This window comes from Quercus lobata, chromosome 3 (genome assembly GCF_001633185.2).
Source record: "Quercus lobata isolate SW786 chromosome 3, ValleyOak3.0 Primary Assembly, whole genome shotgun sequence".
Taxonomy (NCBI): domain Eukaryota; kingdom Viridiplantae; phylum Streptophyta; class Magnoliopsida; order Fagales; family Fagaceae; genus Quercus; species Quercus lobata.
This window is the reverse complement of record NC_044906.1, coordinates 18,894,136-18,952,305: the sequence shown is the minus strand read 5'-3', so window position 1 is coordinate 18,952,305 and position 58,170 is coordinate 18,894,136. Positions and strand designations below refer to the sequence as shown.

At 35.7% G+C, this 58,170-nt stretch overlaps 4 protein-coding genes across 6 annotated transcripts; 2 read left to right on the top strand and 2 right to left on the bottom strand.

Annotated features, from left to right (window-relative positions):
- Positions 1-5,778: 5,778 nt before the first annotated feature.
- LOC115979556 (sugar carrier protein C-like) lies at positions 5,779-15,165 on the bottom strand. Its single transcript, XM_031101611.1, has 4 exons — positions 15,027-15,165; positions 13,585-13,907; positions 6,510-7,145; positions 5,779-6,386 (listed from the first exon to the last, which is right to left on the bottom strand). The coding sequence occupies exons 1-4, from the start codon at positions 15,163-15,165 to the stop codon at positions 5,952-5,954; spliced, it is 1,533 nt and encodes a 510-aa protein (XP_030957471.1). The 3' UTR covers positions 5,779-5,951.
- Positions 15,166-16,616: 1,451 nt separating this feature from the next.
- LOC115978723 (uncharacterized protein At2g29880-like) lies at positions 16,617-20,837 on the top strand. Its single transcript, XM_031100568.1, has 4 exons — positions 16,617-16,688; positions 16,778-16,841; positions 19,797-20,148; positions 20,313-20,837. Exons 3-4 carry the CDS (start codon positions 19,804-19,806, stop codon positions 20,832-20,834), a joined length of 867 nt encoding a protein of 288 aa, XP_030956428.1. The 5' UTR covers positions 16,617-16,688; positions 16,778-16,841; positions 19,797-19,803; the 3' UTR covers positions 20,835-20,837.
- An 8,836-nt stretch (positions 20,838-29,673) lies between these two features.
- On the top strand, positions 29,674-45,700 carry LOC115981520 (pre-mRNA-splicing factor 38). Of its 3 annotated transcripts, XM_031103718.1 has the most exons (7): positions 29,681-30,040; positions 31,356-31,477; positions 31,623-31,713; positions 31,864-31,990; positions 32,519-32,592; positions 34,115-34,556; positions 45,336-45,700. In XM_031103718.1, the coding sequence occupies exons 1-7, from the start codon at positions 29,751-29,753 to the stop codon at positions 45,387-45,389; spliced, it is 1,200 nt and encodes a 399-aa protein (XP_030959578.1). In that variant the 5' UTR covers positions 29,681-29,750; the 3' UTR covers positions 45,390-45,700. The 3 variants fall into 3 exon arrangements, with proteins under 3 accessions (XP_030959579.1, XP_030959578.1, XP_030959577.1); XM_031103719.1 differs by lacking the exon at positions 45,336-45,700 and having other exon boundaries at positions 29,674-30,040; positions 32,522-32,592; positions 34,115-34,912; XM_031103717.1 differs by lacking the exon at positions 45,336-45,700 and having other exon boundaries at positions 29,684-30,040; positions 34,115-34,912.
- On the bottom strand, positions 35,426-36,504 carry LOC115981521. The gene has a single exon (XM_031103720.1). It carries the CDS (start codon positions 36,485-36,487, stop codon positions 35,579-35,581), a length of 909 nt encoding a protein of 302 aa, XP_030959580.1. The 5' UTR covers positions 36,488-36,504; the 3' UTR covers positions 35,426-35,578.
- Positions 45,701-58,170: the final 12,470 nt, after the last annotated feature.

The window sequence follows — 58,170 nt, the reverse complement described above, 5'->3', positions numbered from 1 at the left end:
TTGTGAAGGCCCTAAAATGTAAGGATAATGGTTTAGCTCCCTATGGCCATTTGATAAACGATGGGTCGTTATTTTCTGGTTCTTTTTTAGAATTGTCATACTCTCACATAAGGAGAGATGGTAACAGAGTTGCTCATAGTTTAGTTAGGCTAGCCTTAACAAGTAACAACACCAAGTTATACTGTGTAGATGGAGGATGTTCTATCTCACACTTTACCTTTTGTTCAGGCCGATTTGGCCGCTCTTTAGTTCCTTTCAATAAAAGTCTTCCTTGTCCACCAAAAAAAAAAAAATTTGCATTTAGTGGGTCTAGAATTCCCAATTTCACCCTCTAATAAATTAATATGGGAGAATTTTTTATTAGAAATGTGTTAAAAGTGATTACGCTTTGAGCCTCTATTTTTTCCTAAACCAAATGCCATTTTCTATGCCATCTAGAGAATATAAAGAAAATGACATGTCGTTGATTTCTTCTTCTAGACAACATGGACCAAAACAATGCCTATTCACACTGTTTTCAGATACTCAAGATGACCAGGACAAAACAAAATGCTTTGACTATTGACATCACATGCTCTTTTGAGTATACGGCTTGTCTAGATGACACGATCACAACGATATACCTATGTTGGATGTTAGATGACAATGCTACAAATGACCGTCCTCTTCATGCCACATCTTTGTTGCCTAAATAGTAAATGGCACTCAGGACCAAAAAAAAAAAAAAAAAAAAATTGGTCATCTATGATAAGGGGGGGGTAATGCTAATAGTTAAAAAAGGGGGAAAAAAATGGAACTAGTCTACATGAGAGAGAGAGAGGCATTTGTGGCAATCTAAAGAGATGAGCTTGCAAGATTAATACTTTACATAAGATGTCACCTTTAAGCAAAAAAAGGTTGCAAGATAATACTTGATGGAAAATGTCGCTATTGTGCTCCTTTAGGCTCAAAAGGTCAAGGCACAGTGAAATTATTCATTGTACTACAATTCTCTAAAATAAGATGAGTCACTTTGTAAGATTTTAAGAAAAATTTATGCGGCCCATATTTAATTGATAAATGAAAACTCATGTTTTAAGAATTTTATTTGTGAATAATGTTATGGCGAATAACAATTTATACGTAACTCTCAATCAGTATAACCCATTTGGTTAATAAACATCTTGAAGTTAAAAGTTTTAAATTTCTTGATAGAAATAGGGTTATGGAACAAATCTTCTATTTTTTTGGGCAAAAGTTAATAATTTGCATATATTATAATTTAGAAATTTTTTTTTTTCAAACAAATAAAAATGATAAACTTTAGAGAATAGCAGTAACTGTAAAATTTTTTTTTTTTTTTTTTTTTTGAGCTTGAAGGAAAAAAAAATCTTAAATTTTAAGAATTCTCTTTTTAAATTCAAAGTGAAATTTTTTATTTGACATTTATGATCCTATTTCTAAATGAAATTACCCTTCATTAATTAGGGTATTTTTGAATTAAGTAAAAATCCAGTTGAAAGAAGGAATCATCTTATGTATAGTATAGATATATAGTCTGTCTCCATCAAAAAGAATTATGTAAGGTAAAAGTCATAGACTAAAAGACACATTTTATAAATACACTATCATATAGTGAGTCTCCTTTTTTTCTAAACACTTAAATAATTATGGCTAAAGGTATTTTATGTTTGTTTTGTTTCCACTAAAAATTTTCTTACACACTTGTGAATTGTACATAAAATATACTCTTACTAGACTGTGTTTATATTCAATACCCAACAACAAAAGATTCTCACCCTTTTGTAATGCAATGGTTCTCTCAAATTAACATATAAAACCCTAACTAAAAGCACACAAAACCAACAAAATGGAAGAGACCCAGATAATCATTACCTCTAATCTTGCATTATCAAAGAAAAAATACCACAAAACAGAATATATATATATATATATAAAGATGTGGAAAGAAATAAAAGAGAGACTACAACATAATAAAAGTAGGCTAGGAAGACTAAAAAGACTCACTACTGAGCTCAAAGCCCAAACGCCTCCTCAGTTATGTCATCCTCTGGTGGTGGGAGTGGGTTGACGACTTGTCTAGCCCAATTGCTCTTCATTTTGTGTGTCACCCAACAGCAGAGAAAGCACACTACAGCAATGAAGACAAGGGCAAACCATATGATCAGGATTCAAGATTATGATCTCCTTCTTTTGGGAAAGATCAGAGGGCACAAATGGTCACTACAAGAAAAAAAACTCTATTGCAACAAATTGTTTTGTTGCAATAAAGTCAAAATTTTTGCAATAAAAACTTATTGTAACAAAAATATTTCGTTACACATTATTGCAATAAACTTTGTGGTAATAGGCTATCATGACAAAAGTTTCGTTGCAATAGCATTTTATTGTAATAAAATATTTTTATTATTATTAAAAATACTTTATTGCAACAAAAATATTGTTGTTATAATTTATTGCAATGTCATTAGGCTCCACACTCTCAAATTTTTTAATTTGTAAAATAAAACAATGGATTGAGAGAATAGGAAAGAGAGAGAGGCAAAGTGTGCGAGATAGAAGGGAAATGGTTATTTTTGTAATAATGGGTAATGAAAAATTGGTGAAAATAAAATGTGGGAGGGGATTAGTCTATTGCAAGTTATTGTAACAAATAAAATATTGATGCAATATATTAGTATTTTTAAGTCTCTATTGCAACAAAAAGTAATATTCACACATATTTATGTTTATTGCTATTATAATGTCTCTTTGTTGCAAAATAGTTTTTTTTTTTTTTTTTGTCATGTATTGGGTATTGACGGAGTTAGGGACGCGATAGGTCTAGGGTTAGCCAAAAAATACCCTTTCCTTTCTATCTCACACAAAAAAATAGCAATTTTTTTTACTTAATTTGTAACAATAATGAACCTGATTATTAATTTGTAACAATAATGAACCTGATTATTTTACTATATATTGATGTGTGTTTTTTCTTTTTGTTTTAATTTGACAGGTTGTATTTACACTGCGCTATATATTGCCTCATTCACTTTTATTATAATTTCTTATATTAGAAATAATATTATGATCCAATAAAAATATGAGATTGGTATCAAAAAATTTAAAAAAGGCCAGAGGGTAAAATAAAAGACTTAAAGATTGGCATCCAATCCCTGTGTTGCCAACATAGCGTGATTTATAATTAAATAGATTAAGTTGTTGTGGATATGAGATTGATTTGATGTTTATGGAATTAATATTTGTGCAAATTCCATCATTAGTTTTGAAATGTAATTTCTTCTTCCTCTTTTTTGTTGTAAAAATCAGGTAAATTTAAACTTTATAAAAGTACTTTGATAATAGACTAATAACACAGGCGGACGAAACTATACATGAAAGGGAGGGAAAACTATAGCCTCTAATAGTCCATTTGGATTGATAAAGAGTAGAGTAAAGTAAAACTAACTCAAAATTAGTCTATTTTCAGTCAACTCTACTTTATTCTCCTTCACTCTCCTCTCAATCCAAATAGGCCCTAAGTTGTGAAAAATCAATTAGACAGTTATATAAATATAAGAATTTGTGTGTGTGTGTGTTTTGGTTTTAAAAGATAAAGAGATTGGAACTTTCAAGTAGGGATGGTAATTTTTGCTTGACCCACGGATACTCGGTTTGGCCTGACCCTAATGGGCTGGGTTTTACCTGAACTAATTAAAAATATTATCCCTAAAACAAAGCTACGAGATATTTTAGAAATAATAAAAATGTCTAATTTACATTCACTTTTATTTTATATATATATGAGAAGATGATATTGGTTAGGGAGTACAAAAGAGAAATTGAATTAAGAATCTGAGTTATATTATTAATTTAGACCTTTATATCAATGAAATGTTTTGCTTACACTTTAATAATTAAGCAAAGATATATAGGGATGGCAATTTTTGCCCAAGCCACGGATACTCAGCCCGGCCTGACCTTAATGGACCGGGTAAAACCCGATCTGATTAAAAATAGGGTCAGGTTTGGGTTTTTAAAAAAAAAAAAAAAAAAAACCTGAAGGGGGTCCGGGTTTTTACAAAAACCTAACCCGGCCCGGTTAATATATATGTATAGTTACTAAAATACCCTCATATATATATATAGTTAACCCTACCTCACCTTACACTCACAATCTCTTCAGCAGTTCAATCGCCTCTCTTCTCTCTTTGTTCAGCTTACCACTCTTCACACTTACTCACAATCTCATCGATGCCGTAGCACTCAAGCAACTCAAGCTCAACTCCAGTTTCCACTCTCACTCTCAAGTCTCAACTCAAGCGATCATCGGAGATCATTGGCGATCATCTTAAGTCTCAACTCAAGCTCAACTCCAATTTCCACTCTCACTCTCACCACGAAAATCTCCACAACCCCCACAAAACCACAACCAATCATTGGATATCTTTGTGGTTTGGATAGAGAGAGGCCGAGTAGGAGTCCAAGATCGGAGATAGAGCCTTGGTGGACCGAGTTCTCCAATTTTTTTTTTTTTGGGTTTATGTCCTCTCTCAAATCTGAGTTTGTGTTTGTGATTCTATGAATCTATGTTTGTGAATCTGTGCTTGAAAGGAAAACTCTTTTTTTTTTTTTTTAGATTGTTTTGCAATGGATGCCCTGAAATGGTTGTTGAAGCTTGCGGGGCCCAACGAGACCCGACAGGCCGAGTTTGGGGGCTAAAAACAAAGACCTATTTATTAAACGGGCCAGGTCCAGGTAACATAGTAAGACCCGCGGGTCGGGTCCAGGTATCCAAAAACCCGCCCTAAACTCGGCCCGTTGTCATTCCTAAAGATATACAAATACAAGCATGTAGACTTGCTTAATTTTATAAATGCATATATATATTGATATTATATAGTTTGGTCCCAAACAAAAATGTCTGGATTCAGCCCTAGAAAATACCAAATCACTAAAACACTGAACAAATTAAGTTCATTTTCAATACGCACACTAGGAATTAACCAAAAGTCTTTTGAAAAATAAATTCGAAATTTATTGGCTCAAGTGGTATAGATCCACGTACATTATCAATTTGATTTGCCTATTTGCTCCTGAATATACCGTTATTTCAAGTTTATTCTTTTTTTCATGGCCACTAAATATATCCAAGTGTCCTATGTATTGGAGTAAAGGAAATAATTATAGAAAATTAATAACCAATATTATATTTTGTTAATTTATTTAGTCACACCATGTCATGAAGCAAAATATTTTTTGGAATAAAAATTCTCAATCACACTCTCAATATAGTTGGTAGAGAATAACATGAAGCTTTTTCTTTTGGTAATTCAATAATTGAGGTAGGGGGATTAGAATCTTAAACCTCCGTTTAAAATAATAATAAATAGTGTGGAACTATATAGTAAAATCAGCCTACTGGCCAGACCGAAAAGGCAGATTCAATGGGGAAGATTTTGGTCTTAATTAGGAGAAAAATTATGGTCTTCTAAAATTCATGAAAGGATGAAAATATTATGGAGAGAGGATGTGGATGTTTTACCATTATGAAAGATTTTGGTCTTTGGAGATCAAACTATGATCTTCTAAAATACATGACATAGAACTAAAATGTTATGGAGATCGAGTACGTGTATGTGTATGCTAGTTTGTAATGCAGTAGGAAACATAATTTTTCCTTCATGTCATATGGAAGAAGAATTATGGACCTCATATTGAAGACTAGAATAAGTCATTAACAAGACCACATGCACAATATCTAAGTCTAGAAAGTGAAAAGCAAAAATAAAGCCCAAGTAAAATTAAAACAAATATTTTTATAAATACCAAAAAGAAAGAAAAAGAGTATCAATAGTATGAACTTCCCCAGCAACTTACAAAATAGTGAAGGGGTTCCAGTATGATACTAAAGCGAAATTAAAAACCAAAGTAATTAATAGACCGATAAAAAATATATGCTAGCACAAGGTTTAAACTTGGGGTTGATCCTCAGGCATGAATCTCCTCCAAAACCAATGCTCCTTCCACACACTTGTCATTTCCTCAATGGGAATGTTCTTGGTCTCCGGCAAGAAGAAATAGACAAAGAGGGTCATGAGTACCACGAAAAAAGCAAAGAGGATGAACAAGCCAAATTTCAAGTGACAGAGCATGGTAAGGAATAGTTGGGCCACAATGAATGTGAAAAGCATGTTCACACAGACAGTGATACTCTGTGCAGCCGATCGAATCTCTAGTGGAAAAATCTCACTTGGCACTAACCATCCTAATGGCCCCCAAGACCACGCAAAAGCAGCTACATAGGCACAGATGAAGAACACAACAAGGCCAGCGTACCACTTCGGCAAGTCAATCACTTGACCTGATACTCCAAATTTCCATCCAATGAAGACTGTCACCAAAACCTACAACATATATGCAATGTAATTTACATTATATAAAAAATTTATGGATGCAACTTTTGATATAGGAATATAAATGAATACACATGAAAAGAAATGTAGTTAGACTTTGTATATGCGTGTTACCTGAAATATGAGCATTTGAATTCCACCCTCTAGGAAAAGAAATCTTCTACCCCATTTATCAGTACCATACATGGAGACCAATGTAGCAAAACAATTTATTCCACCAGTGATAAGTGCGGATAAGAGAGAAGCATTATCCCCAAACCCAATTGTTTTGAAAAGCTGAGGAGCATAGAACATGATAACATTGATGCCTGTAAATTGTTGGAAAAATGGAATAGCCATGGACATAATCAATTGAGGCCTATACTTTCTATTCCGGATGTTTCTCCAAGGGTGTTCAACAGCTTTGGAGGCTTCACTTGCTGCCACAAGATCCTCGAACTCGGCCTCAATTTCCTTATCAGAAACACCACGAATTCGCTTGAGTATTGCTCGGGCTTTTTCGGGTTCATTCTTCTCGAGCATTGAGTTTGGGGTGTTGGGGAGGAAAAATGATGAGACCACAATGAAGAGGGCAGGAATAGCTGCACCACCTAGACTAACACGCCATCCATAGCCACCTTTGATCTTGGGTGTGAGGTAGTTAACAACATTGGCCATCAAAATGCCTACTGTAATACATAGTTGGAAGATAACGTTGAGAGAACCTCGAAGTTTGTATGGAGCCATCTCTGAGAGGTAAAGTGGTACAGCCTGCATGCAATTGAATAAATCAAAGTTATTTAGTGACATATTTGTACAGCTTATATACTAGTTCAACTTTGAAAGAAATAAAATAAGCTTGTGAATAATTCTATCAATTAATATATAGAATTAGTAAATTTTCATTTAAACAGAATTTTTTTAGTCATAAATTGAGGATTTTAAGAATTATGTACTTCCCCTATAAATTTAGGATAAATGCATGATGTAACCCTAAGGCAACCCATGAATTAGGATTGTGATTATTTTTCGAAGCTTTTTTTTTTCTTTTTTGAGGAACAACCCAACACGGGCTGAAAATAAATAACTAAAACAAGTCTTTTACAACATAATTGAAAATGTTTGGAGGAACAACCTCCCCCCAAACTCTTAACGGAAAAGAGAACTTAGCATCCCTAGCTAAAGCATGGGTAATATAATTACCCTGCCACCTTACATGGATGATAAAGTAGGATTGAAAATAACCCCTTATAGACGTGAAGTCTTTTACTAAGAGCCTAGCCTACACATTGGAGTCCTTCCCTGTCTGCAGACTTTTCACCACGAGTTCTGCATCTCCTTCAAAGCACACCTTGCAAAAGCTGAGTTCCCAAGCAAAGATTGCAGCTCTTCGGGCCGCCAGCATTTCCAAAGTCTCCACTGATGTTGGCATGGGTACCTTCTCGAACAGAGCAGCTAACACCTGCCCCTCATTGCTGCGTATGACCACCCCAATGCCTCCCTCCTGCTCCTCCCCAAACACTGCCCCATCAAAGTTCACTTTCACAGAGCCCTCAAGTAGGGGCTGCCATCGCAATGGTCCGGCCCTTTTCTGTGGTTCATGCCACTGCTTCCCCTGCTGAAACTCATCTAACAGGGTCAAGGCAAATTGGGCAAGCTTCGAACTTGGCAAGGCCGATTCATTGATTTGTAGTTTGTTTCTTCGAATCTAGATTAACCACGCAATCATGATAAACTCCTCCACGCTTTTTCCTTCTGCCTTTATGATGCTAACTAGATCACCCATTGCTTCAATGCACGTGAATTTGCTCCTAACCTCTGCAAAAGAATGCACCCACCCCTCAAGGATATTGTCACAGTTCCAAATTGCGTGGAGCACGTCTTCACCTCTACACTTACATTGATCACACAAAGGGTTGTCCAGCACTTTCCGTTTCTGAAGGTTTACCTTAGTTGGGAGCACATTTGAGCAAGCTCGCCAAAGGAACACCTTAACCTTGTTTAGGACTTTCAGTTGCCAAATGCTCTTCCAAAACCATTTTACCTCGTCAACTTTGGAGCTAGATGGTAAGGCCTTCATTTCAGTCTCACTTAGCATTTAATAGCCTGTTTTTACTAAATAAGCTCTTGACTTGCACCTCGGCCATGTAACACTATCCTCCTGGTCCATAACAGCCACTGGAATGCTCTTGATTCTTTGTGCTTCAAATGGCAAGAAGAGGGCTTCCACAAGCTAATCATTCCAACCCTTACCCTGTGTTGCCAACAATTTTGTGACTTCCCAATTTGTGGCATCCTCATTCTTTGGAGAAACAACACAAGCCGAGTCTGCTCCAGGCAGCCACCTATCTCCGTAGATGTTAATCTTCCTTCTGTTCCCCACGCTCCAAAGCAAACCGGTTTGGAAAGTTTTCTAGCCTTAGCAATGCTTTGCCAAGCATATGATCCCAAAGCTACCTTTGCATCAAAAATTGACCCGCTTGGGAAGTATTTTGCACTAAAAACCCGATAAAAGAGAGAAGAACAATCCACTAGTAGTCTCCACACTTGCTTTGCAAGCATAGCCTCATTAAAATTTTCCAAACCTTTAAAGCCCATACCCCCCAAAGCCTTTGGTTTGCACAAAGTTTCCCGATTCTTCCGATGGATCTTTCGTTGATCTCCCCTTTGCCTCCACCAAAATTTCCTTATCATCATCTCAATATCATTTAATAATCCGGATGGGAGTTTGAAACAACTCATCGTAAAAGTGGGTATAGCTTGAACTACCACTTTTAAGAGCACCTCCCTACCCACTTACGAAATGAGCTTTTCCTTCCAACCTTGCAACTTACTCCACACTCTCTCCTTAACGAAATTGAGACTCGCCTTTTTCTTCCTCCCAACCATCTCCGGAAGCCCAAGGTACTACTCGTATTCTCGCACTTCACTTATTCCCAAGAGATCAAGAATTTCTACTTTCCTCCCCTCCGGGGTGGACTTGCTAAAGAACACGATGGTTTTTTATCTATTCAACTTTTGCCCCGAGGCTTGCTCGTACAAACTCAAAATGTGTTGAATGACATCCAAATTGCTCATTGTAGCATGGAAAAAAAGGAGAGTGTCGTCGGCAAAGAATAAGTGGGTGATTTTTGGGCCATTTTTGCAAAGAGAGAAGCTCCTAATAGCTTTGGACTTGGCTTCCTGTTGCAATTGACAATTTAAAGCTTCAAAGCAAATTAAGAATAGGTATGGGGAGAGGGGATCTCCTTGTCTAATACCCCTTGTTGGTTGAATATCTCCCTTTGGCACACCAATCACTAGAATTGAGTAGGAAGCTGAATTTATACAACTCATGACCAAAGCCACCCATTTCTCATTAAAACCCATCTTCACCATTGTTGCTTCCAAGAAACTCCACTCCACCCTATCATAAGCCTTGCTCATGTCAAGCTTCGATGCCATGAAACCCCCTTTTTTGACTTTTGGTTCTTCATGTGGTGCAAGGTTTCAAAAGCTACAAGTATATTATCGGAGATTGCCTTGTCCGATTGAAAGGCACTTTGTGATTCCGAAATAATTAGAGGTAACACCCCCTTGAGCTTGTTTGCAATCACCTTGGATACAAGCTTATAAATGATATTACATAGAGATATAGGGCGAAATTCAAAAACTTTTGAGGGGCTTTTTACCTTAGGGATAAGGGTGATGAAGGTCCGATTTATGGATGGAGGAATAACACCCGAGGTGAGGCAACTCAGCACTGCTTCAGTCACATCATCGCCCACTAATTGCCAATAATGTTGGAAAAAGAGAGATGGAAGTCCATCAGGACTCGGAGCCTTCAACGGTTCCATTCACTTTAGAGCCGTGAACACCTCTTCCCTAGTAAACTCAACATTTAGTAATTGGTTCATCTCATCCGAAATAGAACAAGGAATACCAGCTACTACTTCCCCTATCATGCTCGGGTTTAAGGAATTGAAGAGGCCTTGGTAATAACTAACCAAAATATTTGCAATCCCATCCTCATCCGAACATACCTCCCTACCTGGATCTTCAAGTGTATCAATTTGATTTCTTCTAAACCGATGAAGGGCCTTACTATGAAAATATCTAGTGTTATTATCACTCTCTTGCAGCCATAGAGCTTGGGATCACTGTTTCCACATTTGCTCTTCACTCACTAGGAGCTTTGAAATCTCTCTCTTCAACCTTTGGACCCGAGCCATGCTTCCACCCCTTATTGCAGCTTCCTCAACAACTCTTAGTTGATCTTTTTTCTCCCTAAGGCTTTGAATCACATTACCAAAAGCAACTTTGCTCCACCACTTCAAGTTTCTACAACATCTATCCATTTTTCCCTCCACTCTTTTCATTAGGCTGTCTTGGCAGTCATAGGACCATGCATCCTCAATCGCTTCCCTTCAACCCTCATCTCTCATCCACATTTGTTCAAACCTCCATGGCTTGTCCATTCTTTTTGGAATACCTGCTAAATAAATCATGATCGATTTATGATTTGATGTACCACTCTCCAAATGGACCACTTTTGTAGCCGGGAACATTGCTAGCCAATCCACCGTACTAATCACTCTATCAAGTCTCTCCCACACTGTATGCCCCTTTCCTTGCCCATTACACCAAGTGAACTTGTTACCACTAAAACCTAGGTCTTGAAACTCACACTCATCCAACACATCCCTAAAAACCTCCATTTGCCTACTTGGTCTAAGCCTTCCCCCCAATTTCTCATGAGCTCTAGTGATTTCGTTGAAGTCTCCCACACACAACCAAGGTAATGAATGTTTGGAATTTAATCTTCTCAAGGTAGCCCAAGAGATATGATGGTTATTTGTGTCAAACTCCCCATAAAACCCGGTAAACCGCCACTCTTCCTCCTTCCCTTTATTAACAACGGCGTCAATATGATTCGGGGAATATGTGTCCATCGAGAAATCCACTTTTTTCTTCCAAAAAACCACCACCCCCCTACCCCTCCCTTCTCTAGAAAATTCTATCATGCCATCAAACTTTAGGTTATCACGTAAATAAGTTAGCCTAGCTTTTTTCAGCCATGTTTCAGCTAGGAACATGACTAGGGGAGAATGAGTTCGAATTAAATCACCAAGCTCTTGCTCTGTCTGAGGGTTCCCAATCCCCTGACAGTTCCAGCATAAGAGATTCATTGTTGTTAGCGGGGCTACACCACAGCCTCCACCATTAAATCACTTAGTTCATGACCAGAATGGGAAACTAGCCTCTTCTTGCACGGTAACTCACTACAATCCACCTCTGAAGCTAACCTTTTTGTATTCTTCACCCCCCTAGGCACCACATTCTCTATGGGACGTGCATGACATTTTTTCCTTGTTCTTTTTACCTTTTCCACCCTAGCACTATTATTTATAATGCCCATAACATTTGAAATATCACACAGTGCAGAGTGGGTAATAGGAACACTTACGAAGTTTGCCTCATGTACCCGTGACTATGTAAAGCCCTTTACACCAGCCAAGTTTTCTGCATGCCTATCTGCTGACTTTGGGGTAGACCCATCAGCTTTCCTAGCTATCATTTGTTCCTTAATTCTCACATTTTCCCCTTCTAGGTTGTCCCCTAAAATCATGCCCCTCACCTTGTCAAATCTGCCCAGTTCCATGTCAATCTCCTTAAGTCGTTCCTCGAATTTCTCCCCTGAATCTTGGCCACCCGATTTCACCAACTCAGCAACCGTATCCTCTGTTTCAGACTCAGCTGATATCCCATTAAATGCCTCCTGGAATCTCGCTATTGCCTCGGTTTGTGCGTACGCCATCGTGGGAGGTTGGTCACCATTCAACTTTACCAGCGAGTTCACCCCACGCTACTCAGCACCTTGTTTTTGTTGGGCATTTTTTGCAGTGTAGAAACCCGGTACCTTAACCACAAAGTTTCTTCCTTTCACAAACGGAGCTGCACGTATCCACGCCCCATATGCTTGACTCTCCTTCATGAGATTTCCTTCACTCTCAATCCAGAGGTCATAGGCTCTATCCACATGGTTCAAGCAACCACACCAGTAGCAAATATTGGGCAGTCTTTCATACTTGAAAGACACCCAACTTTGCTCATCGTGAGACAGAGATATTAGCCTCCCCCTACACAGTGGTTTATTTATATCAATGGTGACCTTCATCCTCAAAAAGCTTCCCCCATCCATCTCTCCCTCATCGATCTCTTGACAAACCATTCCAACTACTGCACTGAGTTTTTCAGCTACTGTTTTATTCATAAACCTTAATGGGACATCGTGAATCTGAACCCATATTGAGATTTTATCAAACTCTAAATCCTTGAAAGGGACTTCCTTGTCATACCACTGCAATACAACGAGGTGTTTGTTGAAGCTCCAAGGGGCATTGCTCATTATCCTCTCCACCTCTTCCTTCTTTTCAAACGTAAATAGTAAAACATGGTCACTACTTCTCCTAACCTTAAACCCCTTCACAGACCTCCACAGAGGGCTGTTCTTGTCACTGCCTCAACATTTAGTGCCCTCCTTGTAAGAAACTTTGCTGCCATGGTAAAGTTTTTGGTTGATAACTTACCGTCCAAACCCACCTCTTCACCCTCCCTAGCATTCAAAGACATTCTTTGCCAATGTTTTGTAAGATTGTCCATTTTTTCTATTACTCTCACCTCTTGTGTTTCCCAAACCCTAGCAAAAGAAACCTAACGTCTAACCCTCTCCAAGCAATAAATTGCTTGAGTTGCACAGAATCCTCCTAACAGGAACGACAGCTTCTATAGCCCAAGGAAAGTCTACCGGTGCCCTAGAGACGCCTCCTTAGTGACAAAGAAAAAAAATTTGGTAGCCAGACTTACCTAGTTCAGGCTAATCTTGAGTATTATTTTTCAAAGCTAGTGGCTTCATTATATTACTTAAAAAAATTATTTATATTACTTTTTGATAATAAAAACCAAATAATTAAAAATATAAATATATTGAAAAAACTGATATTAGATACCAATAACAAGAAATAAATTGGTACAAACAAAAGCTTAATTATTTTATTATTATATCTAAAAAGATCATTACCCAATGCTAGTCCCAGTTACGTAATATGATTTAGGAAGGATAAAAATTAAAATTTGCATGTAAAAGACTAAAACTAAAAGCAGTAAAAGCAAAAGAGAGAAAGAAAAAAACAAACAAGAAAAGCAAATAATTAAGGGATTTTATATTTACCTGATTAGCAAAGCCAACACCAATACCCAATAAAATTCGACCAATGATAAGCATAGCAATATTTTGAGCAGCAGCATTGATGATAGCTCCGACCAAGAAAACCAAACCACCAGTGAGCATGGATATTTTCCTACCCAACTTCTTGGTCACCCATGATGCACCAAACGATGCCAAAAGTGCAGCCAAGTATAGAGAAGATGTAAACATGGTCAGTGTCACACTGTCAAATTTACAGTACTGATTGGTTGATTTATCTAAGGCCTCCTTATGATAAACCGAAGGGAAAAACTTTTGCAAGAAGGTATCCATGGATGTCACACCACCTGTATACAAAATTAGAATCAAATTAAACACATCAACATACTTGCGTGGAACGTACGTGAAAGAAGAATTAAGGGTAAAATGCAAAACTAAGGGCTTGTTTGGTTAGTTTTTTTCATCACTCAGTTTTCGTCACTCGTCACTCGTCACTCATCACTTATCACTCATCACTCATCACTCATCACTTAAAATACCCCAACTCCCACACCCCATCCATTTGGCATCATCACTCAACTTGTCATCACTCAATTTTTTCAACTGTTTGTGGGCCCCATACCTGTAACTTGGTGCAACTTTTACATTTTTTTTTCCTTTAACCCCCAATACCCAAACTCAAAGAAAAAAAAAAAAAAAAAAAAAAAAAAGAGATCAGAAACCCAAACCCAGTGAAAAAAGAAGAAGAAGAAGCCACCTAGTGTGAAAGGAAAAAGAAAAAAAAGAAGATGAAGAAACCAAACTCACCGAACCCAATGAAGAAAAAAAAAGGGTCAAAAGTTACGGCTGACTCTGATCATGGGACCCAAAAATCAGTTTCCATAACTCATCACTCAAAAATCAGAGAATTGAGTGATGGAAATCATCCAAAACCAAGTTAAACAATCATCTATCTGTGGGACCCACTTGTTTTGGATGATGGATCATGAAAATTGAGTGATATCACTCAGTTTTCATGCTATCCAAACAATCTCTAACCCTCTAAGTTTCTTCAAATTTCATTTAAGTCATCTAACTTTTTTTTTGTTCATTTCAGTCTTCTAACTTTCAAGTTTATTTAATTAAGGTTTTTCCATCAACTTTTGCTATATGTTGTGGTTAATTTTTCAATTTATAAATTTTTCTTCAAATTTTTTAAATTTAAAAAAATTCAATTAATGATTGAAAAATATTTTTCAAATTTTTTATCAATATATTTTAACAAAAGTTAACGGAAATACCTTAATTGAATAAATCTGAAACTTAGAGAACTGAAATGAACGAAAGTAAAGTTAAAGGACTAAAATGAAATCTGAAGAAAGTTAAAGAGTCAGTTTTGCATTTTAGCCAAGAATTAATTATGGAAAATTAAAGAAACATATAGTACGATTATATATATTGTGGTTCTTGAATGCATGCATGCTTACCTGAGATACCAATATCGTAACCAAAAATCAAACCCCCCATGGCAGCGACAATGCAAGTTACCAACACATAGAAAGTGATTTCTCCAGGGTAATTCTTTGTAGGATCACCATTGTTGGGACCAATCCCTCCAGTAACCATAGCGAACAGCAAGAAAAAGAGAATAACAAAGATCAAGAATAAGGACGAGAAAGAAAGAAGCAGAAAATATGAAGAAAGAGAGATATGGGTTAAATTAAAGAGTTTATGGTTTCTTATATATATATAGAAAGCATAAGGTGGTGTGTAAAATCTTTATCCTGCTAGCTACCCATATATAGAAAGCTTAAGGCAGTGTGTAAAATCTTTATCCTGCTAGTAATATAGTTACTATATTGTACAATCACTGCTAGCTTATCCTGCTAGTAATAAAGTTACCATATTGTAATTAATTACTGCTAGCTTTGGCTCAATCGTCATGCACCACGTAATTGGGTTCTAAATTTCTAATAGGATACCTTTTATTTTAAGGACAGTTTTTTTCATTTCTCATAAAAGTGATGTTAAAACTTTTCTAAAATGGATTGTTAACCAATGTCCTAAGGGCACTCGTTAGCATTTCTCTTATTTTAAAAGTTTTTTTTGTAGTCTAAATCTTCTTTTTTACTTTTTCTGCTCCACTTTATGCTCTACCAATAAAAACTTGCCACATATTCACCTAACTAATTAAATACTACCATTATTGACTTATTAATACTACCATTATTAATTAATGGTAGTAATTAATTAATTAATTAGGTGAACATGTGGCAAGTTTTTATTGATGGAGTATAGAGTGGAGCAGGAAAAGTAGAACAGAAGATTTGGACTCCTTTTTTTATCCTACAAACTAGTTACTAATCCGTATGATACGCGAGAAAACTATTAAATATAAGTTTTAAAATATTTTTGTTAATTTTTTTGCATTTGAAAATTTTTTGCCATTGTGGTGGTTTAAAAAATTATTTAAAATATCCATTTCTTTATAGTTAGCTTAAATGTTTATAAATAGGAGAAGACATTAATGATGAGTGAGTTCAAGTTATACCTGGTATAACTTTATAAGAGTTACACATTTTTAAAATCATAGATTCCCATTAGATCTTACTGTTATAAATTACTACTTGCTATCTCATTAATACAAAGTCATTGAATGCCAAGTCAACTACTTTTACCGAATTTTCTCACATTTATTGCCCAACATCCCTCAATCACCTTCCCACTACCACAGTACCACCCCACTGAAAAAAGTGCCAAACTTGGCAATTCCATGGAGATCATTGAAAAATAAAAATATTACAGAGTTTTCTTTTTAAGTCTCGTGAAAATATCTTTGAAACAAGTCTCTTTCCCATGAGAGTCTTACGCTCTGTTTGTTTCACCGGAAAACTATCTATATAGATAGTTTTCCACATTTTCCAGTGTTTGGTAGCATAAAAAAAAAGTAGTCAACGGAAAACTATCTTTAGTCAATGGAAAACCCTAATAAAAACAAGGCTTATTTTCTATGAGAGGTTTTCCAAATTTTTTTTTTGGAAAACAATCTCTCTCTCACGCATCACATCTCCTATAAATATTATTTTTTTCTTTACCCTCTGTAGCCGCGGGAAACAACTATTTTGGCGCCTCTGTCTCACAGTCTCACGGTAAGCTCTCAGTTTTCTCCCTTCTCTTTGCTTTTTCTCTCCTCTCATATTCTCACTGTCTCTCCCCCTCTGGTCTCTCCTCTTTTCAGTTTTCACAGATCTCTCTCTATCTGTCTCTCACGGTCAACAACTGTTCCTTGCAGTATTCCCACGGTAAGGTTCTTGATTTCAATTACGCTCACACGGTTTACTATCCAGATCTTCAATGGTAGCCATTATTCAATTATATGTCACTGTGATTATTGTCAAACGTTTTGTATACAAAAACATGAAAAATCACGTTAGAAATAAACCTGTGATTTAATGACTATTTGGCTCTTGGCACGTATCTTTTCTATATATTCAGGCCTATGTGTCCAGCCATGATAGAGATATAGAAGAGGAGGTTTTGTCCATATATATTTTCATGTTAACGTCATATTAGAATCCTCTCTCAATGTGTAGGGAATTAAAATTATTAAAGATTTTGTTGTTGTTGTTGTTGTTGTTTTCGTTAGGAGCAATGCTCTGTTTCTCGGTCCAGAAACAGAGTGTTTGTAAGCCAGTCAAAACGTGGTCCAGAAATAGATTGTTTTTAAGGGCAAACGTCCCTCCTTCACCATCTATTACCTTGTCAATTTTTAGTCTTTAATAACAAACTCAATAGTTATTGTTTCTCTTTACCGTAATTTTTGACACAATGTATAGACCAAATCAGTATCAGGTACCATTTGCTCCCTTTACCGTAATTTCGTAATTTTTGACACAATGTATAGACCAAATCGGTATCAGGTACCATTTGCTCCCTTTACCGTAATTTTTGACACAATGTATAGACCAACAATAGTTATTGTTTCTACTAGCAGGGGCGGCTGACCTGAAAAAAAAATGTATATATATATATATATAATATTGCTTTACTAAATTAATACTTTTAAAATTATTTTTGCACACTTTGTTTTAAATCTTACACATTCTGATCCCATATCAGTTTATCTCACAATCAAACAACAACTTATTGTATTATTTATGAAAGGATGAGTGTGGTTGTGTGAGTTAATAGTTATATAGTGTAAGTGGAATTGAGTTTTTTTTTTTTTTATTTAGTTTAAAATATTTTTATAAAAAAATGACAAATATATAACCACAATTGCATAAAAACAAAAATATTATACAAATTTAACAAAATAACATGGTCATACTTATATTGACAATAGATAATGAGAACTGATAATAGAACTATAATGAGATTATTTTAAAATATAAAAACTCATAGAAAAAAATTGTAAAATTTTATGTATTTGTGTGTTTTTGTTTTCAATAATTCAATATATTCAAATTTTTTTTTTTTCTAAATTAAACGATTGTTTAATTTAAGTTTCTCAATGACCTCCCTAGAAAAAATTCCTAGAGCCACCATTGGTTTCTAGTATTTATGGAGTGATGATGTTGTTACCTTATAGTTTTGTCTCATCAAACTTAAAGTGTTCATTTTTTTTATGAAGTGATTTCTCGATGTACCTATATATATGAATGCTTTCTTTAAGTACACATTTAATTCATACTCATCATTTTTTTTTTTTTGGGAAATATAGATGGATAACCCATCACTTCCTGCTGCCATAATGGGGGCAGCTACATCTGTTATTGCTTTGGGTGTTGTTCTTTTGAAAGGACTAAGATCTAGAAGAATTATGCCTAGAGAACCTCATGTTAATCGAGAGTATGAAAGAGAGACATATATGAATGATATTCTTTGTAGAGGTGATATACGTTGTCTCCATCATATAAGGATGAGACCTATTGCTTTTTATGCGCTATGCAAAATTTTGAGTGAGAATAATCTACTTCAAGAGACCATTCATATGTCCATTAAAGAACAAGTGTTAATTTTTTTACACACTATTGGACATGATGTGAGGTTTCAAGTTGTTGGTGGGAGGTTTTATAGATCAGTTGAGATAGTGCACCGATACTTTAGGCATGTCCTTAGAGCTATTTTGCAATTATACAAACACATGATTAGAGAGCCTGACAAAGATACACCCTTGGAGATAAGAAATAGCAGCAGGTTTAACTCCTATTTTAAGGTAAATTCCATAGGCTTTTATTTTCCTCTTTTTTATATATACATATAAAGATATAAGATAAATGTAACTTATATTGGTCGTAATTAGGATTGTGTGGGAGCTATTGATGGAACTCATGTTCGTTCATCTGTTCCAATTCAAATACAAGGAAGGTTTCGCGGCAGAAAGGATGGAACAACACAAAATGTCCTCGCTGCTGCTACCTTTGGCTTAAAATTCACTTATGTATTAGCTGGTTGGGAAGGAAGTGCCCATGATTCACGTGTCTTAAATGATGCACTCTCTAGGCCAAGAGGATTAAAAATTCCTGAAGGTATTATAGGAATAGAAAGTGATTTTATTATGGATAATAGCTTTTGGAGTGATTTTTTTTCCTTCTGATTATGAACGTGTAGGTAAATATTATCTTGGTGATGCTGGTTATGGAGTTCGGAAAGGAATTATATCCCCTTATCGTGGTGTTCGTTACCATTTGAAAGAGTTTAGTGATAACCCACCAAGAAATGACAAAGAATTATTCAATCTTCGCCATTCTTCTTTACGTACTAGCATTGAGCGTTGTTTTGGGGTTTTGAAGAAACGTTTCCGTGTATTAGATGCAGAACCTTTTTGGTCATTCCCAACACAAGTGGATGTAGTCTTAGCTTGTTGCATAATTCACAATCATATCATAGGAGTTGACCCTTTAGACTCAATTATGAACAATGGGCTTCGTGGTAGTCCACTTGCAAATGACAGTACAAGTAGAAGAGTCCAACAATCACAAAGGGAAGTCCAAGAAGAAAATAGAGAATGGGTTCAAATACGAGATAATATCTGTCGTAGTATGTGGGAGGATTATAATGCTATGGAGTGATTTCATACTCTTTATATTAGTTGGTTGTGTAATGGATTTTTTTTTGGTTTCATATTATCAAGACTTTTATGTTACAATTATTTTTGTTTGGCATGCACAACCCCAGTTCATATTTTGTATTGAATATTATTTATATTCTTCTTTCATTTTGTCTCATTTTTCTTGTGAATATCATTGTAATAGAATTGCAATGGGAAATAAAAAGGATACTCAGAAGGTCAAGGACACCAAGACCAACTTCAGGTGGTCACAACCAATGCAGAATTTATTACTTGAGATACTTGCAGATGAGGCTCTTCATGGAAACAAGCAATCCAACACATTTAAACATGCATCATATGTTAAAGTAGCTGAAGCAATTACTGAGAAATTTATGACTGAATGTACTCCAAAGCATGTGGAACATCGCTTTAAAACACTTAAAACCAATTGGAATACAATTGCATTACTTCGTAATAAGAAAAGTGGGTTTGGATGGAATGATGATTTGAAAATGATCACCTGTGATAGGACAGTGTATGATGAAGAAGTCGAGGTAAGAAACTTTTATTATTTTTATTTTATAGGTAGAAACTTTTTAGTCTGTATCATTGTAAAGTTTAAAAATTTTCATTATTCTTATTGCTCTCATATTAGTTTTTGGCTCAATTCCTTTCTTTTCTTTTTTTTTTAATTGTTTTTTTTCCTTTCTTTACACAGGCACATCCAAATCATGCACAATTTCTAAACAAGAAAATTGAGATGTTTGATGAGATGGCTTTGGTTGTGGGTAAGGATATGGCCACAGGAGGTTTTTCCAAGGGAGTAGGTGATATAGGTGTAGAAGCATTGGATGACTCACCTCCGCTTGTTGATGCTGATGTTGATGACATATCCAAAAAGAAGCAAGTTGATCCCTCACATGTGGCCTCAAATGAAACAAGGTCTCACAGGAAACGAAGTCATGCTACTATGATTGAAGATGCTGTTTACCAAGATTTGTCCATACAACTTGGTAAGGTTGCTTCTGCAATAGAAAAGATTTCTGAAAATCAGCTAAATTTTGGTAGTCTTTATGAAGAAGTTATGAAGATGGATGGATTTGAAGAAAATATGCTTGCATCTGCATTTGACCATTTGAATGGGGATGAAAAACAAGCAAGGTCATTCATGTTGAAAAATGACAAGCTCCGTAGACAATGGCTGCAGAACTTCTTTGACAACTATTTAAGCCAATTTTGATTATGTAGGCGCATTTTTGTTAGAATTTATGCTTTTCTATTTGGACAATTTGGCATTTTGGTATTTATCAGACTATTTGGCATCTAGTTTGTAGGTTTTGAGATCATTATAATGGGTATTGGTTTGCAACTTTTAGTCCTTTTGTTTCATGGGCATGTGGATTTGGAAGCAACTTTTAGTCCTTTTGTTGGCTAAAAATTATTTTAATATGGAATGATTGGTTTGCTATTGTTACTAGTGGATATTGATTGCATAATTTTGGTGGTTAATAGTGTAAGTGTCATGCTCAATCATGACAGGAAGCTAAGAAAGCTATCTGCTACAAAGGTGTGGGATGGTAAAAGTTTTCTAAAAAAATAAGATAGTTTTTCAAAAAAATAAGATAGTTTTCCAAAAAATGTTTGTACCTACCAAACACTAGAAAACATTCTCAAGCCCATTTTCAAGGTCATTACCAAACACTGGAAAATGAGATAGTTTTCCAAAAAATGTTCTCTGGAAAATGACCTATTTTCCAGAAAACATTAATGCTGAAACAAACAGAGCGTTAAGGATAGAGAATTTCTAGACTGGACCTGTACTACCTTACATGCGCAAGAATGGTAAAATGATTCAACGGCTTGTGTATGTATAAGTATATATGTATGTCCAACAATTTAGTTGACAATGATGGCGTCTGATTGAACAAATTGCAATTCACAACAAGAATCAGTATGCCCTTAAACTAACTCCGGGTATTTCCAAAAACTTGTCAATCACTCCAAAAATCACCATCTTTGCACCTTCCTCAATCCTAACTCACCGACACTTATGGTCACTGGGATGTGGTTGAATAGATGAATGAAAATTTGTAGAACAGGTTCACATGTGCATTTATCCCCAAAAAAAAAAAATTAATAATAATAATAATAATAAAAACAAGAAGAAGAAAGAAAGGAAAAAAAAAAAAAAGTTTGACCACTCTGTCATTAATACATCCCAAAAAACCTAGCATTAATGACTCTATATTAATGGGATGTGGTTGAATAGATGAATGAAAATTTGTAGAACAGGTTCACATGTACATTTATCCCCCAAAAAAAAAAAATTAATAATAATAATAATAATAAAAACAAGAAGAAGAAAGAAAGGAAAAAAAAAAAAAAAGTTTGACCACTCTGTCATTAATACATCCCAAAAAACCTAGCATTAATGACTCTATATTAATGACATAAGAAGTAACGATTTATCACCATTGAATCTGTGGGGTCAGAAAATTCGTGGCTCAGGCCCACTCTACATTAGGGCCCAGGGCCCAAGCCGAGGAGAGTCATTGCCGAGGACGACCTCCTGCTCGGCACTTCACTAAATGCCCAAAGAAAGGAGCAAACTAAGTGTAGGGGCAGGGCAAGGGAAAAAGCCGCCAACACAGTAATACGGAATTTTGCGTTTGACAAGCCCATACTCAAACCCATGCCTTTGTGCTTTTCTTGCAACCCCCAACCACTCTAGGTATGGGTTGACTGGACAGGCCTGCACCCCAAAAAGTAAAATTAACACGTGAACGCAAAAAGGGGAATGGAACACTAGTATAAAAGGAGAAGAAAACAAAGCTGGGGGGGGTCTTACAACTCTTGCTAACAGAGGGTTTAACTAGTCAGGCCAGGCCCGCCCATGCAGTATTTTCCCATTGGAACTACGACTAAACTGCTCACCTGTGCCCAAGGTCATACCTTTCAAGCCCACTCTCTACAAATCATATTGTTGGGGCCTTTTATATGCGAGCCCAACGTCGTTCATGGGTTGTTAAAAATCGTGTCCCTACAATTGGCGCCGTCTGTGGGGAGGGTTTGTGTCTTGGCATAAGCGATAGTTCGAGACAGTTCCCTTGGCATTTCTACCGGCCGGTTATGGTGTTCTAGCGTAAAGTTCCATTAGGGGCTATGATTCTTGAATAGGGGCTACGCTTTATATCGTCAGCCGCGCAGATGGTTCTAGGGGCTCGGTCGAGGAGCTAAGTTCCCTAAAGCCAAGGCCCCGAAACCAACTACTTAGACGAAAAAGTACAAGTTTTGGACAGAACCAAGGCCTTGTATGGTCCTCAGACTCAAGCCTCTGGGGAAACCAACTACTTAGACAAAAAAGTACAAGTTTTAGATAGAACCAAGGCCTTGTATGGTCCTCGGACTCAAGCCTCTGGGGAAACCAACTACTTAGACGAAAAAGTACAAGTTTTGGACAGAACCAAGGCCTTGTATGGTCCTCGGACTCAAGCCTCTGGGGAAACCAACTACTTAGACGAAAAAGTACAGGTTTTGGACAGAACCAAGGCCTTGTATGGTCCTCGGACTCAAGCCTCTGGGGAAACCAACTACTTAAGAGAAAAAGTACAAATTTTGGACAAAACCAAGGCCTTGTATGGTCCTCGGACTCAAGCCTCTGGGGAAACCAACTACTTAGACGAAAAAATACAAGTTTTGGACAGAACCAAGGCCTTGTATGGTCCTCGGACTCAAGCCTCTGGAGAAACCAACTACTTAGACGAAAAAGTACAAGTTTTGGACAGAACCAAGGCCTTGTATGGTCCTCGGACTCAAGCCTCTAGGGAAACCAACTACTTAGACGAAAAAGTATAGGTTTTGGACAGAACCAAGGCCTTGTATGGTCCTCGGACTCAAGCCTTTGGGGAAACCAACTACTTAGACGAAAAACTAGAAGTTTTGGACAGAACCAAGGTCTTGTATGGTCCTCGGACTCAAACCTCTAGGGAAACCAACTACTTAGACGAAAAACTACAAGTTTTGGATAGAACTAAGGCCTTGTATGGTCCTCGGACTCAAGCCTCTGGGGAAACCAACTACTTAGACGAAAAAGTACAAGTTTTGGACAGAACCAAGGCCTTGTATGGTCCTCGGACTCAAGCCTCTGGGGAAACCAACTACTTAGACGAAAAAGTATAAGTTTTGGACAGAACCAAGGCCTTGTATGGTCCTCGGACTCAAGCTTCTGGGGAAACCAACTATTTAGACGAAAAACTACCAGTTTTGGACAGAACCAAGGACTTGTATGGTCCTCGGACTCAAACCTTTGGGGAAACCAACTACTTAGACGAAAAAGTACAAGTTTTGGACAGAACCAAGACCTTGTATGGTCCTCGAACTCAAGCCTCTGGGGAAACCAACTACTTAGACGAAAAAGTACAAGTTTTGGACAGAACCAAGGTCTTGTATGGTCCTCGGACTCAAGTCTCTGGGGAAACCAACTACTTAGACGAAAAAGTACAGGTTTTGGACAGAACCAAGGCCTTGTATGGTCCTCGGACTCAAGCCTCTGGGGAAACCAACTACTTAGACGAAAAAGTACAGGTTTTGGACAGAACCAAGGCCTTGTATGGTCCTCGGACTCAAGCCTCTGGGGAAACCAACTACTTAGACGAAAAAGTACAAGTTTTGGACAAAACCAAGGCCTTGTATGGTCCTCGGACTCAAGCCTCTGGGGAAACCAACTACTTAGACGAAAAAGTATAAGTTTTGGACAGAACCAAGGCCTTGTATGGTCCTCGGACTCAAGGCCTTGTATGGTCCTCGGACTCAAGCCTCTAGAGAAACCAACTACTTAGACGAAAAAGTACAAGTTTTGGACAGAACCAAGGCTTTGTATGGTCCTCAGACTCAAGCCTCTAGGGAAACCAACTACTTAGACGAAAAAGTATAGGTTTTGGACAGAACCAAGGCCTTGTATGGTCCTCGGACTCAAGCCTTTGGGGAAACCAACTACTTAGACGAAAAACTAGAAGTTTTGGACAGAACCAAGGTCTTGTATGGTCCTCGGACTCAAACCTCTAGGGAAACCAACTACTTAGACGAAAAACTACAAGTTTTGGATAGAACTAAGGCCTTGTATGGTCCTCGGACTCAAGCCTCTGGGGAAACCAACTACTTAGACGAAAAAGTACAAGTTTTGGACAGAACCAAGGCCTTGTATGGTCCTCGGACTCAAGCCTCTGGGGAAACCAACTACTTAGACGAAAAAGTATAAGTTTTGGACAGAACCAAGGCCTTGTATGGTCCTCGGACTCAAGCTTCTGGGGAAACCAACTATTTAGACGAAAAACTACCAGTTTTGGACAGAACCAAGGACTTGTATGGTCCTCGGACTCAAGCCTTTGGGGAAACCAACTACTTAGACGAAAAAGTACAAGTTTTGGACAGAACCAAGACCTTGTATGGTCCTCGAACTCAAGCCTCTGGGGAAACCAACTACTTAGACGAAAAAGTACAAGTTTTGGACAGAACCAAGGTCTTGTATGGTCCTCGGACTCAAGTCTCTGGGGAAACCAACTACTTAGATGAAAAAGTACAGGTTTTGGACAGAACCAAGGCCTTGTATGGTCCTCGGACTCAAGCCTCTGGGGAAACCAACTACTTAGAAAGCAAAACTACAGGTTTTGGACAGAGCCAAGGCCTTGTACGGTCCTCGGACTCAAGCCTCTGGGAAAACCAACTACTTAAGAGGAGAATTGCAGGGTTTAGACACAGCCTGGACGTTATATGGCCCTAAGAGTCTACCCCAGATGAGAGTTACCCATTGATAGTTGGGTTAATTCCTAGACCGACTGAAATCCGCAGCCTACCCTCGGATCCTCGATACCAAAGGAATTGGTGCAACTGTTATAGGGCCAGGTGTTGTCAAAACACGGCCAAAGCCCCTCACTGCTCGGCAGCCCCCTCAGAGGGTATATTTAGTATTTATCGTTCTCGGACAATCGCCGCGCCTGCATTACGGGGCATTAAGCCGTATCTCGGTTAGTTTCCTGAGTTTAACTTACTAGGAATTATCGTATTTATACTTGATAATGCCGATAAATTCAGATTAGTAAGGTTCTGTTTCAAGATTTCCTGCTCTAAACATCACTAAAGGAAATTACATACATTAGCGAACCTGTTCACAAAGTAATTGCTGCCGAAAGGAAAGGTATTTAGAAAGAAATAAATTCATCTTTTATTAAGACAAAGAAATAGTACAGCGTATAATGAAAAGCTGGAATAAGCTTATACTAAAGCTAACTACATAAGCTAAAAGAAAAGATACAAGGGAATGAAGAGAAAATCGAAGAAGAAGCGCAGAGGAGAGGTTGGCTGCTGTTCCAAGACGTTGTTTAAGGAAACCATTCCTCAACACTTTTACATACCTATAACTCAGGCAGCCAAAGAGCCCAACTTGGGGCCTGCATCGTTGAAGAAAAGGTGCAGGGAACCTGACTTTAGGCTAGCACCGTTGAAGAAAAGGTGCAGGGAGCCGGAAGTGGAGGAGCCTCCGTATAACCACGCCTGCGATAGAGCAGACGGCGCTGGTAGCAGAAAACCTTACTTTTGACGCGTCAAGAATCTGACGCGACCAGTACCTGCTTCGGATTTTGGCTAAAAGAGGTAGAAATACCATCCTCACCTTACCAAGATGGAAGATCATCTTGAGTCTATGTCCACCTTGTCCAGACTACATCACCTTGAGCCTCGGAGGGACCTGGTGCCTCTTTGGCGGGTGTAGTTCCCTCACCCCTATACGTGCCTTAGGCATATTGCACTAAGGGTGGGAAGCACTAAATATGGAGACTATGATTATGGCTGAAGGATTACGGTTGTGAAGAAAACCGAAGGGTTTGAATGTAAGAGGAATAACCTCCTGTCCTACTTATTTAAAGGGAAAGGAGGAGATATTTAATTTATGCAGAGTTCCAAGGAATGCTACGGACAAGGAATAGTTGGCTCAAGTTCCAACGCCATTCGTGACCGTAGGATCTGAAGATCCTCGTGAAGGCGCACCTCGAGTATAGAAGTGTCAAAGGACTCCGCGTGAGTGGGTAAAGGAATGACTCTTAATTTGGCACGTCCCCCGTGTAAGTGGAAAAACACAAATATTAATGGAGTGTAGAATCAGAGCAAGCTATGATGTAAGCCCAACATTATCAAAACCCTCCTCCCCAACTAAAAGTCGGGCAGCAAGCTTTTGAGGGGCTATTGTAGGGCCAGAAAATTCGCGGCCCAGGCCCACTCTACATTAGGGCCCAGGGCCCAAACCGAGGAGAGCCATTGCCGAGGACGACCTCCTGCTCAGCACTTCACTAAATGCCCAAAGAAAGGAGCAAACTGAGTGTAGGGGCAGGGCAAGGGAAAAAGCCGCCAACACAGCAATACGGAATTCTGCGTCTGACAAGCCCATACTCAAACCCATGCCTTTGTGCTTTTCTAGTAACCCCCAACCACTCTAGGTATGGGTTGACTGGACAGGCCTGCACCCCAAAAAGTAAAATTAACACGTGGACGCAAAAAGGGGAATGGAACACCAGTATAAAAGGAGAAGAAAACAAAGCTGGGGGGGGGGTCTTACAACTCTTGCTAACGGAGGGTTTAGCTAGTCAGGCCAAGCCCGCCCATGCAGTATTTTCCCATTGGAACTACGACTAAACTGCTCACCTGTGCCCAAGGTCATACCTTTCAAGCCCACTCTCTACAAATCATATTGTTGGGGCCTTTTATATGCGAGCCCAAGGTCGTTCATGGGTCGTTAAAAATCGTGTCCCTACAAAATCTAATGAGGATCTACTGTATAAAAATGGTGTAACTCTTGTCAAATTACATTAGGTATAATTTAAACCCATCTCTCTCTCTCTCTCTCTCTCTCTCTCTCTATATATATATATATAAATAATTTTTTTTTTTTTGAGAATGTAAATAAATTATATTGTAAAAGGCAAACAAAAAGAAAATTTTGATAAATATTAGTAATATATTGTTAGATCAAATAGTATGTAGGTTGTTAAATACAATATCTGTTTGTTTAATCCTAGTCTAAATTAACGAATATATATATACACACACGTTGAGGGTATGTAGTAAAAATTAGAGTTTACAGGGCTTTTACAAATCACATTAATATACTAGCAGTTTGCACTATATTGTAGTTAATTTATAATAATAAAAATATCTAAACTTGTGTTAACATTAAAAAATATGATTATTCCAATTATTAAGACTATATTACGGGAGGTTGTGTATTTTAAAATACTAAATTGTGAGGATAAATTTAACGAAGACTTTATGTAAACCCTCCAATAACATTTTAGATACATTCTTCACACATCAAAATACTCTCACCCACATAGTTGGTTGGTGAATGGGTATAGTTGATTTTATCATAGTATAAAGATAAAAGGTATATATTTGTATACTTCTGACACGTAGATGAAATTTTGCAGAACACAATTTAATAGAAGAATGTATTTCGTTTGTTGTTGCTGCACTTGGTAAAGAGGATCCGGGAAGTCATGATGATGATTGCTTGTACTCAAAAATAGATATAACTATATTCAAATGAGAAACGTAAGTGCAAAGATGATTACATGTGTCATTCAACCGTTTTTGGAATAAGCTATAGAGGTTGAATATGTCATCTAACCATTTTATACACTATTAACATTAATAGTGTATAAATTATCACATCATTCAAAATTTTAAATCATATAACATTAAATACACTTTAAAATTTGTAATATTTAATTTATATCATGAATTTGATCCATTTCAAATGTTGAAGAAATAGTTTTTGACTTCAAAACCATGGTAACCTCTTGTCTAAGGAAGTTGCTTGTTAAGTTTTTTAGTTGGCAAATTACATGACAATGTAATAATTCAAGAGTTGAGTTATTTAATGTGTGAAAATGCAAGCTCAAAGAAGGCATACACATTGTATAGATTTTGACTGTCATTCAATCATTTATTTATTAATAGAAATGTCCACGTTTTGATAAAGGCTCAATTGATCAAAAATTAGGTTGGACTTGTTTTAATTTTCTAAATTCGATCATTGCATAGAATTTTGTACCCTATTTCTATATCTTATAAAAGGCAACTTATACATGACTTCAATAGGGATTTGATTTTGAAGGCAATTGCCATGCACTTAAACTAGAGAATATCATAAATATATTTATTAGCTTAAAATTTTAGTTTATACACAACTTCAGTTGAAATTTTGAAAGCTATTGTCTTGCACCTAAATTAGAGAATACCACAAATTCATAATACGGATTATAACTTTTCCCAATAATTTATATATTTAGACCACTTAAGAAACTTGAGAGAAAACATGAGGATAAACAATTATAGAATCTCTCTTAAAAAATTATTTACATCCATATTTATATACAATGAGAGTTTCAAGTGCTAAAATGCAATGTATAAACTCTAACCTTTCTAATAACATGAGGATAAAAAATTATAGCAATTCTCTTAAAAAATTATTTACATCTATATAATTAAACTAATTTACATCCATATTTATATAAGATGAGAGTTTCAAGTATTAAATAAATGCAATGTATAAACTCTAACCGTTCTAGTAACAATGATGAGAAATTGCTTCCTAAAAAAACAAAACAAAACAATGATTAGAAGTGAGCATTTAAAAGAACATTATAAATTGCTTTTACAAGAACAACTATCTCCTAAAATACTGTGCACCCTTAGTATGATAGTTATTGTATAGAACATAGATACAAAATTCTTATGGGGTGAAGGGTAAGAGCCGGGTTCAAGTCTTCAAGAATGAGTTTCACACACATATACACTTAGATTAAACTACACTAGAATTTCTATCTTATATTAAAAAAAAAAAAAAGTGAGTATTTGTTCATTTACTGTTGGGCTTGGGCTTCATTCCTACAAGTGCATTTGAGCATATAACCATTCATAAAGCCCAATTGGGCTTTTGCTCTTCTCCTACAAAGCCCAACACCACTCCCATTTTCGAACACGTTGCCCAAAACGCACCGTTTTTCCCCTCCTCCCCTAAACAGATAAAAGTTAAAACTCTCTCTCTCTCTCTCTCTCTGTGTGTGTTAGGGTTTGAAAGCTTTTGGCTTTTGCGAGGCCAATAGGAATGGCGAACCGTACGGACCCAGCGGCGAAGAGCATCAGGGGGACGAACCCACAGAACCTGGTGGAGAAGATCCTGAGGTCGAAGATTTACCAGAACACGTACTGGAAGGAGCAATGCTTCGGTCTAACGGCGGAGACGCTGGTCGACAAGGCTATGGAGCTCGATCACCTCGGCGGTACTCACGGCGGTAACCGCAAGCCCACGCCGTTTATGTGCCTCGTCATGAAGATGCTCCAGATTCAGCCCGAGAAGGAGATCGTCATCGAGTTCATCAAAAACGACGATTACAAGTACCCCTCTCTCTCTCTCTCTCTCTCTCTCACACACACTCTCTATCTCGTTGGTTATGGTTATTGCTTTTGGAATTGATGGATTGAGAGATAAAATTAGGGTTTTTGAGGGGATTGTGATTGATTTTGATGGAAAATGAAGTGTTATATGTGTGTATGTGTGCGTGTAGTGCTTATAGTTGTTGCTTTTAGTAAAAAATTAATGGATTGTGAGCTAAAATTGTAGTTATAAGGATATTTTGATTGATTTGATGGAAAATGAGGTGTTATTTGTATGTATAGATGGTGTATGAGTGTTGATTTTGGACTGAGCTAAAAACTAGAGTTATAAGGTGAGTGTGATTAGAGTTGATGGAGAATGAAGTGTAATATATACAAATACGTTCTCGTGCACGCATAAGTAGGGGTGGATGTAGTTGTATCTTGTTTGAATTTTTTTTCTTGCTTTGTGAAACTTCTGTTTGGTTGATGAGAAAGTGGAGGAAGAAGATGGAAAAGTAAATATATTGGAGTTGCAAAAAGATATGGATATATAGATGGCGAAGTTTTCTTTTTGATTTTTTTAGTAATTTCTGTTTTAGGGATAGCTGCTAAGGAAGTAGAGGGCAAGGAAAAAAAGAGTGAATTCTGGGGTTCTTGCGGTTGCTGTTGATTTAAAAAATAATAAAAAAAAAAATAAAAAATAAAAAAAAAAACAAAAAAAACAACAACAACATAAAATATGAAAGGGAAGCTGTATTTCAGACTAAAAAGAAACGATAAGGGAATTTGGTGATGTTTGAGTTGATTATGTTTTGAAAATGTTACTTGTCAATTTTGCAGAATTAATAGTAAAAGGGAAATACAAGCTGATTTAAGTGAATTTTGTCCTTCATGCCATGTTTTGAGGGTTTGGTATTGAAATTTGGAATCTTAGGAAATTGGCAGCCCTGATTTATATATTTTTGTAGAGTGGGCCATGCAATGTCATCCAATTCCATGCTTCTGAACATATATAAAATAAATGACGAAGAAATATTATTCTTGCTTTGTGTTGCTTAGATTTAGAAATTCTTTGATAGAAGGCCAGCTCAATTAGAGAATTTTGTGTTATTGGGGTTCATGTTTTTTCATGGAGTTTATAATAGCATTTGGATGCTGAAATGGAAATATGGAAAAAAAAAAAATGAATAAGATACACATACATTTTTAATACGATTGTTACTTTAATTTTCAGTGTGTGTTAGCATGTTGGTTTCACTTTGATTTTTGTAGAAGTCCCTGTGAAGTGCTATTTCCCTTGGATTTTAACATCTTTCAATGCTGCATTGTGCAGATATGTGCGGATACTTGGTGCTTTTTATTTGCGTCTTACAGGAACTGATGTCGATGTCTACCGGTACCTAGAGCCTCTGTATAATGATTATAGGAAGTTAAGACAAAAATTACCTGAAGGAAGTAAGATCCTCAACATATTTCTGGAATCTGCCATGATTTCTTTCTCATTGATGCTTTTGACATCTATTTGCTATTATTTTCATATGCATTTATAAATTTCATGAATACACTAACCTACCTGTGTTTTGCCTTCTAATTGTGTCAGAGTTCTCTTTGACACATGTGGATGAGGTTATTGATGAACTTCTAACAAAAGATTATTCCTGTGACATTGCATTGCCACGTATCAAGAAAAGGTAATATTTTTAATTAAAAGTAGGATTACTTGACATGTATTTGTGAATTTGATCCCTTTCATAGGATTCCTGCTGTAATTTTATGTCTTCATTTTGTGTTCATTATACTCTTTGAAAATGTGTGCTTTATGATTTTCTGTATGCCTACAGATGGACTCTTGAAACACTTGGTTCATTGGAACCTAGACGAAGCGTTTTGGAAGATGATTTTGAGGAGGAGGAGGAGAAGGAGGAGAATGATCAACTTGATGGTTTAGAAGATGAGGCTCATGAAAAGGTTTGCATTTCTTCATTCCTGTTTAACTTCTGTTTTTGATAAAAGGTTTTGGAGGGAAGAAAAGTAAATGGAAGGATACATAAGTGTAATATCTTGTATGGGAGAAAAATTATGGAGAGAGAGAGAGATAGAGAGAGAGAGATAGAGAGAGAGAGAGAAGGAGGGAAAAAAAATGAGGGGGTTAGTGATGTATTATTTTGTCACTGCATATAAAGAACAAGTGTTTCGATATATTTCCCTTCTATCTCACACATAAAAAAGAGTCAGTTCGCTATATCTCCCTCCTCTTTTGACTAACAAACAACAGAAGCCAAAAATGTCTCCCTTTACGCCACTTTTCATCCTAAGAAGAGAGTATTGTTAGTTTTTACTCTTCCTGATGATAGGTCCTATCAGTACCTCTCTCTAAGGATACATACTATTAGTTTCTCTCATTCCTTCTCTAAACTTCTTGACATTATGGAAAAGAAATCTTGCTTGTAATGTTTCTTTCCAGTCTTATGATTCATATTTTGGTGTAACTTCTAGCAGGATTATTACCGTGGGCGAAGCCCTGCCAGGGAAAGAGATAGGGACAGAAGACGCGACCGTGACAGATACAGGTAGAGTTATTTTTACACTTCTGGTTTCTGATTTATTTTGTGCGATATTGATTGAATGTTAATTTTTTTTTTTTTATTATTATTATAGGTCCTTGTTTAATCATCTTTTATCTATGGATATGTTGTTGAGATAGACACCCATGTCTTTTAACAGAATGTTTATTTTTTCCCCTAACGGAGAAGCCTAATTTTTCATCTTGTTCTAGCGCCTTTTTTATTTTATTTTTATTTTTTTCAGTCAAGTTGTCCTATTTCTCATTTATAAGCATATTTCTAGCTTATGTCTGTTTGTGATTGGTCTAAGTGAGCAAGGTTGGGTTTGTGCTCTTCATATTATCTAATTGCATGGTTGGTTTCACACATACCACTTGACGTGGTTCTTAGTTAAATTAAGTTACATCTTATACATACAAGAGTTCCTACATAACATGTGAAAGTGATCTGCATATCACAATTTGACATGCTTTGGTCTTTTTCCAATCAACCATTTTGTATGTTATCCAATTCCACAGCTGCCTTAGTAATGATAAGCCCTCAAATTACTGGAAGCTGTTGCCCAAATGTATGCATCTATGTCAATGCCTGTGTCATTCAGGCCTTATGTTTCCACTATGGCATTTAAAGCCGTTTAGTGGCGTAACAGTGCTTCCTATAATAATATTTCATGATCCTGCCAGGTTTCTCTGCACTGACAGTGTGCAGTGAGAAGTATGATGGATCGTACATTACTATTTAAGAGCGAATGTGATATGGTCTTCTTTGTACTTTCTCATTTAGAATTGGAATAAAATCTATTTTATTTACAATTGCTTTACGGCTCTTTTTTTTGGAGAGTAGTGCAAAGTTCTGCGCTGCTTTTAATTTCTTTCACAATTAGGTAACTACTCCACAGTATTTGTTGCTATAAATCCAACTAAGGTGAAATGGTGTCCTATTTTTTGGTTTTGAGAAAGGGGGGTGGGGATGGGTAAGCCATTTTCTTAATCAATAGGGTTGGATATAGGCCATTTTCTTAATCAATAGGGTTGGATATAGGCCTCCTTTTTACCTATTTATTTATTTTATATAAATTCTTAGCTTATACGTAATTGAGCATATTTGGACAGAGTCTGTTAATGTGTGATGTAGAAGCTTATATCATAGTGTGTCAAGGAAGCTGTCATGCAAGAACATATGATAACAGAGGCAGGCACACACCCACCTTTAAATAGTTTGCTTATTGACCCTTTCACCTTTTTTCCAATTGCGTGATAATTGAAGCTACTATAGTGGTTAAACGGCTTCCTGTAGCAAGGTATTTTGAATCTGCCAGTTTTCTTTGTTCTGTTATTGTCCAGAGAGAATTATGATGGATTCACAGTATAGGTGTGTTTTCATGGGTCATCAATTTTCTTCTATTAGTGTGTGAGACGATTTCATTGCACTTCCTATATTTGTAACTGATGAAGTTTACCATGTCTTCAATCCTTAAAAGATGTTATAAGTTTTTGAACTTGGTCATTTTGTTATTCCTGTTTCGCAGGGAACGAGACTATGATAGAGACTATGACAGAGATTATGATAGGGAACGTGGACGTGGACGAGATAGGGATAGGGATAGAGAGAGGGACAGAGACAGGGATAGGGACAGGGACAGGGACAGGGATAGGGACCGAGACCGTTACCGCTTGCGAGATGAAAAGGATTATGGTCGTGATCGGGAGCGAGATAGAGAGTGGGAAGGTAGGGAGCGGGAGAGGCGAGACAGGGACCGTGGCAGGAGGAGGAGTCACTCAAGAAGCCGAAGTAGGAGTAGGGATCGGAAGGATCGTGAGGGTGGGGAGCACCGGAAGAGACATGCACGCAGCAGCACCAGTCCCAGAAGACGGGATGGAGCTGAGGAAAATGGCACTCGGGAAGAGCCTAAGAAGAAGAAAGAGAGAAAGGAGAAGAAAGAGGATGGAACAGACCACCCAGACCCTGAGATTGCTGAAGCTAATAGGCTGCGTGCATCCCTTGGGTTGAAACCTTTGAAATAGATGCTAGTAGCGTAGTGTGCCAAGTGATCATTTTCTGTTAATATGGATGGATATATAAAGTTTGTGGGCCGTTACTTGTAGCAAGCGCTGGGATTGCCAGTATTGAATGTATGTTCTAGTAAGTGGCAATGGATGCCAAGTACAGATCTTTCATATTTATGCCCCATTGTTTATGTTTTTTCCATCACTTTGAGAATCAAACCAGTTTTGCCAGCATTCTTTTATGTTTGGCTTCTGCTTTAACTGTAGTCAAAATATTCTATTAATGCTGATGAGAACTGCATACTCATTGTGGGCTTCAACATCTTTTTTTCTTTTTTTGAGAAGGATTGTGGGCTTCAACTTGATTATGAGAAACACATATTAAATTCTAAAATCCTGTTATTTAGAGGGATAAAGGGATTTTGCAGCATTGTATAGAAGTTTATACTCTCTCTATTTAAACAAGTCTTTGGTGAGAAACAGAACTTGGGTTCATTGCAAAGGTGAAGGCTGTGGTCTGGCTTATGGTGGGTTTGGAATGTATGAAACATAGCCCCTCAAATGATGTGTAAAACAGGAAAGAAAACAATGTAAAATCATGATCATGGCCTCATAGGAAAAAAAAAGAAAAAGTCCCTCTAATTCTTGTTAAATCCAGTATAAATTTAATTTCAAAAGAAAATCTGTATAAATATTGGACCAATACTTTAAATGGAATTTATCCAGAATAGAGAATACCAGTGATTGCCAACTGATCTACCATAATTCTTATATTTGAGGAATCGGTTAGAAGATCTATCACATAATTCTAAGAACAGCAGAAGAAAAAACAGTAGGAAAGCTACGACATGATTTTTTTTTTTTTGTGAAAACATAACCATTGAACATTCTTCAAATATATTACCTACTTGGACTCAGCTAAACTTTGCTAATCCTGGCATAAACAAAGATTAAATGAAATGAACTTTCAGTTCCTAACCAAAGAACTAGGAACTTCCCCTATAATCCTCACCAAGGACCTCTGGTAACAAAATGCCATCTTTATCATACTGAAGGGTGCCAGAAAAACCAAGAGGTCTGCACTTCTCTCCCATTAGAATCCTCTTCTTGCATAGTTCCAACTCTCCCTTCTCTTCTTTATCTTTGCCATCATTTTCTTCTTCTGAACCTCGTTCGAATTGCTTGTTCATTTTCTTTCTCAAGGACCTTGCCACCCTCAACTTTTTCCGAGTGGTAAGTATTTTTGATCTAACTCTAATCAAGTGGCCTGAACTTCCCTGCTTTCCAATCAGTCTGAAACTTGTGGTAACACCACCAACTGTTCTAAAATTAGGTGTACTACACCCATCACAGATGCTACAGCTATCATTTTCCTTGTTGATATTGCCTTTGATGAAATTCTTTCTATTCTTCCTATTAAAAAAACTAGTGAAAGACAAAAACTTTTTCGTGGGTAGTTTATTGGCCACTCTTGGCTGAATTGAGCTTTTTACCTTACCATTCCGCTTCTGCATTCCTTCAGTGGTATCTTTTTCAGACTTCAGTGTCTCTGATCCCACCTTGTTCATAGCTGTTTTTCTGTAAAGTTCTTCATTTCTGTCATTGGAAGAGCATGCATCTACTGATTTCCTTTTACGCATGACACCCGAGAAGACTGAGCCAACTTGTTTAGCCCATTTCTTCTTGTTCTTGCTGTGATCATCTATGCACTGACGACACCTTTTTTGCATGATTTTGGCTATCAACTTGGGAACTTTGATCCTTATCTTCGGTTTGAAGTATGATATTGAAAGGTTTGATGACATAGTAGCTTTCCTTCTTGTTGTTGTAGTGAGAGTTCTACAAATGATAGGGCTTGCTTCTTTAATTTTCTTTGTGTGCAAAGAAGCTGCCATTGTTAGTGACCTCGAAAATAAGGGAGGAAATGGGCTTTGCAGATTGCACTCCAATAAGAAACAGCTTTCATGAGAAGTGGAGTAAGAAAGCGTGAGAAGTGGGTAGAGGGGTTCCTTATTTTGTGGGATTCATTTTACACGCCTCACGGTTGCTTTTCCATTTTACTCGCTTGCAATTCCCTCAAAATTGATTTGTTTAGGGGGTTTAAAATTTGATTTGATTATGAGTTAGACCTCTCTCTTTTGTTTAGTCACCGGAAAAAGTTGGTTACCAAAATCCTCGAGTTGATTGCCAGTTTTACCATAAGTTAATAATAAAAAGTTAACAATTTTCACATTTGCTAATCAGTGGCACCCCTTTTTGTTTATATTCGTTGAAAACTTATCGTCTCAATGATTTTAAATATATATTTTGTGAAAAGAGTTGTATTTATAAGTTTATAGAAGACAATTTGACAATTTATTTTAAGCATATATTTGGGACTCCACAATCACATAGTTATATTTTGTCTTTGATCACTAGGTCCCAATTCATACTGGCCAGTGGTCACTTCTACAGTCCATTTTTTGTAATTTATTTAATTACAAAAATTAAAAGAACAATTATTATTATTATTGTTGTTGTTGTTGTTTACTTGTGTTTATATATTTAACAAAAGAAGTCTACTAACCCCACAAAGCATCCAGGTTGTGGATTCATTATTTTGGGATATGGCATAAACCTGAAGGCCCCTAGTATAATCTACCATGTGTCCATAGGTTAACTGATCATTTAAGGTTCAACTTTTACATTTTTGTTATGTGACAAATTATGGATTAATGTTCATAGTTCATACCAAAATAAAAATATGATTTTTTTTTTTTAGAATCGAAAAAAGTATGAATTTAAACATAGGTGTAAGCAAATTTACATATGTAAATGAATTTGGTATGAAGGGGTAGTAAATGACATTTTGTAAGATCAAAAAAAAAAAAATATATATATATATATATATATATATATATATATGCATTTTCAAATATAATTTCATATTTTGAGATAAGAAACTTGTTTGTGAGGAGGCATGATTTTAGCGTCAACCTGATAGTGGTTGTTAATTAGGTGAGTAATACTATAAATACACTACTTTTTTATAATAAGTAAATTGATATATTTTTATTGATTTTTACATTGGTTTATTACTAACATTACTTTAATTCTGTGGGTTTCAACTAGTTCAATTAGTAAAATTTTGTTTCTTTTTCTCAAAAAAAAAAAAATAAAATTTTGTTTCTAAAAAAAAAAACTAATAAAATTTCTTGTTATCGAATAAGAAATCTCAAAGTCGTCTCTGGATGTTTTTGCCAACCCCTTTAATCCTGGAATGGTTCTAGGTTGTCTATCTTCCACTTTGTCACTAGTATAGTTACCTATACTATGTTCCAACCAGTCTTTAAAGTTTACTAATTATATAAAAACCGCTTTCCAATTCAATTATGGCCTATATTCCTATACTTGTACATTTAGAATGATCTCGTAATAAAAAAAATCGTTTTGTTTCTTTTTTTTATTCTATAAAGCAAGCTATTACTTCTATTATTCCCACTCCCACCACTCACTACCTTTTTACAAATCCATAACCTTTAGACATTAGCTACTATCTCCTCTATTGTTCTCCCAAAATGTTGAAAACCTCTACTAAAATTTTTGCCGGATTTTGCATTATTCGTAATATGTTTATCGTCCTAATCTGTTTTGGTCTCTTAGCAGATTCCTTTTACTTCCTTGTCAGGTGTGTCAAAAAAGGCAACTGAAGCTCCGACCATGACTATTGAGACCTAGTACTAGCTTGCTCCATGGTACGAAGATGAGATCTGCTACAACCCATAGTTTATGGACTTCATTTATGAGTGCAGTGCACTATTTAACCAAGTCGGTAGATAGTAAGAAACAACTTTTTGTTGTTGCCATAAACAACAGCACTAGTACAACCAAAAACATAGATAAACGTCTCTGAGATGTTAACCTTTCTGATCTGTCCATGGAGGTCAAATCAAATATTCAAGTCTTGCAAGGATGATGTTGGTATGTTTGTACATTTCCTTGATGAAGCTATTGCATTACTGGAGGCTAATTTGTCTATGACTGGGTTAAATTTGGCTATGTTTGAGAAATCAATGGTGAACTCTGAGTTATTTCAATCAAATTGTATGAATGGGTTGATAAGGAGCAATCCTAATTTCTACACCAGACAAGATAAACTAAAATTATTAAAGGAGTAAGGATCTATTTATTGCTCTTCTCATTAATTCTTTATATATATATATATATATATACACACAAGATAAAAATTCTATTTTAGCTTAATCTAAGTGTATATCTGTATGAAAGCTCCCTCATTGAGACTTGAACCCCGACTCTTGCCTCTTACACCTCACAAGCATTCATACTTATGGAGTGACCATCGCACCAAGAGTGTGTAGTTGATGAAGTTAGACATGAAGTTGATGACTCAACCAAAACTTGGTTGATTCATTAATTTCTAGATGAGTTCAAGAGAAGCAAGGTGATATCAAATATAATGGTGGCTAAGGATGGCACTAGGGATGTTAAAACCATTTCAAAGGCAATTAAACGCACTCCAACAAAAACACAGACTACGTTCACTATGTATATCAAGTTTGAAACTTACGACAAACTTGCAATAATCTCCTTATCACATAAACTTCAATTTGTTGTTGAAATCCGGCAAACCATCGTTATCCATGAACTATTATATTGAATTAAGAAAAATTTATCTACCTTGCGCTCTACCATTTTTAGTAAGTTCAACAACACTATTTTTATGTTTTAAATACCTTGCTTGTGGATTTGATGAATACACAAATGCTTTTTGTACTATATTATGAAACACCTTAAAAGTGTATTTTGTGAAGATGAATGTGTATTTTATTGAAATGAATGTATAATTTGAAGTGAATGAAACACTTAATTTTTTTAGTAATTTAATTACATGACTATTGTCTCAAATGATTTATGATTTTAGGTCTTTGATTAAATAATGTTACTTCTTTCTATTATCTTGGTTTTTTTTTTTTTTTTTTTTTGGGATGCTATTAATTAATATATCCAATTTCTAATGGCTCCTTATTTTATAAATGCATGTATAGATGAGAACACGCTATATCTAATAGATAAAGTATATGGTATTCATGAGTCATCTTTGTGTGGAGAAATTATATAGTCCTCATGGGACGCAACTTCAGTGGGACGCAACTTCATTTTGGATACCACTTATTTTGCTAAAAGTGAAAAATTATTACTAAAGGTATTATAAATAAAGATAAAAGTTGGTTAAAATAGTACAGTAGGGCCATGAATGTAACAAAAATAAGCTAAATAGTGAAATAATTTTCATTTTTCATCCCTAGCCAAACGCACACTAAGACAACTAGATATTTTAAAGCAAAATAAGAAACTATTCCATTTCCTTTTATTTTTCACCCTTCAATAAAGCAACTGTCACTTCTTATTCCTACTACCCTTATTGCAAACTCTAAACCAAACTTTAGCAACTATTTCTACTCTTCTTTGCCACCACCCGCTACCCATATTACAAACCCTATACCAGACTTTAGCTACTACTTCTACTCTTCTCTCCTACCACCGACAACCCTTATTACAAACTCTATACCACACTTTAGCTACTACCTCTACTCTTCTCTCCCACCATCGTTACCCTTACTACAAACCCTATTCTAGACTCTAGCTACTCTTCTCTCAAAATGGCCAAAACCCATACTCATGTTCTTATCGATTTGTTCAAGATTCGAAAAATGTTAATTGGGCTAATCAGTCTCTGTCTCTTGGCCGATGCATTCTATTTTTTGTGGTTTTCACATATGCCAAAAATGGCAATTGAGCTTCCGGTGGTGACTACTAACACCGAGTACTGGCATGCTGGTTGTTATATGGAAGAAATCTGTGCCAAGCCTCAGTTTCTGAAGTTTATCTCCAAGTACGGTGCGTTGTTTATTGGCACAATGGCAAAACCAGTAAACAGTAGAGATCAACTCTTTGTCATTGCCCTAAAGAATACCTCAAATATGACCAAAAAGGTAAATAGGAGTCTTGGAGATATTGAACTTTTTGATTTGTCCATAGAGGTCAAATCAGATGTTCAATCTTGCAAAGATGATTTGGGTGTGATTGTACACCTACTTGTTGAAACTATTGCATCTCTAGGAGCTAATTTCTCTGTGGTTGGGGCAGATAAAAGCAATTGTCACTTCTTATTCCCACTACCTTTATTACAAACCCTATACTAGACTTTATCTACTTCTTCTTCTCTTCTCTCCCACCATCGACTAACCTTATTACAAACTCTATACCACACTTTAGCTACTACCTCTACTCTTCTCTTCCACCATAGTTACCCTTACTACAAACCCTATAATAGACTCTAGCTACTCTTCTCTCAAAATGGCCAGAACCCATACTCATGTTCTTATTGATTTGTTCAAGATTCGAAAAATGTTAATCGGGCTAATCAGTCTCTGTCTCTTGGCCAGTACATTCTATTTTCTTTGGTTTTCACATATGCCAAAAATGGCAACTGAGCTTCCGGTGGTGACTATCGACCTCGTGTACTGGCATACTAGTTGTTATGTGGAAGAAATCTATGCCAAGCCTCAATTTCTGAAATTTATCTCTAAGTGCGGTGCATTGTTTACTGGCACAGTGGCAAAGCCAGTAAACAGTAGAGAACAACTCTTTGTCATTGCCCTAATGAATACCGCAAATATGGCCAAAAAGGTAAATAGGAGTATGGGAGATATTGAACTTTCTGATTTGTCCATAGAGGTCAAATCAGATGTTCAATCTTACAAAGATGATTTGGGTATGATTGTTCATTTGTTGAAACTATTGCATCTCTAGAGGCTAATTTCTCCATGGCTGGGGCAGATTTGGGTATGATTGGAAAATCGTTGGTAAACTGTGAGCTGTTTCAGTCAAACTGTATGAATGAGTTGGTTAGGAGTGATCCTAAATTCTATATCAGAAGGAATGAGATAAAATTATTGAACATAGGGGTTTGTTTATTCAAGGGCGAACCATATGATCAAAAGGGCGAACCATATGATCAAAATTCAGGATTATGATCTCCTTCTTTTGGGAAAGATCAGAGGGCACAAATGGTCATTACAAGAAAAAAACTCTATTGCAACAAATTGTTTTGTTGCAATAAACTCGAAATTGTTGCAATAAAACCTTATCATAACAAAAATATTTTGTTACACATTATTGCAATAAACTCTGTGTTAATAGGCTATTGCAACAAAATTTTCGTTGCAATAGCATTTTGTTGCAATAAAATAATTTTATTATTATTAAAAATACTTTATTGCAACAAAAATATTATTGCTATAATTTATTACAATGCCATTAGGCTCCACACCCTCAACATTTTGATTTTGTGAAATAAAACAGTGGATTAAGAGAATAGGAAAGAGAAACAGGCAAAGTGTGTGAGATAGAAAGGAAAGGGTTATTTTTGTAATAGCGGGTGGTGAAAAATTGGCGAAAATAAAATGCGGGAGGGGATTAGTCTATTGCAACAAGGTTATTGCAAGTTATTGTAACAAATAAAATATTGATACAATATTAGTATTTTTAAGTCCTATTGCAAAAAAAAGTAATATACGCACATATTTATATTTATTGCTACTATAATGTCTCTTTGTTGAGCTTTGTTGCAAAATAGTGTTTTTTTTTCCCCCTTGTTGTGGGTATTGACAGAGTTAGGGATGCGATAGGTACAAGGTGAGAGCTGTTGAAGGTAGGGAAGGCAAAAGGCATGCTTTGGGAAGAAGAAGAAGAAACCGGGCTACAGAAGTGAGGGAGAGTGAGGAATTGATGGCCATTGTATCTATTTATAATTTTTACATGGTACAGAGGCAAGTATACAAAGAAGGAAATGGGTTCTAACACCATGAGATGTGTTGCAAACTTGCAATCGCCCTCTACACTTTAAATTTAAATAATTAACCTCTAAATGATGTGATTATAGTTTGCAACGTCCCCCACTTATCCTTAAAGCTCACATTCTTATTTCATTATATATCATTTCATTCATATGATTATGTGCTTATATTTCTTTTATATATTTTAGAGTAAATAATAAGTATGTAGAATGTTAAACATGACCAATAAAATAAGGGAAAATTTAACGTAGAGAAAGTGCAACTAATCATGTAATTTGTTTGCTCAAATTTAAATTTTAAAGAGGATATTACAAATTAATAACCTTAATAGTTTTGGATGAGAATGTATAACTTCCCCTAGCTAGTTACATTTATAATAGAAATTTAGGGTTTTCAAGGTATCTAACTCTATTCGTTAATTGTTGCTTGGGCACTCGGGGAATTTTAGGGTATCTAGAGAACAATAGTCATAAATCATGTACTTCTTTCTCACATTTTCATAGGCTCTTTGCTGATGAGGGTCCAGTTTCCAATACTTGTCCTTGTTCCATCAAAAGTTTGAAGGAGCACATTCTGGAGCATTGGTGATCTGGGTCGAGAAGGCATCTATTCCAAATCCTTGATAGTGAGCTTGGAAAGGTCCTTGAGACTCCAATGTACAGGTTTTCCATGTGATGCCTATGGTGCATCCCATATGGTTGCCTCTATTTGCATAGGATTCACTGGGAAATTCAGTCCAATGTTTGTGTTGTTCTTATATACTCTTATGGGGGTACCATCCACGAAAAACCTATATATATAAATATATATATATATATATATATATATCCATTTGTTAGAAAAGTACAAAATAATATAATTAAATACCTTCCCTGTTTTTTTTTTCTTAAATGTATAATTTAAGAGTAACAAATTATAAACATTGTTTCAAAAATAAGGTATATAATTAAACCCTATAGTTTCAAACATAAAATATTAAACTCAAATTTTTTTTAAAAATAACAAATTAAACCGTCATCCCATATTAAACCCCAAATAAAATGCCATTCCACTTCAATGGATTGAAATTCAATTTGTTACTTTTTTGAAATCTCATGGTTTTAATTGGTTACTTTCTAAAATATCATGGTTAATTTCTTTCTTTTAATACTATAGAGTTTAATTTGTTACACTCCTAAACTATATGATTTAAATTGTAATGTTTCATAATAATAAAAAAAAAGGAATTAGAGAGAGAAAAGATTATCCTTACACTACTTGATATGTTTTCCAAAGAATATGGTAATTATGGAAGTCCCTAGTCGGATTAAACCAAAGATGAATTCTTTGCTCCCTACCACCTTTATCACTTGCGAACACATTTGTGTGTAACAAATAAGGTGGCTTCTTGCTACCCAAAAACTCAAAATCAAGCTCATCATGGCTACCTGTTTTTGATTTTAACTGCCATAGATCCATGAATATCATATTAGTACTTAATTAGGTCATGTATACAACCATATTTGAGCAAAATTAGGAGTGCAAAGAGAGAAATGTTCAACAAAAATAAATTTTTTACATATAAGGTTGTTATGACTGTGGCAAAATCCCTACTGGAAATCTTTATTCTCATACTAAAGAGTCCAGAACCGTAAGTCTTTAGAGACTTAAACCCAAACCCTACAAGATACACACAACAAAACAAAATAAAATGCATTAGATTAGTTGTTTCCTTTTTGGACGTAAGAATATGCATAAATACATACATGTTAAATGGCATATATATGAGAAACTCTATACTTCATGCACAAGATAACACATGCCCACATGTTCATGTAATCACAAAATTATAGTGCTATATCATCTACGTTGAAGGCTATTGCCATGCACTTAAATTGGAGAATATCATAATATAGTTATTAGCTTAAAATTTTAGTTTATACACAACTTCAGTTGAAATTTTGAAAGCTATTGTCCTGCACCTAAATTAGAGAATTTCACAAATTCATAATACGTGTTATAACTTTTCCCAATAATTTATATATTTAGACCACTTAAGAAACTCGAGAGAAAACATGAGGATAAACAATTATAGAATTTCTCTTAAAAAATTATTTACATCTATATAATTAAACTAATTTACATCCATATTTATATACGATGAGAGTTTCAAGTGCTAAATAAATGCAATGTATAAACAATGATGAGAAATTGCTTCCTAAAAAAAAAAAAAAAACAAAACAATGATTAGAAGTGAGCATTTAAAAAAAGAACATTACAATTGCTTCCACAAGAACAATTACTTCCTAGAAAACCACGAACCCTTAGGGTGATGGTCACTACATAAGTAAAAAATTCTTGTAGAGTGAGGGATAAAGGTCGGGTTCAAGTTTCTAAAAGGGGGTTTCATACACATATACATTTAAATTAGGCTATATTAGAATTTCTATATTATATTTAATAAAAAAGGGAGCATTTGTTTATTGACAGTTGGGCTTGGGCTTCATTCCTACAAGTGTATTTGAGCATATAATCATTCATAAAGCCCAGTTAGGCTTTTGCTCTTCTCCTACAAAGCCCAAAACCACTTCCATTTTCGAACACATTGCCCAAAACGCACCGTTTTCCCCTCCTCCCCTAAATGGTTTGAGAGCTTTCGCGAGGCCAATAGGAATGGCGAACCGTACGGACCCAGCGGCGAAGAGCATAAGGGGGACGAACCCACAGAACCTTAAATTATCTAAGTGAGCAAGGTTGGGTTTGTGCTCTTCATATTATCTAATTGCATGGTAGGGAGGGGGAGAGGCGAGACAGGGACCGTGGCAGGAGGAGGAGTCACTCAAGAAGCCGAAGTAGGAGCAGGGATAGGAAGAAAGAGGATGGGACCGACCACCCAGACCCTGAGATTGCTGAAGCTAATAGGCTGCGTGCATCCCTTGGGTTGAAACCGTTGAAATAGATGCTAGTAGCGTAGTGTGCCAAAGTGATCATTTTCTGTTAGTATGGATGGATATATAAAGTTTGTTGGCCGTTACTTGTAGCAGCTGGGATTGCCAGTATTGAATGTATGTTCTAGTAAGTGGCAAATGGATGCCAAGTACAGATCTTTCATATTTATGCCCCATTGTTTATGTTTTTTCCATCACTTTGAGAATCAAACCAGTTTTGCCAGCATTCTTTTATGTTTGGCTTCTGCTTTTACTGTAGTCAAAATATTCTATTAATGCTGATGAGAACTGCATACTCATTGTGGGCTTCAACATTTTTTTTTCTTTTTTTGAGAAAGATTGTGGGCTTCAACTTGATTATGAGAAACACTTGCTAAATTATAAAATCCTGTTATTTAGAGGGATAAAGGGATTTTGCAGCATTGTATAGAAGTTTATACTATCTCTATTTAAACAAGTCTTTGGTGAGAAACAGAACTTGGGTTCATTGCAAAGGTGAAGGCTGAGGTCTGGCTTATGGTGGGTTTGGAATGTGTGAAACATAGCTCCTCAAATGATGTGCAAAACAGGAAAAAAAAAACAATGTAAAATCAAGATCATAGCCTCATAGGGAAAAAAAAAAAAAAAAAAAAAATAGTCCCTCTAATTCTTGTTAAATCCAGTATAAATTTAATTTCAAAAGAAAATCTGTATAAATATTGGACCAATACTTTCAATGGAATTTATCCAGAATAGAGAATACCAGTGATTGCCAACTGATCTGCCATATTTCTTATTTTTGAGGAACCGGTTAGAAGATCTACCACATAATTTTAAGAACAGCAGAAGAAAAAAGAGTAGGGAAGCTACGACATGAGATTTTTTGTGAAAACATTACCATTGAACATACTTCAAATAAATTACATACTTGGACTCAGCTAAAATTTGCTAATCCTGGCATAAACAAAGATGAAACGAAATGAACTTTCAGCTCCTAACCAAAGAACTAGGAACTTCCCCTATAATCCTCACCAAGGACCATAGATAGCTACATCAGACATGTTATCCATCATGATTGTTAGCCTGATTGGGATAGCCAATCTAAACTTCATTCCATAGTTTACATGAAGCATCAGAACATAAGCGTGGGTTCAAGGTTGAACAAGCGGGTGAAATGGAAAGGATGTAGAGCAAATCTTTCCCATGCAGAAATACATGTATTTAGTCCCAAAAATTTTCTTGGAGGAGAGTTTTGACTCCAAGATATGGGGTGGTTTCCGTATGATCTAGACATTTAGTAGCTCTATATGTTTATGGAAGTTTTTGTATTATGAAAGTTGGATGCTACCTAGCTTACTCGCCTTTTTGAAAAATTTATAATTTAGTGAATGTTTAAGACAAATTTTGGATTGTAATAGTTGGCTGATATGGAGTTCTTGCATTTATTGTATGGCATAATTTTGCATATGCTATTGATTTAATTTCCTCGTGATAAAACACTATGAAACCTACTTTGTGTTCAAACTTCCTGGTTTTGGCAACTTGTTCTTTCTTGGGTAAGCATCTTATAGGTGTTGTTCTTGTTCCCGTGTATCTTCCATCCTTGCTATTAGACCATATCATTAGATTTGGTGGGGCCCTCTCACTTAGTGTTATACTTTTAATAATTCTAGTCCTGTGATGTGGAAAATTCAAGTCTATCACATGGCTCTTCCATTTATCTAGCCTCACCATCAATAAACCTATCCATGATGGTTGTTCTGAGCAAAAGTGATCAACTTGCCATTGTAAGCCATTTGTTTAACCAACTTTGAATTCTCCTTGGCTTTAAAGACTATTCTTGTTGGGAAGAACTTTGCCTAAAAAGTCTTATAGAACAAGGATTATTTGTTATGAATAAGAAGCCAAAATTGTTTAGCTAGTATGACATCATTGAACTTTTCTCATTTCCTCAAATCCCATTCCCCCTTGTACTTAGGTTGGCACAATTGGTCCCATCTTGGTCAATGTTTTCCTTTTCTGTAAACCTCGCATCACCTAAACCACCACCTTAATTTACATTTTTCTTTCTGGCCTGAGAGAAGAGCCTTATATGGCCACATTAAAGTTTATCATAAATTTTTTTTTTTTTTTTAATTTGTGCAAATAAAATTTCTTGGCTCTCCTTATAAAGAAGGTAAAACCTAAATACTTCCCCTATTACCGAATAAGGGGTACACCTAATGAGCCTTTCACAACTTCCTTAGAACGGATAATGGTTGAACAATACAAAATTTCGTTTTGGTGTGATATAAATACCTAATTCGTTAAAAAAAAAAACACAAAAAAAAAAACAAAAAATGATTGCTTTTTAGAAACACAAAAAATCATACGGCTTTATTCATTGATTTGTTAATGTCAAGTTATTTGGATTAAATAACCATATTTTTATTGTACTTCAGCATGATTTGAATTAATGAAAACTACTTACCTTCGTCTAAAAATAAATGAAGCCATAATTCCCTTCAATTTTGCACTTTTATTTGTGGGGTTTTAAATCTTTTACTTTTAAACTTGAAATAAAGAGTCAAAAGAGGAATTCTAGTTTCCTATGTATAGCTATGTTTAAATTGAATAACATCTTAAAATTATATCCAATTTCATATCGTTAAAATAATAAATTAATTAGACTTAGGTTGGGTGGGTTCAGACTTTTTTTTTTTTTTTTTTTGAGAATCGGGTTCAGACTTAAGTGTTTGGGCTTAGTTGAGAATGGGTTTTGGACTTGATTTTCAAAGCGATAGGGTATGCGGTGTTTTGGATTGGGCTAAGGAAAAATGAAGAATGGGCCTAAACCTGGATTTTAGTGTGAGCGTCAGACTAGACTGGGTCAAACTTGGTCCTTTAAAATTTCGGGTCGAGCTGGCCGACCTGACCCGCTTCATATTTTCCCCCAAAACGGTCGGGTAATCCCTAATCTTGAACTCTCTCAAGTCTCACCCTCAAGAGCTCCACCTGAAACCGTTCGTCGCCACCGCCACCAACACCAACGGCGGTGGCTTTCAATTTCTAGTTGTGTATTTGTTAAATCTATATGTGTAGTACTGGTTATGGCTATTGCTTTTGGAAAACAGTTTGATGAGGAACTAATGGACTTAGAAGCTAAATGTGATTGAGTTGATGGAGAATGTAGTGTTATATGTATCATGTATGTAGAGTTGTGTGTGTGTGTGTGTGTGTGTGTATACTTGACATGAATCAAGAAAAGGTGCTTGTTTTTAATTAAAACTGGTATTTGCTTGACATGTATTTGTGAATTTGATCTCTTTCGTAGGTTTCCTGCTGCAATTTTCTGTATTGCTTTTCCTTCAATGACTGTCTTTGAAAATGTGTGCTTGATGTCTTTTTGTATGGCTTCAGATGGGACTAACCTAGACGAAGCATTTTGAAAGATGATTAGGAGGAAGAGAAGGAGGGGATTGACCAACTTGATGATTTAGAAGATGAGGCTCATGAAAAGGTTTGCATGTCTTTTATTCCTGTTTAACTTCTGTTTTCATAAAAGGTTCTGGAGGGGAAGAAAAGTAATGGAAGGATATATATAAGTGTAATATCTTGTATGGGAGTAAAAGGAGGGGGGTTAGAAATCAACTGGTTTGTCCCCACATATAAATCACAAGTGTTTCAATCTTTTGCCCGTCTATCTCTCATATAAAATAGATTCATCCTAAGAAGAGAAAGAAGTATTGTTATTTTTTTTCCTTTTCTTGATGATAGGTCCTATCAATTTTTTTTTGTCTCTAAGGATACATACTATTATTTCCCATAGCGGTTCAAGGAATTTTCTTCAAGGTTGTTTAAAAAGCATAAATTACTTAGATAAATTCATATATTAACAACAACAACAATAAATAAATAAAAACATGCAAATACATAAAATTTACAAGTGTTTCAATCTTTTGCCCTTCTATCTCTCATATAAAATAGATTCATCTTAAGAAGGGAAAGAAGTATTGTTATTTTTTTCCTTTTCTTGATGATAGGTCCTATCAATTTTTTTTGTCTCTAAGGGATATATACTATTATTTTCCATAACAATTCCAGGAATTTTCATCAGGGTGTTCTTTAAAAAGCATAAATTACTTAGATAAATTCATATATTAACAACAACAACAACAATAAAAATAAAAAATAAAAAACTAACAAATACATAAAATTTACAATTGTCTTTTACGAGTTTTCATATTTTGAAACCGTTGTATAATAGTCTCATTATCAATGCTACAAGTTAGATTTCTTTCAATGTACACAACCAAATAATCATTCATTCACTGAATATAGAACAAATAATGGAACAAAATTTAATTTTATTGGTATTACAAAAACTGAGGATGTTTCCAAAAATTTTTTGAAGGGTAGACAAATAAAAAAATTTAAATTATTATATATAAATTCTTTTTTTCAGGTTAACGTGGCGCCGCCCCTATTTATTTCTCTCATTCCCCCCTCTCTAAACTCTTGGATATAATGGAAAAGAAATCTTGCTTGTGTTGTTTCTTTCCAGTCTTACTATTCATATTTAGGTGTAACTTCCAACGGGATTATTACCATGGCTGAAGCTCTGCCAGGGAAAGAGAGAGATTTAGAAGACACAACTGTGACAGATACAGGTAAAATTATTTCTACAGTTCTGATTTCTGATTTTCTTCTCTTTTGTGCGATATTGAATGAAGATTAATTTTTATTACAGTTACTTGTTTAAATGTCTTTTATCTAGTGGATCTATGTTGTGACCCATGTCTTCTTAACAGAATGCTTCTTCTTTTTTTCGCTAAAGCCTTTTCCTCATCTTTTTCTAACCTTTATTTTTAGACAAGTTGTCTTTTTCATTCATTTATTAGCAAATATCTAGCTTATGTCTGTTTAGGATTGGTCCAAGTGGGCAAGGTTGGGTTCGTGCTCTTCATATTATCATCCAATTGCATGGTTGATTTCACATTGTACTTGAGGTGGTTTTCAGTACTTCCTATAATAACATTTTTTGATACTTCCAGGTTTCTCTGTACTGACAGTGCCATGAGAAGTATGATGGATCGTACATTACTATTGAAGTGAAATGTGATATGGTCTTCTTTGTTCCATCTCATTTAGAATTGCAATAAAATCTATTTTATATTTTATGTATGACTGTTTCACATCTATTATTTTTGGAGAGTAGAGCAAAGTTCTATACTGCTTTTAATTTCTTTCACAATTAGGTAACTACTCCACAGCATTTGTTGCTTTAAAGGCAACATAGGGGACATGGTGACCTATTTTTTGGTTTTGAGAAAGGGAGGTGGGTAAGCCATTGTCTTAAACAATAGGGTTGGTTATGGGCATATGAATTTTTAAGTGAGCATATTTGGACGGAGTTTGTCAATGTGTGATGTAGAAGCTTGTAGAATGTCATGGAAGCGGTCGTGCAAGAACATAGAAGGCAGGCGCACATTTTTCCAATTGCGTAGCAGTTGAAGCCACTATAGTGGTTAAACATCCCTGTAGCTAGGTGTTTTGAATTTTCCAGGTTTCTTTGCTCTGTCATTGTCCAGAGAAAACTATGAGGGATCACAGTTTGTTTAGGTGTGTATTCACAGTTCATCACTTTTCTTCTATTAGCATATATTAAAATTGCATTGCACTTCCTTATGTTTGTAAGTGATGAATTTACCATATAATCAATCCTTAAAAACTAATATTAGCTTTTGATCTTATTCATTTTGTTATTCCTGTTTCAAAGGGAATGAGACTATGATAGAGAATATGATATGTTATGATTGGAATGTGGATGTGGAAGAGAAAGAGAGAGGAACAAGGACCGATATTGTTTCCACCTGGGAGATAAAAAGAAATATGGTTGTGATAGGGAGCGAGAGAGGCAATACAGGGATCATTGCGGATGGAGAAGTCACTCAGGGAACCAAAGTAGGAGTAGGAATTGCAAGGATTGTGAGGGTGGGGAGTATTGGAAGAGACATGCACACAGCAGCACTAGTCCCAGAAGACAGGGATGGAGCTGAGGATAATGGCACTTGAGAAGAGCCTAAGAAGAAGAAAAGAGAAAGATGATGGAACAGACCACCTAGATCTTGAGATTGCTGAAACTAGCAGGTATCAGGCATCCCTTGGGTTGAACTTAAAACTATTGAAATAGATGCTAGGAGGATGGTTTGCTGCTTATTTTGAGGGATAAAGGGATTTTGCAGCATAGTATAAAAGATAATACTAATATCTTTTCTAAAAGATATTTCTTGTGCGAAAGCTGAATTGGGGTTTGTTGCAAAGGAGAAGATTTGAGGTTTGGCTTATTGTGGGTTTGGAATTTACGAAACATAGTCCCTCTAATTCTGTGTAAAACAAGAAAGAAAACAATGTAAAATCAAGTTTAAAGAAAACAAGTAGTCCCTCAAATATTTGTTAAATCCAGTATAAATATTGGACCAATACTTATTATAATGGCATCTATACATACTACAGAAATACCAGTGAATGCCCAACTGATCAACCATAATTCTTACTTTCTTAGAAGAATAGCAAAGAAAAACTGTAGCCAGTAGTGCAGCTAAGAGCCTAACATAAAACTAATTATGCATTGTCCAAAAAGGGCGAGTAGGTGGTGCATCACTTCGGTTTTTGGCTAAGAAGAAAGTATTTCCTAGATGACTTAAAGATAGCAAAATACATCATCTAAATTACTTACTTTTCTGCATGGACTTAGATAAAATTTACTAATTCCTGTCAAAAGCAAGATTAAATGTAATGCACTTCTCTCCCATTAGAATCCCCTTCTTGCATAGTTCCAAGTCACCCTCCGACATCATTTTCTTCTTCTTAATCTCGTTCTTGTTTGAACTGGTGGTTCATTTTCTTTCTCAAGGAACCTGACACCCTCAACTTCGCTAAAGGATACAATAAGCCAAAAAGGATTTTTTGTATTAGAATTAACCAAATGAAAATCTTCGAATCAAGTCATCTATCCACATAATAAAATGGGTTTTCTGCACTCGTAACTTTTGTGTCAGAGCCAGCAATAACAACTCATGTAATTCTCAATAGACCAATTGCCCCCGCAAATTCTTAAAACACAAAAACTTGACTAAGGAGAGAGTTAACAATTTAAATTAAATGGAGTTCTAACATATTTAAAATTTTAAGGTTTTCCTGGTCTCCAAAAGCATTAATCCAAATCTCACAACTCAAGTATAACAAAAACACAATAGCCAAAGGATCCCAGAAATACATTTTCAAAGCCCTTATGTCACAAAAATCTTATAGTCAAGTATTTTGACAGACAAGTTGCAAGCAATTTCTTAGAGGTCAATCCCAAGGTCAATACTATTTAATCTAAGGGCTTGATAAGATGTAATGAAGCCACCAGTGATCAACGCTATTAATTTCCAAATTGTAGCAGTTGTTAATTAGTTCCAATGATCAACGCTATTTGATGTCTAAGTTGGTACGGTCAATCGACTCTGCCACAGGAAAACAAATGTCAAAAAGAAGAAAAACAAATAGAAATGGGTTTTATTTTTTAGGTAAATATAGTGATTATTTTCCGCAGTTTTGGATCAATACAAAGCTAAATTTCCACATGAAGAGAGAGACCATTTGCACACGGTAAGTGCTCATACTGTGTGTGAATGCCATAGAGGAGAAATAAGTTTAAGGGAGAAAAATGGTTCGGAAATTTAGTAATTTACAAGCATAAAATAATAATAGATGAATTTATAACTGAAGAATATGAAAGAGCTTATTAGGTTTTGATGGAGAGATGAAGCGGAAAAGGCACCTAGATGCAAGAAAATCACAATCATTTTTTGCTCTCCCAAAACAAATCATTTATTTTACAGCACCAAAATTAAGAAAAGAAATTTGGGACACAGCGCAAAATTGGCCCACAATTGAAATTCAATTTGAGGGTGGTAATGACATGTTATAGGGATGTCATGTCTATCAATAATGACATATTTTATTAGAGTCCAAACTTTGTCATGTAATGCCAATCTTTACTTCATTTCACATGTCACACATTGCCTTGTACTTTAATAGAGATGTCATGTCTATTATTGGAGTACAGAGTTTGTCATATACTGCCACGTGAACCTATAATTCATTTGTCATGTCACACTACATCATGTACGTGCATCGTGTAGTTTTACCTTACATGTCATGTGTATCATTAACAATGAACACTAATCCAGTCTAGACTTTGTCATGTAATGTCACGTGAACCTTTACGTAATTTTTCATGTCACATTGAGCATTGTGTACTTTACCAGAGATGTCATGCCTATCAATAACAATAATTTTTATTGGATTGCGGACTTTGTCATGTAATGCCATGTGAACTTTTAATTCATTTGTCATCTCACACTATGCATCGTATTATAATAGAGCTGTAAATACACTATGACATTTTGTCTTGAAACGTGTTGATGTGAGTATATAATGGTAGGAATGTATACTACTACAGCTATTTAAATTTGTGAAGTTTTTAATAGTGAACAAGTTCGATGGTTTAATTCAGTGACTTTTCAATATACTACTATTTATGCATGTTTGTATTAATAAAGAGGCTATGCAGAGTTGTACAGATAGACAGTATTTAGTGTAACAGTACATTATCAACGTTGTAGCATTATCGTATTAACAATTTATGTAGAGTTACATTATTTAGTAACTGTTGCAGTTGATATGCTGTTGTAGGTAAATGGAAGGAGATTTCTTAATTTACAGACCCAATGACATATTCAGAGCAATGGATCGTCAATGGGCACTTGAAGATGATTTCAGCTACCTGATTGATCGTAATTTGCGAAATAGTAGATGAGTTCACAGCACAATAAGGTAGGAGTGGGCTTGGTTTGTTGAACAACAAGCAATATTTTAAGAGGAATTAGTCAGTCATTAGTTGCTAGTGCCTCATCGACGTGCAACTCAAATGTCAATAGATACTCTAGATGAACTTCGTAGGGCATTGAACCATATCAGAAAGGAAAATAATCTAATGAAGATACGTCTAAATCAATTTCGAATCCAAGCCAAAATTCGTGAATTAGTCGAGCTGCAGTTATGCGACTAAGCATGCTATATGCAATCACTTCTTGTAGATGACATTTACAAGTCGGACGTGAATATGTCAGATGAAAAGTAATTACAGGATTAAGTGTAGCCGCAATTGCTACGTTGTAGTTTAAAATGTATGAAGAACTTTTGTTGTATTAGACCTTTGAATTTTAGTATTGAATCAATTTATGGGGATAATGTAAACATGACTAAGATGTTTGGTACAAACCGGGATCATAATATTTATATCTTAAAGTTTTACTTCGTAACAAATATTTAGCAATTATTAATATCATTGGTAAGATGTTGAATGGTACGTACCACATAACATACAAAGAAGATAAATTCATAGAGACAATTCCATAAATTCAAAAAGGTACGACATATTAAGCATTAACGGTATGGCCATTAGCTCACACATACTTTAAATTACACTCTTAACGCAAATGATATGGACAAAAAGTTACACATAACATAAAATGTTTAGTTGGAAAAGGAAACGAAAAACATAAACTTAGACATAACACAAATCACGAACGAGTTCACATTAGATAAGAAGTACCCTAACCACAGATGGTGCATCTTCATTCCGGTAGGTATGAACACGTCATTCATTCCGATTGGTATGGTTCATAGCTTAAGACGCTGTTACGCTCACAAGGTGTGAGTTGCCTGGTGGTGGTTGTTGCAAGATCCTCTACCAGTTGCAGCATGTGATATCTAGACCAATGGAGCAACATCAAGTTGTTCTCCTTGTGTATTCGGAGGACTGCACGTCTCCATTCGTTGACATTGTGCCTTGGCTTCCTTAGCGACACACGGTCCACCAAAGGTGCTCCAAGTAATTCGAGATCATTGTGCAAAGCATTTGACTCGTTCACGTGAAACTCCTACTCACACCTTAATCTGGCATAATATTCTCTTACATCAGAATTCCTCTCCCATGCATAGTTGTCAAGAAACTGAGGTAGCAGCCAATTGCGCATTAGCATTGTGATGTGAGTAGCAGTGTGGTTTATTGGGGAGTGCATTGCGATGTGTGTTGTGGGAGAAAGAGGATTAGTGAGGTTTCTTACGTGTTGGTCTGCATATACATTTATAGGAGTGGTAGTTGAAGGGTTGAAGGGTAATGTATGATCACATGTAAGCCCATCGAGTTCACAGTAACCAGTGGTTTGTCTCTAACTGGTAAAAGTTTGATAGTACATGAGTCTATGTCATCTTCGTGCTTAGATATTGGATGTGTTGAATTGGCTTGATATGACAATTTATGAAGGCTAGTACAACATTATGTATAGTTGGTGTGATATCACGCATCGGATTGCCTATTACAAAAGCTTGCACATTTATTTATGTGAAAATGAAGTGGGGCCATGATGTGACTAGGCTAGCATGCCAGCATGTTGTCGATGCTTGTGGGTCTCTGGTCGTACCTAACCCATGTTAGCCCATATTGATCGATGTATGTCTGTGGTAATGGCTCTGATGATGTTTCTAATGATGCACACATGGAAGTAGATCCAAACTTTTCTCGCACTGCACAATGTGATTTTGAAGCATGGGAACTCATTTCCAATTCAACCTTCGTTACTAGTGGGTTTGAAACAAACTAGAAAAAAATACTATTTTCGTCCTTACATTTTCACCCCATTCCCACTTTGATCCCTACTTTTTTATTTTACCGCTTTTAATCCCTAAAATGAAAAATGCATTCAATTTTAGTCCCTACCATTATCTCACTAATGGAAATTTTTTACTTGGCAAACGGAGTGTATAGTTGGCACACTAAATGCTGACGTGGCCATTAAAATAGTAATAATAATAATTTTTATTCGGCTTAAAAAAAAAATGCCACGTCAGCATTTAAATTAAAAAAATTAATTTATCAATTTTAACTAAATAAAAAAATTAAAAAACAAAATTAAAATAAAAAATTAAATGAATTAAGATCTAAGTATATCATGAACAAAAACAACAAGAACACCAACCAGATTTAAGAACGCAAAATTAAAAACCAAAATTCACAAACCTAGAAAATAAGAACACAAAATTAAACTTCAGATCCACATCAGATTAAATATGAACACAAAGTTTAAAACCAAAAAATTTGAACAAGAAATTGAAACCTAGCCATCAAGAAGAATAAATCATGGAAGGTTTAATTCCATTTCTTCTCCAAGCCATCAAGTAGTCAAAGCCTCACAACAAATATAATAGAAGCCACTCAGAAAACTCAAACCATAGCTATTGTTTGTTAAATGCAACAAAATCGTTCAAAGGTTCATCTCATAGGCGAACCTGGTTTAAATTTCAGCTACCAACCATAGAGTTTGTTCAACAAACACCTAGTTATGAATACAACTGCTTATCAAGTGTTCACAAAATTTCTACATCATCTTCTTGTTAAAACCTAGAAAATTTAAAACCCAAAAAATTAACATCAGATCCACATCAACACAAATGTAAACATGAACAAATCCAAAAAATCAAACCCCCACACCACCAAAGCATCAAACACAATAATCAAACCCAAAATTTTGGCCCCCGAAACACTAAATGCAAACCTAGATTTTCAGGCCCTAAACACAAAACTCAAAACCCAAATTTTCTTATACTTTCTAAGAAATGAAACACAAACCTCAGATCCAAACCTTAGAGCCGAAACCAAACCACCTCCAACCTCAAATTCAAAACTATCGAACCCAAACAAAATCAATCTCAAACCTGACAACAAAACCACCTCCTCTCTTAGCTGCTACTACTTTCTTCTTGCTCGTGTTTGTGTGGGGTGTGGGTTTGAGAGGACGAGGTAGAGAAGGTGAATGACTTTCGAACATGGCTGAGATCGGCTCAATGAGAGTGAGAGAGGAAAAGAGGATGGTTGGGATTAGGCTATGTGAGAGAGGAAAAGAGAGACTGAAAGTGGATGGGACTGTGTAGGTTTAATTTTAATTTTTTGGATTTGTGTATTTTGTTTTCTAAGAAAAAAAAAAGAATAAAATTTCAAATAAAGGAAAATGTTCTTCTTGTATTTAAATCTGGGTTTGTATTCTTATTGTTTTTGTTCAAGATAACTTAGATCTTAATTTATGTAATTTTTGGTTTTTAATTCTGTTTTTATTTTTTTATTTAGATAAAAATTGATAAATTAATTTTTTTTTAAATTTAGATTCTGATGTGGCATTTTTTTAATGCTGAATAAAAAATTTTATTATTATTTTAATGGTCACGTCAGCATTTAGTGTGCCAACAATATACTTCGTCTACCACGTAGACAATTTCCGTAAGTGAGATGATGGTAGGTTCTAAAATAGAATGCGTTTTTCATTTTAGGAACTAAAGTGGTAAAATAAAAAGTAGGGACCAAAGTGGGAATGAGGTGAAAAATGTAGAGACGAAAATAGTATTTCTGCCAACAAACTATTTATGCATTTGGTAAATTTATGAGCACATCTTGCGGTCATTAGCACCAAAGTGTTTGTATTTGTATTTTCATGTCAATTGAGGGTGGTAATGACATGTTATAGGGGTGTCATGTCTATCAATAACGACATATTTTATTGGAGTCTGAACTTTGTCATGTAATGCCATGTGAACTTTCTCATGGCACATTGCATCGTACTTTAACAGAGATGCCATGTCTATTATTGGAGTACAGAGTTTGTCATGTACTACCACGTAAACCTATAATTCACGTGTCATGTCACACTGTGCATCGTGTGCGTGCAT

What these genes read in the sequence shown, in the direction of transcription:
- LOC115979556 (XM_031101611.1), bottom strand. Translation starts at nt 15,165, where the DNA reads ATGGTTACTGGAGGGATTGGTCCCAACAATGGTGATCCTACAAAGAAT. An exon ending in TTACGATATTGGTATCTCAG is followed by an intron (nt 13,908 to 15,026) that starts GTAAGCATGCAT and finishes TTTTGTATACAG; the next exon opens with GTGGTGTGACATCCATGGAT. An exon ending in GTGTTGGCTTTGCTAATCAG is followed by an intron (nt 7,146 to 13,584) that starts GTAAATATAAAA and finishes AATTGCATGCAG; the next exon opens with GCTGTACCACTTTACCTCTC.
- LOC115978723 (XM_031100568.1), top strand. Translation starts at nt 19,804, where the DNA reads ATGGGAAATAAAAAGGATACTCAGAAGGTCAAGGACACCAAGACCAAC. An exon ending in TGTATGATGAAGAAGTCGAG is followed by an intron (nt 20,149 to 20,312) that starts GTAAGAAACTTT and finishes TTCTTTACACAG; the next exon opens with GCACATCCAAATCATGCACA.
- LOC115981520 (XM_031103718.1), top strand. Translation starts at nt 29,751, where the DNA reads ATGGCGAACCGTACGGACCCAGCGGCGAAGAGCATCAGGGGGACGAAC. An exon ending in ATCAAAAACGACGATTACAA is followed by an intron (nt 30,041 to 31,355) that starts GTACCCCTCTCT and finishes TGCATTGTGCAG; the next exon opens with ATATGTGCGGATACTTGGTG. An exon ending in ACAAAAATTACCTGAAGGAA is followed by an intron (nt 31,478 to 31,622) that starts GTAAGATCCTCA and finishes TAATTGTGTCAG; the next exon opens with AGTTCTCTTTGACACATGTG.
- LOC115981521 (XM_031103720.1), bottom strand. Translation starts at nt 36,487, where the DNA reads ATGGCAGCTTCTTTGCACACAAAGAAAATTAAAGAAGCAAGCCCTATC.